General features: G+C 42.4%; 1 protein-coding gene across 4 annotated transcripts; it reads right to left on the reverse strand.

The window, feature by feature from the left end:
- Window positions 1-12,644: 12,644 nt before the first annotated feature.
- Window positions 12,645-37,469, reverse strand: CCDC198 (coiled-coil domain containing 198). 4 transcript variants are annotated; one of them, XM_032405188.1, is made up of 6 exons: window positions 37,105-37,469; window positions 34,610-34,692; window positions 22,846-22,932; window positions 21,385-21,486; window positions 20,425-20,569; window positions 12,645-12,900 (listed from the first exon to the last, which is right to left on the reverse strand). In XM_032405188.1, exons 1-6 carry the CDS (start codon window positions 37,319-37,321, stop codon window positions 12,665-12,667), a joined length of 870 nt encoding a protein of 289 aa, XP_032261079.1. In that variant the 5' UTR covers window positions 37,322-37,469; the 3' UTR covers window positions 12,645-12,664. The 4 variants fall into 4 exon arrangements, with proteins under 4 accessions (XP_032261079.1, XP_032261082.1, XP_032261081.1 ...); XM_032405190.1 differs by lacking the exon at window positions 12,645-12,900 and adding an exon at window positions 17,503-17,931; XM_032405189.1 differs by lacking the exon at window positions 12,645-12,900 and adding an exon at window positions 17,503-17,934.
- Between the last annotated feature and the right edge of the window lie 34,620 nt (window positions 37,470-72,089).

Genomic DNA, 72,089 nt, shown 5'->3' on the forward strand with positions numbered 1-72,089 from the left:
ACCTTCACAGCTCTTGATACATACTTCAATAAAAAATAAAAAGATTGGTCAGTGGGTTCAGGTTGTGTCAGCCTGATCTCTCCATTACGAAACGTCCATCACCTTTTCATCTAAAGATTTAGTATTTATTGATTTTCATTGCTTAGATTCATTATTTTATTAGGGGTTGCAAAGTGGTGTCCATCTAATTGTATCATTCTGTTTGCATTTATTTAGTAGGAATGTTTCTACAAAGAAGAGTTTTCTTTCACGCTATTTGGTTATGCTGAAATCCAATTTATGCAGGAAAGGCAGGATTAATTGCTAGTTCTTTCCTGTTATTTACTAATTTTAAGAATAATGAGTTGGTGTGGTTGAAATCTCCAAAGTGATCATTATGTTTGCCTTTATTATGAACTTATGGATTTTTTTATATTTCATATTTTTAATTCATTGCAGTTATTCTCTTTGCTCAAATTAATCCATCTTTGGCCATTTGGAACCCCTTTGGATGGTTACTGTCACCTTTAAATATGATTGCAATAGTACTTGATAATTTCTTCACTTTCTTGCCCAACAAAGTGGCCCGGATCATCTTGCACACTCCTCCTGCTGCTTACTGGAATCAGTCATTTCTCCAAGGAGTCCTGATTTCTATTGGTAGGACATGGTCTTTAGAAGACACGATTTGGGTTGAGGGGGTGCTCAAAGCTACTGGCTTGTTATTGTTTCCAGGCCCTCTTAGTGGCTAGAGCTGGGAAATACATATTTTTTTTAAAGAAAAAAGAATCATGCATTCATATTGAAATTTCCAATTCAAATTTTAGGGTATAGAGTTTTACTGAACTTCTTCGATTTTAGATTTATCTTTTATGCTGAAAATCTTGGTTCATAATTATTTACATGTTTTAGTCTATAACAAACACATAATCATTTCAAATATTACTACTATCAGTAAGATAACCAGTATGATTCATGTTATTTATGGTTCTTTTACTCTTAGGCTTTTATCTTATATCCCACCCAGGATATGGAGTTAAAATGCTGTATTTCACAGTTACTTGAAACAATTATTTTCTGTGCGGTTATGCCACTAATTTGATATACTTAGGTTTATTTGTTTTCAGTATTTACACAATGCTTTTTAATTTTTGATTTAATTTTATTCTTGCTAATATAAAATATTTATACAATTCCAAATCCTCTACCTACTCTGTTCAGCTGCATCAAAACTTGAGGTGGGGGGGGGGTGCCTGGGTGGCTCAGTCGGTTAAACGCCTGCCTTCGGCTCAGGTCATGATCCCAGGGTCCTGGGATCGAGTCCCGCATCGGGCTCCCTGCTCAGCGGGGAGCCTGCTTCTCCCTCTGCCTGCTCTGCCTGCTCCTTCCCCTGTTTGTGCGTGCGGTCTCTCTCTCTGACAAATAAATAAAGAAAATCTTAAAAAAAAAAAAACCTTTAGGTGGTCTTTTCCTACCATCTATTCATTCATTCCTTTATTTATTCAACAGATATTCGTGAAGCACCTGTGCTAGGCTAGTGTGGGGTCTACAGTAGGGAACAAACCGGACGGCAGTCTTTACCCCCATGGAGCTTGCATCTTAGTGTGATGTTTGGAGAAACAACTCTCTTGACAATCTCTGCAGTTCTCCCTTACACCTTCTCTTCCTGTCCCGCCTTGGTTTCTCTTCTCTTCTCCAGGGACTCTGCATGAAGCAGAAGTTGCAAGTGGTCTTGGGTGGTGAAGGAAAAAGAAAATTTCCCTCAGTGCCTTTTTCTGTTTTCTCTAAATTCACATTATGAAATATTAATTTCATATATTTCAAATATTAATATTAATTTCAAATATTATATTAACTAATATTTGAAATATATATTTCTGAGGCTGAGTTTATGCATATGAAAAATGTATTCCCCATATTCTTGAATCTGGGTTAGGCCTCTGACAGCTTTGACCAACTGAACATGACAAAAGTAACACTATGCCGGTCTCAAGTCCAGCCTTTAAGAGAACTGATAGTTTCCATTTCCTTCTTGGAAGCAGTTGCCATGTCAAAAGGAAGCCCAAGCAGCCACAAGGAGAGACTCCAATGGAAAAGAGGGAAAAGAATTGAAGTCCCGGGCTGACAGTTCCTGGCTTGTAGCCAACCACAATTTGCCAACATGTGAGTGAGCCATCTCGGACGTGAATCTTCTAGTACCAGAAGTGCCCACCGATGTCCTACGGTACAGAGATAAGCTGCCCTACCAAGCTCCACCCAAACTGCAAAATTTGAGGAAAAAATAATTATTTGAAGCCACTACATTTTGAAGTGGTTTGTTATGCAGCAATAGAGAAGTAACATCGTAGGTCCTCATTGAGAAGTACTCCTATTCTAGAATATTTAAAAGTATTTACAAGGCTAATCTCTGGCCAGAAACCATGAGTTTTTGCTCAGGGTCTGATGCAGCTGTGTGTCATCAGGGATTTCTGTTCACATCTTACCATTTAGATTAAGAAACTGTAATGAAGACTGTCACCTACAATTCAAAGATTTCTAGCTCTGGCAATACTTTTTCTTGTCTGTATTTGCTGCAATCTTCCTATTCCTTGTCTTTGGACCTCCATGTTGATTTGCTGATGATAAGTTTTATTATCATTATAATCATACCCCTTTACAAGTCATAGTTCTTATAGGTCAATCCTCATTAGCTAGTTTTCATTTATTGAGAAAACTTGCAACTCATTTGTGTCTATAGGAGTATTTTTTTAAATTTTATTTATTTATTTATTTGAGAGCGAGAGCATGAGCATGTGTGAGCTGGGGGCAGGACATGGGGGAGGGAGAAGGAGAGGGAAAGAATCTCAAGCAGACTCTGAGTCAAGCACAGAGCCAGAAGTGGGGCTCCATCTCACGACCCCAAGATCATGACCTGAGCCGAAACCGAGATTTGGAAGCTCAACCAAATGAACCACCCAGGCACCCCCATTTTTTAAATCAGATCTGCAATAGATTGATTGATTACCACAGAATCAGACGACCCCAAGGGATTTCAAAACTCCTCTGGCTCAGCTTTCCCTCACTTGTAGACAGATATTTCATTTCCCAATATTTCCAGGAAGATCTCAGCCTGCAGGGTAAAGGGAAGAGATGCAGAGTAGCCCAGCAGATTTGGAAGAGGAGGTAGAGATGGCGAAAAAATTAAAAATGGGAGTAGGGAAGGGAGACTAAACAATGGGACAGACTCTGCCCTCAGAATTCAGTGGGTGATGCACCTTGTCCTGATGGAACCTCAGCCTGGTCTGCAGGGCATCACTGGGTAGTACCTGTGGGTGGCTTGATGTGTCTGCCTCTACGAGCTCCCAGCTTATTGGTCATTAGATATTATTTTCAACACTTGGTATGTCCTACATAGCCTATATTTAGGAATACCTCTGAAACACGACATCAGAAAAGAAGCCATCAGCTAGATAACACGGACTTTGCGAAGAGTAATGGGAAGAACTGAAGCCAGCTCAGTACAAGACTGAAGGTCAGGGACAGATCCCCTGACCTGTTTTCCAGAAAGGGGGAGGGATAAGGAATGCCTGGCAGGTGACTCAAACCTCAGAGAGGAAAACAAGCAGGGGAAGAAATGCTGGACTGGGTGTGAGGACTGAAAGATGGTAGAAAACAGTCTCACTGTTCCCAAATTTTTGTGATTACTCCCCCCCACTTTTTCTTTCTTTTTCCCTTAAACTAAGGAGACATGTAATGAGAATGGCCAGCAGAGGGCCTTCAAATGAACATTAGCCCTGAACACTTTCATGTCTGTGTGAGATCTTTGAGCTTTTGATTCTCTTCCCTATAGGATTTTATCTTAAGAAAATGAAAAAAAAAAAAAGCAAAAATACCTCTTCACATTTTATCGGGAAATAGTAGTAAAAGACTACAGACCTCGATGCATGTCGCTGGCATTGAATTATGATTGTTTGCAGTATTTCAAGGAGAACCAGGTACTTCAGCAAAAGGTCAGTAGGTGGCAAACTTCTACAACCCTTAGACTGAAGGCCTCTAATGGGTAGATTACTTTCTAGAGAAATACTGGAGGCTCTTGCTTCATTTATGGGGGGTATGGGTGGTGGTTGGTTTGTGTGTGTGTGTGTGTGTCTGTGTGTGTGTCTGTGTTATGTTGTAAAACACACTGAGTGAAAAATAAGTCTCTTTTCAAATAGTTATTAAGACATTTACCAATTAAGCTAAATAGGATGCATCAAAATCAGTCACCCTGTCTCTCGTGAAGGTCACCTCTGAGTGTGCTTAGTTATCTCAACCCCTGTGGGAGAGAGGATGGGATAGAAGGTCCCTAAATTCTCCTTCATTTAGAGACTGTGGTGTGAGGTGTTCCACTTGATCCTAAGTCTTATCTGCCCTCAAGAAGCCTCCCCGTGTCTTATGACTGGAAGTTGATGGAGAGAGTTCCCAACTTACATGGTGAGATAAGGCTTGGATTATATTTTTGGAGGAAATTATTTTGGGGCAATGTTGAAGGATGACAGGAACATCTGAGTAAGTCTATTGGCATACAAAAAAATAGGACATTGTAAAATAACATTGTGTTTCTTTCCTGAAACCTGGATTCAATGTTAACATCTTTCATTCCTGGAATCCAAATTTAGAGTTTGTGCTAATGAATTCTGAAGAGTATTTCTTTATCCGTTCTCTCGGAGGGTCATTTCCTGGTAAAAGGCTGTTCCAGAACCCCCGCGATCTTCTCCAGCACTGACGTGTTGTTCTTGGATGGGATGGTGCCATTGCTTTGCTTTACACCTGCGGGATGTGTTAGGGACATAGCCAGGCCCTCAGCCTCCGTTTGTCGTGGACATCTGCTGCATTTACTCAGTGTCCTTAAATCCCTTCTTGGGGGGACTGTGCATCCCAACTCCGTGTAGTTCTGCAAGGCTCTCAATCACCTGGGCCTGCCCTCCCAGAGTGGTGGAGATGTGAAGCAGCATGGCCGCTGGATTCTTTTGGGGATTTGATTTTCATGCTGGAGGGGGAGCGTGCAATATGATATTTTATTTCCATCCTTGCTAAACTTGTAGGATATATCACTTTGGCTGCTAATGCTCTGATGCCTGTTTGACACTCTCAAGTCTACTTGGTCTAATACTGGTATGGCCACTCCAGGCTTCCTTTGATGAGTGTTGGCATGGTACACCTTGTTCATCCTTTTACTTTTAACCTACTTGTGACAGTATATTTAAAGTTTGTTCCTTGTAGAGAGCACAGAGTTGGTTCTTACTCTTTCATTCAATCTGGCCACCTCTGTGTTTAAACTGTGTTATTGGGACGCCTGGGTGGCTCAGTCAGTTAAGGGGCTGCCTTCGGCTCAGGTCATGATCTCAGGGTCCTGGGATCGAGCCCCATGTTGGGCTCTTTGCTCAGCGGGGAGTCTCCTTCTCCCTCTCCCTCTGCCTGCTGCTCCCCCTGCTTGTGCCCTCTCTCTCTCTCTCTGTCAAATAAATAAATAAATAAAGTCTTTAAAAAAATAAACTGTGTTGTTGACCATTTACATTTAGTATGATCATTGAGGGATCATGTAGAGATCATAGGTAGATTCCTACTCAGTAAGTCCAGGAACCAGGCTAGAGCCATACTGATTGATTGCTACCTGTGCTCTGAGTATAGTCAAATATTTTGCCTGTCACTGCCGCCCTTAGGAAGATTTGTTGACCTAAAAGCATAAAAGCTATGTCTCTGTCTGCAGGGTGGATAGAAACATATATTTTGGGGGGGGGTTTAAAAAAAATAAAAATCATGGGCCCTCTTTGTAGCAACACCTGGGGGCTACAGCAAGGTACTAAGGGCAACACAGCACGTTTCTGTGGACAGGGCCTTCCTGGCTGCACCCCTAAGCCTTGACTCCTGTGGGTTACAGAGAGAATATCAGAAAAGGTTTTCCAAGGCCTCCAAAGAGGGATGGGAGGAGGATGAAAAGAGAGCCATGGGGACTCTGTACAGCACGTGGGATGGACAGCCCACTTCTGGGACTGCATAGAAAATAGAGTTGATTCTTGGAGGATGAGTAGCACCATCTAAACTGAGGTGGGGCCCAAGTCCGCAGGACAGAACCACGGGACTTGCAAATGAGCAATCATGCTACAAAGCCCGTGCTCAGAGTACAGTAGGAAGTAACATCAACCAGGGAGGTTGGGGTGAGTGCTAAGGACAGGGAGGTCGATGCCCAATATCATCAAGATGAATATCTCTCAGTTGAAGCCAGAGAGGACAAAGGGCAGCACTGATGAGGTATTCCCCACCTCTCCCAAGGACAGGGTCATCATCCAGGCCTCTCCTTCTTACCCCAGACATGGACCCTGGCTGGGGAGAGAATCCTAACAGAATGCGTTTTAAGCCAGAAATGCCTGAAGTACTTTGAACTGGGAAGAGGACAGATTCGACCAGTAATGGAAGTGAGAACTTGAGAGCTAGGGTGACAGAGAAAGAACATTCCAAGAGCGTACGCTCTGACACTTTTCCCTTAGTAACCCCACTATTTATCCTTGAATATTTACCTTGGCCCATTGGTATTTTTATTTCTGTTGGATAAATTCTGAGAAATGATTTGCAAAGGCTGTTGGCTTTAAAATATACCTCTTTTATCCAGACACCAATTTAATTCCATTATTTAAAAGTTTTTCAGTTGATTCCTTTGGGCAGTGTAGGCATATAATCACATCTGTGAATCATGGTACATTTATTTTCACAGTTCCATGGTTATGTACTTCTAGCTTTTGTTTCATGTCTTGGCGAACAGACCAGACTTCTAGAACCACAAAACATTCTAATTTTGTTTCTAATTTCAATGGGAATAATACAGCTACTTAACTAACATATACTGAGCAGTTATTATGTGTCAGGTACTGTCCCAAGCACCTTATATGTATTATCTTATTTCTCCGTCACTATGATAATTTCCATTTTACAGTGAAGAGACAGTGGCCAGCGAGGTTAAATGGCTTACCTAAGATGAGAAGTGGTGGAGTTGGGATGTAAACTCTGACTCTAGAGCCTGTTGGTCTTCACCTCTAGACAGGTGTGCTGCTAAATGTTTAACAGCCAGCTCTCTGAAAAACACTGAATTATAACATTTGCCATTTTTTTTGTGATGTAAATACTCCCTCTGTGGCTGACATGACATCACTGAACCTGGATTTGGGAAGAGATGCTCATAATTCCTCTGGCGAGCTAAGACCGCCCACTGTAGCCAGTTCTAACCACCACAGCCTCTAGAGTGACACCATGAGGCACAGAGGTGGTGTTGTGTAAGGAATCTATTAGTGGGATTCTTTGGTTTTAAGAAATAGAAAATCAAGCAGAGCTGGCCCAAGCAGAAGGTGGAATTTACTAGAAGGAAACAGTCTCAGAATGAAGAACAGGAAGCAACAGGGCCTCAGGAGGGCTAGGGATGAAGACCAGATGTGCTATGGGGCCTTGATGGGTCTCTTGTGCCTCAGTCTCTGTTTACTGCAGGGCAGTGCTCCTATGTCTCTGGCCCACAGAGCAGAACCTACCCGCCATTGCTCCTGAACTTACCCACCAAGGTTCTTGCCACCAGCAAAGACTGAGGTCCTCTCTGACTGGCTCAGTTGGGTCAAGAGTCAGTCCCAGGTCAGTCAGCTATGGCCACGTGGCTTTAATGGGTCTGTGTGCCTCTGTTCATGATCATATTGGGGATGTCAGTCTGGATTAGGACCAAGCCCTTCTGCCTTTGAAATTCTGTTACACTTAAAACTCATCATCATGCTGTGGTCCTCTGGGTTCCCCTCCATCTGGGCCCTGATGACCTTTCTGACTGAGGTTATCCCTGTCAGTCTTCTCTTTGCTCCGTCTGCCATCCTGGCCTTTCTGTTGGCCTGGCATTGCCAGCTCATTCTTACCTCAGGGCCTTTGTACTTGCTCTCCCCCCCAGGCTTCTCATGGCTCACACCCTCCCTTCATTCAGAGCATCCCTCCCTGAGCACCTGCTTGCAACAGTTCACTCCATCCATGCCACCCTCCTACCTGCTTCATTTTTCTTCAAAGATGACCTGAAATTGTATCATGTATTTGACTATCTGCTCCCCACTGGAACATAATCCATGGGCCTCAGAACATTGTCCTGTTTATGGCTTGTATTTTCAGCATCTGGAATGGTGCTTGGCATGTAGTAGATACTCAAAACCTATTTGTTGAATGCATGATTCAATGAATGAATGAATGAATGTATGAATGAGTTGCAGACTTACTATGAAATATACACTTAAAAATAAACCTTAACTATTATCTAAGTTTTCAAATGTGTTTTTGCTTATTCTGTACTTGAATAAAATAGTGTTTCTTGAAAAATGAGATGTAATCCAGATTTTTAGTGGTCTGACCTTTCCTAACCTATCCCTTAGCCCACCTTCTCCCAGGCTTCCCTAGAATATTCTAAATTAGTGACCTTTTGCAGTATTAGTGGAAATAGGCTTTCGTTGTTCTTTTAAGGCAGAAAATACTTGATATGAATAATGATTTGATGATAAGTATGCTGTCCTGGTAAGAAAGGGAGTGGTTTGGAGAGCTGGTGTTTTGTTTTCCTTTTTTAAAGGCTCCGAGCAAGCAGAAAACAGTATCTGTTTGTTTACGTGACTGTTTCACAGATGACTTCGGCAAGAGTCACCTTTAGTTAAATCCCAGCATAGTAACCCAGAATTATCCTCCAAAGAGACAGATGAAGAAAAATGGCCTCCTACCTGAAAAAAAATTTTGAAAAAAAAAGCATATTTCCAAAAGGATGCAAAAAAAAAAAAAGAGAGACACTTCTCTTTCTCATAAAAAATTCAGAGCAAGAAGGACAATACTATTTTCACAAGAGAAAGCATGCATTAGGCCATAGATAAGCCTTTTTTTATTTTTTCAAAGCAGGAGATTTTCAGCTGAAGAAAAGTGACAACTGTGCCTCCAGGCTGAATTTTATAGTTTTGGCCAACAATAGCTGTGTTTACCGATGGCCGTGTGTTGCCCCCCAACACATTCAAGATTAAGTAAAGGACTGGTGTCTCAGACAATCACCGACAAAACGGACATTTTCTTCCTGTTTGTGCAGCTCCAGGCTGCATGTCCTTACCTTTGAAAAATTACCTCAGAAGTTGTTGCTTTTAAAGATAGAAGTCGCTGTAGCTGGTAAAATAGAATGTTCGTACCGCTCAAGCTGTAGTTTTCAACCTTAGCTGCACCCTAGCTTCACCTGGGAACTTAAAAAGGTGGTATTTTGATAGGGACTGCATTGAATATGTAGACTGTTTTGGGTACTATCGACATTTTCACAATGTTTGTTCTTTCAATCCATGAGCATGGAATGTTCTTCCATTTCTTTTTTTTTTTTCCTTAAAGATTTTATTTATTTATTGGAGAGAGAGAGTGAGAGCATGAGCAGGGGCAGAGGGAGAAGCAAACTCCCTGCTGAGCAGGGAGCCCGACTTGGGGCTCAATCCTAGGACTCCAGGATCATGACCTGAGCCAAAGGCAGATTCTTAACCGACTGAGCCACCCAGGAGCCCTGTTTTTTCATTTCTTTGTGTCCTCTTCAATTTCTTTCCTAAATGTTCTATAGTTTTCAGAGTACAGATTTTTTACTTCTTTGGTTGGGTTTTGGAAACTTAAAAAGGAAACACCAACCCAATGCCAGAGTTCTACCCCAGCCCAGGTAAATGGGAAGGTGGGCCCATTAATCCTAATTGCTGTTAGTTGTCTGGCTATTTGTCAGGTGATTCTAACCCATGGCTGCGTTGAGAAGCACTGCCCTCCGGCCCTTGCCACAGGGTGCAACTGAATCCCATCTTGGATGGGGCATCTTGTGGGGTTGCGCATGATCCTGCTTCCCAGCCAAACTGTGAAGAAAGTAAGTTTGTCTTGGCTCTCCTCTCCTCTGCCCTTGTGTGTCCCTCTCCTCATTCCTGGAAACTTGCTCTCCTGAGCTATTTCTCAGGCGTTCTTACCCTGTTCTGTGCCCACGGTGAAGCTATTAGGCTCTAAGGAAACTCTTCCTTGCTAAAAAATAATCCCACAGAGCTCTCCCCCTTTTCAGTGTAGTATTATCCCTCTCAAAAACAAACAACAACAACAAAAAAAACCCTAAAAACCAAAAAATCCACCATGTAATAGAAAAAAAATGTGGAATGCCACATAATGCAGCTGGTGAGTTCGAGGTAAAATTGAGGAGAGGAGGAAGGTGCTCCTGGCTCCCCTCAGGTCCCTCCTGGTCGGCAACAGTCTACTCCAAAGGGCCGCTCTGTGGGATCACTCTGGCAAGTTACCTAACCTCTCTGTGCCTCAGTTTCCTCGTCTGTAAAATGGGGATTATGTTCATACCGACGTACAGAGTTGTCGTGAGGACTGCAGACAGAAAGCATCTGGGGAGTACCGCCACAGTGAGCAGTTAATGCCCACTAGCAGTTATTACTATCATCACTATTACCATAATTTCAAATTCTTGAATTTATAATTAAGTGAGGGGGAGTTCCACATGGAGCAAGCAAATACATTCCAACAGGGAAAACATTCCTCGGATAGAGTCCCGAAAAATATTTTGAGCTGTGACATCCTCACTTGCTCCAATATCCCAAGGCAATGCTTAATTTATGCCCTCCATTTAGATGTATAAATTCCAAAAGCTTTTGAAAAAAATCTCCGCCCTTTTTTTTTCACTGTATCATCAATCTTGTATGTCTGTGAGTCTTGGGAAATGATGGAGATTAGAATGAACAACTGCATAGCTGGGGAGAAACAAGCACCTCTCTAATTGCCTAGTTAACACAGAAGTTAACAAATTCAACAAACATTTCATAATAAACTCTGTGCCAGATGTTGTGCTAGGAAGTGGGGGTGCCACAGGGAGGAGATGCGGCCGGTGCCCGGATGGAGCTCACAGGCCAGGGAGCTGAGAGAGGGGGTGTCGTCCAATCTCAAGCCACAGCCCAGAGCGATGAAGACATGCTTAGGCCCCCCGCTCTCTTCAGCAACTGTTCTAAGCTCTTCCAGATAAACCATAATGTGTGAGGACATGAGGAATGGGTTGGACTCATTTCTCCTCTCAGAGATCTTACTTTTTCAAGAAGGCTGGCTGGTCAAGCAGCTTATGTATTTCATTGCAGGAAATATGCTTCTCACTGACCACAGCAAAGTCGGAGGTGGGAACAGAAATGCCCAGGGATGACCTAAGAGTCTTCTATCTTTGCAAGAACACGAAGGTTTGTCTCCTGACTCAGCAGGCTTCTTAGTGACTGATCTGAATGCACTGAATGTCAAATTTGGGTGGTGTTTCCCTATTTTTTTTTTCTTTTTAGACGTTTCCTACAGAAGGCTTAAATGGATGTTTTCATTTTGTTTTGTTTTAAAGTTTCCCTAAATTCTTAGAAGTTTCTGAATGGCTTACAACTGTTTTTAGATTATGCTAAGAGTGGAGCCTAATTTTACACAAAAGAAGCTCTTAAAATTGCCTGAAAATCTGACTTTTGTTAATAGAGTCACTTTGGGACTGAACATTTCTAAGATTCCTTTTAGTCTTAAAGAGTCCTAAGATCTACCTCATAATCTAAGAGATCTTTATTTACTTTTGAAATTTCATTCGCCATGACCTTCCACACTTGACCTTATCCCCCCTTTTTCCTGCAGCCTCTCTGTTATAACAAGCCACTAACTCCCAAGGAGTGACTTCCTTGGGCTTAGTGTCTAATGTAGTATTACTGTGACTTTTCTTTAAAAACTCATTTTCATTTGTATCAAATCTACTTTCCCATCTATTTGTTTTATAAGACCTAATTTGCTTTTTAAAAGTACGGTGTGGTGGGGCGCCTGGGTGGCTCAGTCGTTAAGCGTCTGCCTTCGGCTCAGGTCATGATCCCAGGGTCCTGGGATCGAGCCCCGCGTCGGGCTCCCCGCTCTGCGGGAAGCCTGCTTCTCCCTCTCCCGCTACCCCTGCTTGTGTTCCCTCTCTTGCTGTCTCTCTCTCTCTCTCTGTGTCAAATAAAATCTTTTTTTAAAAAAAAGAAAGTATGGTGTGGTGGCAAGTCTCAAAGAGGAACTCCAATAGACCACACTTTGCAATTCGTGTCCTGTGTAGCCCTCTCTTTCATGGACTGTGACCTGGACTGTGACTTGCTTTAACCAATAGGATGTGGTGAGAGTGGTGGGGAGCCCGTTCCATTTCGAGGGTTTAAGAGGACTGGCAGGTCTGCTGCCTCCTCTTGGAACATTTGCTGTGGGGAGTCCTGGGCTGACATAAAAGTTCACTACTCTGATGGAGGGACCACTCTGATGGAGAAACCATGTAAAGAGGCTCTGAGACTACAGGGGAAGGGGTCAGGTCCAGCTGCCTGCACAACCTGGTTGAACCTTCAGATGACTCCAGTCTAAATGCCATCTGACTTTAACTACATAAAAGATCCCACGAGAGGCCAGCAGAAGAACCATCCAGCTGAACCCCACAAGCCACCGAAAAGAGGGACAATCAAATGCCCTCAGTGTTGAGGCAGTTATGCAGCGTAGTTAATAATATAGGACAAACCTGTTAACTGTAAGACTCCAGATGAAAAGACAGTGAATGGGTTTCCTCCAAATAATTCATACAACTAACCTGAAGAACTTTTACAGGGAAGCAAGCTTTCAATGCACTCAGTTTCTAGGTTAGTGAACAGCATTTTTATTCTCGATCAAAAAACTCATCAAAAAGTGGGATTCTCTCTGTCCTGGTCCTCACCAGTGCCTGTGGTTTCTTCTTGCTTTTTCTCAACTCCTCTGAGTCAGAGCTAGAACTGTCCCAGAGAAGCTGACCCCGGGCCTCTTGTTCACGGAGCCACGTTTCCATTTTGCCAATTTTCCAGGGACAACAGTCATTCCTTGCTTGATGTTCCCCCAAATCTTCATTCTGTGAATTTCCTACACAAAATTTAAAGTTTAATTAATTCTTTTTCTCCTAACAGTGATTTGTTTGTTTATTAAGTGCCTAGATGTTTATGAACACAGAATAATGTGCTTGGTATTCTTTTGAAATATATATATATATATGTTGAAATATATATCATATATATTTACATATGAGTTCAACTTTATATATATATATATATAAAGCTCTATAAGCATTAAAAGTGTTTTTCTTGTTATTTAAAATTCTTAAAAATCTTCTGAAAGTCACAAGAATAATACAATACATACCTATATATCCCAACTCATTGACAACATTTTGTCACAATATTGCTTTGATTTTATACACGCATGCATGCACTCATGCTTTTCAGCTGAGCTATTTGAGAATTAGTTGCAGTTACATCCCCTCCAAATACATCACCACAAATCTAACAGCAAGGGTGCTTTTCCTACTTAACTACAACTATTACACTTAGAAAATTTAACATTGATATATTACTGTTTTCTAATATATGGTCCACATTCTAATATTCATGGTTGTCCCAATAATGCTCTTTATAGCTGCTTTTTGTTTGCCTGTTCGTGTTTTATTTTTTAGATCCAGGATCCAATCTAGGATTATGTATTGCATAATCTTCCCTATCTGTTTTCTTTTTTCTCTTCTTTCTCTCCCTCCTCTGCCCTCCTCCTCCTCTCTCTCCCTCATTCTCACTCTCGACCCCTCCCTTCCTCTTCCTCCAAACCCCCTTCATTGTCTTCTTCTTTTTCCCTAACACTGACATTCTTAAAGAATCCAGATCTGGGTGCCTGGGTGGCTCAGTCGTTAAGCCAGGGTCCTGGGATCGAGCCTTGCATCGGGCTCCCCGTTCGGCGGGAAGCCTGCTTCTCCCTCTCCCACTCCCCCTGCTTGTGTTCCCTCTCTTGCTGTGTCTCTCTCTGCCAAATAAATTAAAAAAAAAAAGAATCCAGATCAATTGTTTTGCAGAATGGCCCTAAATTTGGGCTTGTCTGTTTCCTTGTGATTAGATTAAGGTTAAGCATTTTTGGCAAGAGTATTGCACGGGTGATGTTACCTAGTGCAATTTATTCAACAGCTACTATGTGCTAGGTGCATGATACACACTTTTCCTGACCTTCATATCCACTCTCACCTCATATAGAATCGCCTATGAAGCCTTTTAGAAACACAAATGTTTGGGCTGCAACCCAGACCTATAGAACTAGATAGCTCAAAGGATCATGCAATTTATTTTACTTTCTATACTTTCTAGAAGAGATTTAATCATTTATTTTTTGGCATAGGATATTATGTATGTATGTATGTAGCTTTTTATTTAAGCTGTACCCAGTGCCCTTTTAAAAATGCACTTCAGGGGGCGCCTGGGTGGCTCAGTCAGTTAAGTGTCCAACTCTTGATTTCAGCTCAGGTCATGATCTTGGGGTCATGGGATCAAGCCCCAGGTTGGGCTCCATGCTCAGTGGGGAGTCTGCTTGAGATTCTCTCTCTACCCCTCCCTGCCGGGCTCATGCTCTCTCTCTTTCTCCCCCTCAAATAAATAAATAAATAAAACTTAAAAAAAAATTTTTTTTAATGCACTTCAGAACAACAGGTGCTTTATTCAAGCAAAGCTGGCTTTTAACAAAGCAAAAACAATGGCCACTTCTGAGCTAGGAAAATCATCCTGGGTCAAAACCCAGAATGTCCCCTCCATCTGGTTGAACCATTCGTAACGTTTGGATGTCATCTTAAGGATAATTGTTTATTAAACTTATGGCATATTTTTTTTTTTTAAAGATTTTATTTATTTGACAGAGAGAGACACAGCGAGAGAGGGAACACAAGCAGGGGGAGTGGCAGAGGGAGAAGCAGGCTTCCCGCGGAGCAGGGAGCCCGATGCGGGGCTCGATCCCAGGACCCTGGGATCATGACCTGAGCCGAAGGCAGCCGCTTAACTGACTGAGCCACCCAGGCGCCCAAACTTAAGGCATATTTTATTTAAGCCCTTGATAGCTGATGTTGCATACTGTTACACTGCATACTGTTACACGAGGAAATCAAGCATCTCAATGCGAGCGTTTGTGCCTTGTGATTCATTAATTTCCTTTCTGCCTCGGTGAGGGGATACTTGAATGTTATTATAATTATTGTTATTGTCTATACACATAGTAGTGACCAAAAACCATAGTTAATTCATGTCTGCAGCCCCAAGCTCTCTCCTGAGCTACAATACACTTTTGTTTGTTTTGATGCCTCCATTTTTGTCTCCTGGCGACATGTCACACTCGCCTTCTCTTTCTCTTTCAAACCCTCATTTTCTCCCAGTTACCCTAATGCAGCAAATTGCCCTAGCTTTGCCCCATTGTCTGCCTAGTTCTTCAAGAGTAACCCAAGAAACCTCCCGGTCTTCCTGCTCTCTCCACGAATCCACATGCGATCCATCACCGGGTTCTTCCAATTCTGTCTCCTAAATACCTCACATCCGGCTTCTTCTCTTCTGTCACCCTGCTCTCCTGGTCCAAGCACCATCTCTCACTTGCACTTCTGCTATGTCCTTATCACTTGTCTCCCCATGTCCTCTTGCATTCTCCTCCCATCCATCCTCCACAGGGTAGACAGAGTGATGCTTAAAAATGTAAGCCTGATTGTGTGGCTCCCCTGACCTTTCAGTGGCTTCCCATTGATCTTAAACTCAAGTTCAAAGTCCTTATTTGACTCAACTTGCAAGACCCCGTGTGCTCTGCACCCCGCCTGTGCCTCCAGAACCATCTCTGACCGTTCCCTGAATCTCTCTTTCCTACCCAGTGTCTAGAATCTGCCAGCTTCCTTCCCACTCAAGAGATTTTGCACATACTGTGACCATTAACAGTTCGGAATGTTCCAGCATCTTGGTCCTCACACATACATGGATTCCTGTCCCTTTTGTCTGGCTACTTCCTGTGTTAGTCTAATTATCACTTCCTTGTGGAAACCTGACTCTCTCAGACCTCTCAACTGAGGTCTCCCAGTTACACTGTCATTGGACTTCTCCTTGTTCCTTGTCTGTACTATTGCAAAGCCAGGAACCACATCTATGAACAGATGAGTGAGCGAGTGAGCCATCGGAGAGTTTGGGGAGGCAAGAAGTATTGGTAACTGGGCTGGGAAAGACTTCACTCATTGGGGCCAGGGGGTGTAACCATCCCTGCTCTGCCAACAAGCCAAGAACCACCAGTGGCATCGTTCAGACTGGGAACAGCAATTTTCTGCGGACTAGAGGCAGGAGCTTTGAAACAGGAAGAGAATGTTTGTTAATGGTGGGTCTAATGCAATATTAATAACAGCTTAAGTCCCACCTCGCTCTTGATGTTACGATAACGCAGGCCTAAAGTTAGTACGTGAAGCCAAATTCACACGGTCCATTTTATCCTTAGATCTCTCTTAAATCATTCATGAAGTATTATGTACAAGGTTTTGTATACATAGCATTAAAGTTTAAGAACTTCTCAGCTAGATGTCTTTTTACTTGTTACATTTTTATAAATCCCTGCTTGATTCTCTGGGGTTGCTAGACTTAAGGAAAAATAAAAAGAAAAATATGTTGAAAAACCTAAACGGGTTTTGGGTGCGCAGAGCAGAGGAGAGTGCGTACAACTTCAAAATTAATTTGGGAAGAGAGAAAAGCAACAGAGACCAGTGGGGGGAAATAGGGAGTGATTTCAGGTAGTACAGGGATTCTCTAAAGCGTTAAAAATGTCTGATGGTTATGTATTTTATAATAATATATGTTTTAGCAAAATGTATCACCATTCCATCAAACCCATAATTTCACACTTATTTCATAGACAAGGCTGAATTTAAAACACACACACACACACACACCCTCAGGATACTTTAAAGAACAATACTAAGTAGATAATGGTGCCGGTGGCCCGATAAGACCAGAATTGTGAAGGTGACAATATTTCGAAGGTGCCGCTTCCCCTGAAGTAGATAGTGATTTTTGCTATAAGACCTCAGTTCCATCTTTCTTCAGTTGCCTGTATTTCCATGCATGGGTTTGGCATTTTACATTTAGATGTGCTTTTACACATATTGGATTAATTTTTCCATAAACCCTACATGGTAGACAAGGCTTTATTCTTGTTTTACAGATGTGGAGACTGAGGTTCAGAGAGGTTAAGCAACTGGAGCTTAGCTATAATCTCTGTCTATATGTAGAATAAAGCTATCTAGAAAAATATATAGCTAATGTTTATTGAGAGGCTACTCTGTACCAGGCACTGTTCTAGAAACAAAAAGCTCCCATGGAGTTTACATTTAGAAATGTATTTTTTGGGGCTCAAATGAAGAACTTTGATTTCAAGTTCACTGCTTTTTCTACCCACTACCCTATACTAGATCATGGCTTCTGGAAAAGGCAGGAGCCACATAAACGTGTTAAATCTCATGAAATTGTACACCCATAGAACAATGTTCGCTTTGTGTAAGTTAGGAACAAGTGAGCCATCATATAAGTTATAAGTAATTTATTGTATAAGTTATATGTAATTCTCATACAATTATACAAGTCATGTGTAATTCATTATATAAATAGATATGAAATGTATTTAAAGTGGGTGAATGTAAGGTATATGTAAAATTTCATTTTAAAGAGGCAGCAGAAAACAAAGACCGACTTTTATCTTATAAGAGACCTAAAACTCTCATCCCACCTTCCCAAGAGGGAACAAAAATGGGCAAATATAGCATTAAATAAGAGGAGGTGGGTACAGCAGAATCTTAACGACCAGAATTGGACTAGCAGAAAGCTCCTGTCAATCTATGATCTTGACTTTGCCCCACTTTCAGGAGAAAGCAAAACAAACTGCTTTTAGTAGACAGAGAGAGAAAGCAAAGATGCTACCTGGGAATAAGGAAAAAGGAATCATTGCTCGAGCACATGCCTATCGCGGTGGTGAAATCAGTGGGCTTGGCAGAGGGGCGGCCAAGGTTGAGGAGTCACTCCCCTCTATTTGCAGACTTTGCCAAGGTTGTCCTGGACAGAGCTCCAAATCCCTGGATTCCTGCTGAGGGTATAGGAGGGGGTGGGGATGGTGGAGTGAGCCTTTGGAGTCAGAAAGACCTGGCCTTGAACTCTGGCTCTGTCACGTGAGAGCTAGCACTAACTCCTTCGCAACAAGGAGTTGCAACAAGCAAGCACTCAACAAACCTTAACTAGAGGGGCGCCTGGGTGGTTCAGTCAGTTAAAGCGTCCGACTCTTGGTTTCGGCTCAGGTCATGATCTCAGCGTTGTGAGATCAAGTCCGAAGTCTGGCTGCACACTCAGCACGGAGTCTTCTTGAGATTTTTCTCTCCCTCTCCTTTTGCCCCTCCCCCCACTCCCATGCTCTCTCCCTCTCTCTAAAATCAATCAATCAATCAATTTTTAAACCTTGATTAGAGCAAAATGAAGCAGCTGTAAAAAGCATCAGGAATGCAGAGAAACCCTCTTCTATGTGCCACCATCTTTCCTGGGCCCCTCCAGATCTGGGGCATCTTCCAAAGATTTTACCAATGTTGGTTTCTCTTGGCTTGCCCTCAAGCAATGACTCTAAGTATCTAACTTAAGCTGAGACACTTTTTGGGGTTGTTTTGGCAATAGGTTCTAAACTGTAGAAGTTGTTTATCTCTGTGCCTACATAGCATATTTCATTCTGGCACTGGGAGGATAGGTTAAATAGATTCCCCAAGTAGATGTTCAATTATTCAGCCTCTTCTTATTTAATTAACTTATTGATTAAGCATCCTGTTCTTCTGAGCAGGAGCAGTGTCTCTTTCAGCTGGCAACTTGGCATCTGAGAAGCTCAGGACTTCCAGAGACATGGCATTTCTGTGGGTCTCTCCATGGTCAGTCCTGCTGATGTGGGGATTCGGCTCACAGCACAGCAAGCTGTGTGCGTGACCAATATTATATATTCAAAGGGTGGGTTTGCCCTGGGGGAATATGGACCGGGCAAACTTAATGGGCTGCAGCTGGTGGAAGCACACAGCACGGAGGCTAGGAACAGGATGTCTGCTGGAAATCACTGAGTAGTCTGGCCTGATTGGAGGCGAAGTCGGGCACAAGAATGGCAGCAGAGACAGCCACAAGGGTGGCAACAAGTAGACCCTAAAGGCTTAGAGTACCAGGATTAAGAGCTTATTTTTTAAATTTTTATTTACTTACTATTTTTTAGAGGGGGGAGGGGCAGAAGGAGAAGGAGAGAGAGCAGCTAAAGCAGGCCCCATGCCCAGTGTGGAGCCCGATGCAGGGCTCCATCTCACGACCCTGAGATCATGACCTGAGCTGAAATCAAGAGTCAGATGCTCAACTGAGTGAGCCACCCAGGTGCCCCCAGGGTGAAGAGTTTAGATTGTCCTCAGGCTGATGGAGGCTCACTGAGGATTTTTTTTAAGCAAGAGAATGATATGGTCAGATTGGCATTTTATAAGATTACTTGGCTATTAGCTCTGTGCTTCTAAAACGATCGTGCGTGAGAATCACCTCGGCATCTTGATAAAATGCATACCCCGATTCAGTAGGTCCAGAGTGTGGCCTGAAATCCTGCATTTCTAATAAACTCCCAGGTGATGCAATGCTGCTGGTCTGTGGCCAATACTTCGATTACCAAGTAGAGCCACGGTTCTTAAACTTTAGGGGTATCAGAATCACCTAAGGGGGTGTTAAACCCAGATGGCTGGCCTCTGCCCCTACATTTTCTGATTTAATCACTCTGCCTGGGACCCAGCCCCTCCGTGGGGTGATGCTGGTGCTGGTGGCCTGGGGACGGTCCCGAGAACCATCAGGACAGAGGGTTGATGGAAGAAGGGCAAGACTTGAGGGAGGAACACAGGCAGGAGGCTGGAGCCACAGCCCTGGTGTGACACGATGCCCTGCGGGTGGCACTGGGAATGTGGAAAGGTACGAGTTCCGTGCCAGGTGGCATGACAGGACTTCGTGACTGACCAGCTGCAAGGAGGGGGAGGAGAAGGACTGGCAAAGCCTCAGGTCTCTGGCCTGAGAGCGTGGAGGGCTCACCCACTCCTGCAGATGCAGAGGAGCAAGCCTGGGGTGGGCCGTGATGCTGGCTTCAGTTTTAGACGGTCGGGATGAGCCTCGGAGGGCTGGCAGGGGAGAAGCGGGGTGGGGGCAGGTGTCTGCAGAGGGCAGCAGACTGACTGACACCGGTTTGCTATTTAATAGAAGTCCACGTGCTTCATTCTCTTTAACCACAAGCTGAGGCTCTTTTGCCTCTCCTCTTCCTAGGGATGCAGCAGGCATGGCCAGAATGCCCGCGAAGCCCGGGAAACCTCTAAAAAGAGACATCTTCCTACAGTGTTTGAGCTTCTGTCTTTTCCTCACAGCCGCCCCAAATTACATGACAGTGTGATCCCTACTTTCCAGGAAGTACATTATCAGCAGAAACCCAAGGCTACTTGCTGTCCCTCCTCCCCCTCCCCCCACCGGAAGTTTATTTGATGAAATTTTAAAAACACTTGAAATATTTTATTCTGCTAAAAAAATTTGTATGACTGACCTGGACTTCTTCTGTTCAAGTTTTCATCCGGCAACAAGGTTGGAAGATCCCTGTCATGTCTTGGGATGCTTTGAAGGATTTTCTTGGCTTTATGGTCCCTCGGTTTTTGCTTATTAATTCTTGCCTCCCTGTGAAGACTTTTCTTCTGAAAATGATCAGCTATAATGGATTAGTGTTCTCCCCCCTGAGCTCCTGTCACCAGAATAGGTCACCAGATCAGCCACTCTGCAAGTTGTGTGCTTATGTGTATTCTGGTCCCCTAACCAGAACACAGTTTTCTTTTTCCTATTAGAAGGTACAGAAACTTTCTCTAGGCACAGGCTTGTTAGGAGAGAGGAGAGTATGCCCACAGTCTCAAAAAGGCATGGCTTGATTTAAGAGGAGGACCTTTGTAAAAACATTTGTTGGTAGGCCACCGATATACTTGGGATTGCAGAAGATGGTGACTTTAGGCTTAAATTCCAGAGTGAGGAATGGAATATGACAATTACAGGAGACATGACTGTAAAGGGGTTTGTTACAAGAGATGGTTCTTGTAGGATAATCCCATGGTGTGCATTATGGAGGATGCCTAGGTATCAAAATAAAGACCCACTCACCCCCCTCTATTCTCCTAAACCGAGACAAGTGACCTAACCTCATTTTCCTGCTGGAGCCAGAATGTCATGGGAGCAATTTGTGAAGAGGAAAAAAAAAAAAGGAAAGCAAGAACAGAGAGACTTGGGACACAGATACATCCTTATGATTGAAAACAAAGAAAAGGCTCAACAGGGTCAGTGGCAGAAGGGATCTTGCTGATGTTTCCCAATTCCAGTAGTTGAGGCTTCGGTGCCAACGACCAAATTTAAAATGCTAAGTAAAGCCTGGGGACAGATGCTAAACCATTCAAGTGCGAGGGCAGTGATGATGTGGAGTAAACGTGGTAGATATGACACTCCTCTTCTCTCTTCTCATACTTACTTCTTGTCTGTTACGGTTCATTTCCAGCATTCGCATCTTATGTAAATATTGTCTTTTCCCAGGAGTATACCCTGAAGTTTGCATCTTCTTTTCCAGTTCCAGCTGTGAAAGATGACACACTCGTTAGAATGGGGTAATTTGTTACTGACTCTGCAATCCACAACTTGCCTTTTTTTTTTTTGGAACGGAGTGAGATCTTAATCAGCCATCAGTTATAATCCATCGAGATCTCTTGTGATGTCAAAGGTGGATCGTTGTAGCTCCCCACTGAGTCCTTTGTGTAGCTCTCTGAATGGAGCTTTGCTGTGCATAGAACATAGTTTCTAAGGCTCCTGTAGAGTTTTGCACACCTTAAATGGAACTATGTTTCCACATCTCATTTTGATGAACTATCGCTTACCCTGTCAATAGATGCTTATCACTATCTCCCCAGAAATGTGTTCTGGTTGGGTAAGACTGGCCTCTTTCTTCCTGCCTCTTCTGCCACTGTCTGGCCATGACATTGGAGGGGAGCCACTGAGTGGTTAAATGGAGCCCATTTCTATAGGCTGTACTCCCATATGCCAATATAAGCCCTGGTATATTAGGAAGTTGATTATTTGTGACTTTGGTGATCTCCCCTGGTGCATCATAAACCCCAGGGGGACAGTGCAGTTATTAAGGGCAACCAGGGGTGAAAACATCCTTGTTCGCCCCTTGCTGTGGCCAGGAGAGGGAAGGGTACGGCAGCCAGATGCGCTCAGTGATACCTTTTTGCCGCCCTGTGGACAGGGACTGTGTTGGCTGCTGCGAGCCTCCTGAGGGGACCATCTCTACAGTTCTGCCAACATCGCACACCTGGCCTTGACCTCTTCTACCAAATCAGCCAGGTGTGCAGCCGAGCTGGCTCCAAAATGAAGCAGGAGTGGAAAGTGCTGAAAGTTTACTACCTCCCAGTTTTCATGTCTACACGAGGGGCATTTTCTCAGCAGAAGCTGACAAATGAATAAAAGGAAAAAGCTCTTCAGAAGACCTTTCCCAAGGGTTCCTTTTTGGGGAGGTGATGGTAAGTAAGTCAGGAACACCTCGTAGAAATGATTTCTCCTGAAAACTGAGACTGAGGAGAAAGGTTTAACCTGAGGAGAAGAATAAAAAGAAAGAATTATGCCAGATTTTTCATAAATTTGAGCACTTCTAGAATTACCAATGTCCTAGTAAAATTCCTCTCTCTTATCTGCATCTCCCTGTTTTCACCAGGAAGTGGAGAAGGGCCCAGAGTTTACCTCAGAGACGAGAGTCTTTGCCAGCTGGAGGCAGGCCCAGGAGAGAATGGATAGCTCTGGAAGGTCCTAACGCTGAGTGACTTCATAGTCACATTTGTCTTTGAGGTCTTCTGTGCAAGGAGTATATGAAAAGGAGAGCCCCCCCCCCCCCCCCGCCCACTGCCGTTACCCACCCCCTCCAGTGAGTGCTGCAGTTCACCTTTGCTTTGTGAGTCGTTCTGGCTTCTTGCTGGCTCAGGAGCATTTCAGAAGTAATTACTTGTGGCAGGTCAATGGGTTCAAGCTTCTAGAAGTCCAACATTTAGAGCATTCAGCATTCCTCATGCCATGAGATGATGAAACATAAAAGCCAGACATTAAACTATCTTAATACTTTGCAAAAGCAGCACTTATTCCTGAGAGCACATAGGGAACGCGATTTCAACAGGACTGCGGTCGTATCTGTGCAAAAGACTTTTCAACTCATCTGGGTTCTTTATTGTTCTATTGCACCGCTGCCAGGGACTTATTGATCTAAATATTGGTCAGAGAGTCAAAACACTAAGAATCCTTTTCTGTCTGCATCGACGGACCAAGTCCAAAGTTATCAGACAACAAGGGGCTTAGAGTATTCGAGATGAAAGAGGCACCAGGAATTTGTTTTATTCATTCCTTAACCACCCAGTGGACTCTTCCAGTCCTTAGGGAAGTGACCTGTATTAAACTCTCCAGAGAAGCTCCCTCAGCCTCCTCCATAATAATCACTGGCACCCAGGTGGAGCATTTAAAATGAAAGTGCAGTGGGCTTACAAATCTTAGATGTGGTTTTTTTGTTTTGTTTTGTTTTGTTTGCCTTTTTTTTTTTTTTTCTAGCAGGGGCTTATCTTTATGGGGGAGATCATGTTAGAGTTTCAAAGGGTCATTAAGACTAGGAAGCCAATGATGAACCAGTGGACCTGCCTTTAACCCTACTTGCCTCGGATGACTTAATGCTCTGGAAGTGGTTGAGCAGGCCTGGGAGACAAACGTGGGTCTCTCCACACTGACGTGCGGGCAGGGACCTTGGAGGGCTGTAGAATTTATCTGTTCACTCAGTGAGTACATACTGGACAACTAGTGCGTGCCAGGCATGAGAGTGCAGTGGTCAACAAACATGGTCCCTATGGAGCTTATAATTGGTGGGGGAACAAATACATTTTGCTTGTATGATTATTCATTAATAATTACCAACTGTGATCAGTGCTTTGAAGAAGTCTACAGGGCAGGACGGTGACAGTATATAACCAGAGAACTCCACCTTGGGAATGGAGGGTGTTATGAATTGAATTGTGCCCCCCCACCCCAATTCATATGTTGAGGTCTTAACCCCCATAATCATAATCTCAGAATGTGACCTTATTTGGAAATAGGGTCCTTGCAGATGTAATTAGTTAAAGATGAGGTCATACTGGCGCAGGGTGACTCTTAATCCAGTATGTCTGGTGTCCTCATTAAAAAAGGGAAATTTGTATGCACACAGGGACAACACCATGTGAAGATGAAGGCAGAGATCGGGGTGATGCTTCTACAAGCCAAGGAGTGACAAAGATTGCCAGGAAACCACTGGAAGTTAAGAGAGAGACATGGAACAGATCCTTCTGCTCAGCTCTCAGAAGGAACCAACCCTGCAAACACTTTGATCCTGGACTTCCTGCATCCAGGACTGTGAGATAATACATTTCTATTGTTTTAAGCCCCACAGTTTGTTGTACTTTGTTACAGCAGCCCTAGAAAATTAATGCAAGGGGGGGAGGAGTAAGGGGGCAGTCCAAGAAAGTTTCCTGAGGAAGTAATTTCCAGCTGAAGTTGGACATTTAGGAAATTTTAGGGGACTAAGGTGTTCCAGGTAGAGGGAACAACATGCACAAACACCCCGAGGTAGGAAAGAGCAGGATCCGTTGAGGGAACTGCAGGAAGTCAGTTGACTGCAGTTCAGAGTAAAGGGAAGAACTGCTCAAAAGAGGCTGGAGAGGCAGTAGGCAGGGGCCAGGTCTCACAGGGCCGGATGAAGCTTCTAAGGATGTTGGTCTTCTTCAGAGCAGTGGGCAGCCAGTGACATGTATCAAGCCAAATAGTGACATGATTACATTTGCTTTTAAAAAATGATCACTCCAGCTGCACTGTGGAAACTAGAGAAGAGCAATCCCTGATGCGGGGAGGGCATTTAGGAGGACAACGGTGATGGGCTCAGGGCTCATGGAGGAAATCAGTGGGCTCTACAAATATTTAAAACTGACCAAACAAGATTTGTTATAGTTAGTGAGGAACAGTGAAGGGTCCAAATGGCCTCCAAATACAAAGGATGGATAGTGTTATCATTCACTGAGATGGGAACCCTAGGGAAGGCCAGATGTGAATGAGATATAACAGGAGGATACAAATTCAGTTTAGAGCAGGTTGAGTTTGAGATGCCTTCGAGGCATACCAGTGTAGATGTTGAGTAGATAATGAGATATACAGGCATGGAGCTCACAGGAGAGGTCTATGCTAGAGACGCATATTTGGGGATCATCCCTGAGTAGAGAATAACCGAAACCATAGTCATGGGTAAGACCATCTTGACCGTAAGGTCAAGAGTGAGAAGAGCAGAGCCAAGGACTGAAGACTTGAGGAGCTCCAACCTGAGAAGCTGGTGGATGGGGACAAGCTGGCCAAGGACACGGAGAAGAGATGGCTCGAGAAGTAGGAGGGAAATGAGGAGGACACCACACTGCAGCAAACAGTGTGAGCACCACTCCCACCTTAGTCCAACGCTAAAGGCAAATGATGATTTATTTTGAAATTATTTTTCATTTTAGTCTGATTGGTTGCATTATCAAGGGGTAGACCTGGAAGCCAGCTTTCAAGGTGACCAGAGTGAAAAGAGAGAGGAAGGAGACAGGGAAATGGATGCTGAGCAGCCAGCACTCATGGTGAGCATGACCTGTGCGTCCTGCTACTTCTCTGTAGGACAATTCCCTGGTCTCTGGGCCTGGGCCTGAGCTGTTCTAGGGAGAGCAACCCGCATTCCTGCTGGCACAGCCCAAAGCTCACCTGGCGAGGACGAAAACGAGGGCAAAGCATTTGGAGACAGGGAGGAGAGACAAACAGTCTTTAGTTTAGACGTGTGCCTGTGCCAGACAATTTGCATTTGTGGTAGAAAGTGGTTCCCTGTTCCATTCTCACCTTAGGTGGAGAAAGTGGGGGTTTTAGCATAAGAACTGCACAAGGATGTCATGAGAGGTGATGAGGATTAGTAAGAGAGAGGTTTGTCTGGCTCTCTTCTCTGCTGGGCCAATGGGACCTACTGGCGTAAGAGGCAGCAGCCGATCAGATCAGAACCTGCGGGGAATGGAGACCAAGAGGAAAGAGCTATCCAGGCACCTGTGGGAAGAAGAATTAGCAGTGACCGAAGGGGGTATTCAGGGCCTGAGGGGAGGACAAGGAAGTGTTTGTGCCATTTCCTGGACTTGGTTCAGGATCTAGTTCTTTCTGGTGAGGAGGCTCAGGAACCTTTACAGTTGCCCTTGTCTGTCAGTCCCAGGGTCACAATATGTCATCTGGTTCAATCCTCCCATGAACCCTGTAGGTAATTATGATGATCTCCCCATTGTCGAGAGGTTAATAACTTGTCCAAGGCTTCATAGCTAGAAAATGGCAACTTTAGAATTCAAACTCAGGTTTGAATCCAGTTCCAAATCCCGTGCTCCTTCCTCTTCTACTTGTTCCTAAACCTGGTTTATCATCAGAATCTCCTGAAATTAAACACAGAGACACACAGACACACAGACACACACAGACACACACACACACACACACCAAAAAACCTGGGCTATTCACTGGGGATTGTGATTCAACAGGTCTAGAATATGTCCTGGGAATGAATATACGTATTATATATATAAATAATAAACTTTAATTTTTAGGGCAGATTTAGGTTCATAGCAAAACTGGAAAGTACAGAGAGTTCCCAGATACTCCCTGCCCCCACATATGCACAACCTCCTCCACTGTCAACATCCCTCACCAGAGCGGTACGTCTGTTACAATTGATAAACCTACATTCACACGTCATTATCACTGAAAGTCCATAGTTTAAAGTTCACTCTTGGTGTTGTACAGCCATTGGATTTGGACAAATGTATAATGACATGTAACCACCGACGTAGTATCCTACAGAATAGTTTTATTGCCCTAAAAATCCTTTGTGTTTTGTCCATTCATCTCTCCCTTCCTCCTCTTATCCCCTGGCAACCACTGATCTTTTTACTGTCTCTGTTGTTTTGCCTTTTCTGAAATGTCAGTATTTTTGGAATCATACAGTATATAGCCTTTTCAGATTGGCCTCTTTAACTTAACAATACACATTTAAATTTTCTCCATATAAGGGCACCTGGGTGGCTCAGTCGGTTAAGTCTCCGACTCTTGATTTCAGCTCAGGTCATGATCTCAGGGTTGTGAGATCAAGCCCCATGTTGGGCTCCATGCTCAGCAGGGAGTCTGCTTCTCTGTCTCTCTCTTGGCCTCTCACCCTGCTCATTCTTTTCCTCTCTCTCTCTCAAATAAATAAGTCAGTCTTTAAATTTTCTCCATATGTCCATCATAGCTTGGGAGTTAATTTCTTTTAGTGATGAATAATATTCCATTATATGGATGTACCACAGTTTCTTCATCCATACATCTCCTTAAGGACTTCTTGGTTACTCCAAATTTTGGAAATTATGAATAAAGCTGCCATACTCATCCCTGTGCAGGTTTTTGTGTGGACATCTGTTTTCAATTCATTTGGGCAAATACTAAGGCTCACAATTGCTGGGTTGTATGGGAGGAGTATGTTTAGTTTTATAAGAAGTTCCTGCTGCTCCACATCCTTGCCAACATTTGGTGTTGTCAGTGTTTTGGATTTTGGCTATTCTAATACATGTATAGTGGTATCTCATTGTTGTTTTAATTTGCATTTCCCCGATGACATATGATGTTGAACGTATTTTCATATGCTTACTTGCCCTCTTTTATCTTCTCTACTTGCCTTCTTATTCTATTGACAATGTCAAGAGCAGAGCAGAGCAGAAGGTTTGAATTTCATTGAAGTCCAGCTTCTCAGTCGTTTCTTTGGAATATATCCCCAGGGGATTCTGATGATTTTCTAGGTTGGGGTCCACTGGCTCCTATAGTGCCTCAAGTGAACACAGGAACTACATCAGGGTAGACCGCAGAGGATTTGTTTGTGGTGCATTATTGAAAAATTGAATCTGAAGACCCCAGCTATTTGAATATTTTCAGCTTTTCAAAACAATCTCTCCATAAATTCTTAGGGCCAGCTTTTTCTTTGAAAATATAAATATGTATTTCTCTATTTTCAGCCTCATTGTATTTAAACCCATAATTCTGATACGAGTTAAAGAGTAGGTGTCTTTAAGAACTCCCTCCAGGCAATTACTTTCTTCCTGGCCTTTGAAAAGAACTAAGAATCACACTATTCCTCCACAAAGGGCACTAGATGGCAGCAACTAACATTGCAAATAGGATCCCTCCCATAAGTATTTGCACTTGGCCTGAGAAGCACTGCAGAAAAAACTGTTGGAAAATTGGCTTCTCTAAACAAAACAAGTCAAGTGAAATTTCCCCAGAATTCTGGGTCCGTATCAACGTTCCTTTTCGTCGCTTGGGAAGCAAACTGCCTCACTTCATCATCTTCAGAGAGAATACAAGGGAAGGAATTACTGGAGAACTGGTATGGTAGAATGACACCTTTTTTTATCTCATGTTATAAAAAATGTATTGTCTGTCTAAAGGTTTCTGGGTTATTTGGCTTCTCAAGTGAAACAAATGGTCAGGCTAATCAGTTGAAGTGTCAGCTGGGAAACTCCGAAATGGAAATTAAATCAAGCAGAAGTCACTGAGCTTGGTGACACACTAACCTGAGATGGTTGTTCCTGCATAGTAACAGGAAGAGAAAGATGGGCAGGAGAAGCTCAAAGAAATTGCAACATTTGTTTGGCACCATAACTTAAGAATGTATGTCCTTTAAGGTTCTCAGAAGAAGGTAAAGGTGTCCAGGGCAACCTGGAAGCAAGAAATCATGAGCCCAAGGAGGAATTTCTGGTCAAGGCATTACAATGAGTTCACACTTCAATAATTTTCTTTGCCCCAAATGAAAAATAAAACATAAAGCCAAAAAGATGTGGTTGGGCTTTAATACAAGATATATATCTCCATGGACCAGAAAACAAGCAGAAATACATACTTAGAGGAAGCTGATCCATAAGGCGTTTAGGGCTCCTGATGGCTGTGAGTTATTTCTAGAGATTAAAGGGGACCTAAAGATGCATCGTGTAAGATGGCAAACTAGAGCCAGGATCACAGCTTGAAATCAGAGACTGAGTTGTTCTCTACCTTTCTACCTAGTACAAGAGAGCTGCATCAAAATGTAAGTTGGAAGATTTGTTTTACAAGCATTGTCAAAACGTTGAACATGAAGAATATTAAGCAGCCATAAAAAAGGATGAGATCTTGCCATTTGCTCCAACATGGACAGACCTAGAGAGTATAGTGTTAAGTGAAATAAGTCAGACTGAGAAAGACAAATACCATGATTTCACTCAAGATGTTCATAATAGGAGGGGAAAACCCCCACAATGTTATTTTGATGGTGAGTATTGACTTGCCTAGGGTATAGCCTCCAGTTACTCAAGCACTAATCTAGGTGTTGCTGTGACATTATTTTGTAGAGGTGATTAAAGTCCATAAGCATTTGACTTTTTTTTTTTTAAAAGATTTTATTTATTTTGAGAGAGAGAGTGCACGCAAAGGTGGGGGGGCAGAGACAGAGGGAGAGAGAGAACCCCAAACAGACTCCATGTTGAGCATGGAGCCTGACTCGGGGCTCGATCTCAGGACCCTGAGATCACTATCCGAGTCGAAATCAAGAGTTGGACACTTAACTGACCGGGCCACCCAGGCACCCTCATAATGATTTAAGTAAGGAAGATTATTTTAAGTAATTTGGGTGGGCCTGGTTCAATCAGTTAAAAGGTCTTAAGAGCAAAGCTGAGGCTCCCCTGAAGAACAGAAAATTCTACTTATGGACAGAAGCTTCAGCTCATGCCTTGCAGTTGCAGCCTGACCTCCCTGATAGCCTGCCCTGTGGATTTCAGACTTGCCCTGCAGTCTCCACAATCACGTAAGCCAATTCCTTGCAATATTACATATATATATATATATATATAATCTCCTTCTACTGGTTTTGTTTCTCTGGTTGAACACTGACTGATATAGGTACCTAGAAACAAACCTAAAAAAAAAACCTCACACAAAACCCCTGTGGAGAAATTATGAAACGTTATTAAAAGATCTAAAAGTGGGCGCCTGGGTGGCTCAGTTGGTTAAGCAACTGCCTTCGGCTCAGGTCATGATCCTGGAGTCCCAGGATCGAGTCCCGCATCGGGCTCCCTGCTCAGCAGGGAGTCTGCTTCTCCCTCTCCCGCTCCCCCCTCTTGTGCTCTCTCTCTCTCAAATAAATAAATAAAATCTTAAAAAAATAAAAAATAAAAAAATAAAAGATCTAAAAGAAAATCAGAGTAAATTGAGATTTATGCAATGTGTGTGGTTTAGAAGACTCAGTATTATAAATGTGGTCAATTTTTCCCCAATTAATCTATGAATGCATTTCAATCAAAATGTTAGCAAGGTTTTTAATGGACTTGATAAAAAGCTCCAAACTTCACATGGAAGAGCAAAGCATCATAAATAACAAAGATAATTCTGAAAAAGAAAAATAAAAGCACTTATTGTTTTAGATATTAAGACTTAAAGATACATAATTAAGACTGAGAAATTCCTATGGAGATACACAAATAGACCAATGCAACAGAAGAGAGAGCCTGAAAATAGACTCATGAAGCTCTGGAAACTGAATATGGGACCGAAGTAACTTTTTAAATCAATGGTCAAAGAAGGATAATTCCATAAAGAGTATTGGGACAATAGATTTTTTTTTTAAAGATTTTATTTATTTATTTGACAGAGAGAGAGACAGCGAGAGAGGGAACACAAGCAGGGGGAGTGGGAGAGGGAGAAGCAGGCTTCCCGCTGAGCAGGGAGCCCGATGCGGGGCTCCATCCCAGGACCCCGGGATCATGACTTGAGCCAAAGGCAGACGCTTAATGACTGAGCCACCCAGGCTCCCCAGGACAATAGATTATTCAAATGAAAAAAAAGTAGTTAAATTCCAAATTCACATCTGCACACAAATGAATTTCAGATGGATTAAGGCCTAAATGTGAAAAGGTAAATATTATAAATTTCAGAAAGAAGTAAAGAAGCGCTTGCGTGGCTCAGTTGTTTAAGCGTCTGCTTTCAGCTCAGGTCATGGTCCCCAGGTCCTAGGATCGAGCCCCGAGTCGGGCTCCCCGCTCAGTGGGGAGACTATTTCTCCCTCTCCCTCCCCCTGCTTGTGTTCGTTCTCGCTTACACACTCTCTCAAATAAATAAATAAAATCTTAAAAAAAAAAGAATTAAAGAAGAGTATCTTTATGACCTTGGGGAAAATAAAAATTTCTCAGACAAAATACAAGAAATACAAAACATAAAGACTAAGATTGAGAAATTTGACAACATTTAAAGTGGAAATCTTTGTGTCCACACACACACACACACACACACACGCGCGCGCGTGCACGCGCGCACAAAATGAAAAGGCAAACCACACACACACACACACACGCGCGCGCGCGCGCGCGCACAAAATGAAAAGGCAAACCATAAATGGAGAAAAGATATTTGTAACACGTGTAACTAACGAAGGGCTAGATCTAAGATCTATATAAGATCTATATAAGATCTATATAAAGCACTCTCACAAATCACAAAGAAACAGATAATCGAAAATGGGCAAAGAGAAAAGATAAGGAAAGAGAATACATTTGTGACGAATTATATAATACTGAAAACAACATAATAAAACCACCCAGGTTGGAACCTCCCTCCTTATCTCCCACCTGCAGGGCTTATACTCATCTTTCCCCCTCTGCATTCCTTCATTGAACATTTATTCAACTCATATTTATTGATCACCTATTATGTGCCAGATACTGTTCTAGACACTTAGATTCATTAGTGAAGACAACAGACAAAAATCTCTGCCTGTGGGAAAAATAATATTCTAGCACTGGTGGGGAGGTGATGAACAAAATACACAGTGAACATAATAGAAGTCAATAGCTTGGTGTGTTAGACGTCAGTGTTCTGAGGAAAAGAAAAGATAGTGGTGGTTCATGGGAACCAGGAGCGTCAGGGTAAGGGTTCCAACTGTCACGAGGTTATCACTATAAGCCTGTAGGACGGTGAGATTTAAGAAAATCTTGGGAGATGAAAGAGGAAGTCATCTGAGGAAATCACATTGCATGGGGCCCTGGGGGTGGGGGCAGTTGACCATCTCCCCCTTAGGTGGAACCGGAGATGGTTGGATGAGAAGGTGAATCAGGCCAGGAGGGACAGTGGTGATCAACTTTTCAACACGAGGTGGGCACGTTGGATTCAGAGTTCCCTGGCAGAGGCTCTCTGAATTCAGCAGCCCCGATCTGGAGAACTTTAGTTCATGACCTGCTCTTTACTTGAGGAGTAGATGTTTAGGAAGTGGAGAGTGCCAAATGTGCAACTCAAATTATTTAGGATGCAATTAGATTTGGTTTAATAATTAAAAATACTTTTAGAATTTTCTTTGGCAGAGATTAGGCTATTAATTAGCATGTCATGGGAACCCAGCATTTATTATTCTCTCAAAAACCCATTTGTGGTGGAAAATGTGCTGAGCCTCATTTGTGAAGATAATTATAGTTGATATCTTTGGGAGTGTCTGCCAAGTTCCCAGTGACTTCCCTCTTCTCTGGGAGCTGCTTCCAGAATTTATCGGGGTGGGGGAGGGGGGCTTCTCTGCCCACATTTCTACTGCATGAGCATATCCTCTGGTCATAGCTTATTGGAACAGAACTGGAATCATGAGCAAAGCTGAGCCAATAAGATCTTTCCTCCCAGGAATTTTGAATTGGAGCCAAGAGAGCCAGGCTAATCTGTCTGTCTGACTGGAACTATAAAATGTAAATTCAGGAACTGAGGGTGGCCATATTTCACCAAGTGGTCTTGAGGAGCAGAGAAAGTCGATTTGCAGGAAGAATAAAGCAAATGCACGGAGAAGAGCTTAGGGGAGACACAGAGAGGGTTGTGCCTTTCAGGTTCCGAGGAAAGCTGAAGCCCAACTGCTTCCCAGCTCTGGGGTTCAACAAACACTCCTACATCTTCATAATCCATGACATTGGCAGCTAGTCAATTAGACTTATAATTCAGGGATGCTATAGGTCTGCGATAGCAGGGAGAATGCATTTTGAATTTTGTTCCCACCAGGGATAATGGGGCTCATTGTCACTCATTCACCATTCATTCATAAGCTTTTTTGGGGGTACATATTAAGTGTTAGTGACTGAAGATATAAGACAGAATAAGACATAGTCTTTGCACTCGAATGATTCATTTGTCTTGATTTTTAAGGTGGTTGGTTAGGATGTGGGGATACAGTATTTGGTTCTGAAACACGAAAGTTCTCCTTGTGAGCTTGAACTGATCTGAGAATCAAAGCCTAACTTTAGCTGCTTTAGGGTTGATAGATATAAAACGTACTTTGTGAGCTACAGACTGCTACATGAATACTTTTCACTGGTTATAGTCCTATCTCCTGAGTTATTCGGCTTTCTGCCTCCACAGGAACACGTATTAAGCACATTCCTCTGAAGAGGTACATCTGATTTAGGAAGAAAACTAAGTTTTTAAATTGTCCAGTTTAGCTAGAGATTTGCTCAAAAGTTTTAAAACTATGTATCAATTCGATATAATTATACTTTATTTTTATTTAAATAAAAATGTTTTGAGATTTCCAATATTTTGGGAAAAATGCTTCTTTTGTGAACAAAAGATATAATCACTTCAAACAATGATTGTGAGCTTCTGGAGAAGACAGGTAAATAAAAACCAACTGAAACAGAAATAACCCCCAACAAATGAACTAAAATACCTCTGGGATTTGTCCAGATATCTGGGTGAATTGTGTAGCAGGTGGGATTTGGCTCCAATTCCTTTTTTTCCAATTCCTTTTTTCAAATGTCAGTGATAGATCCTGCTCACAGGAGAGCCAAACAACCCCTTCTCTTAGCTGATGGTCATTTTCAAGGATCCACTCAGATCTCTTTCCCTTTCTACGATGAAGAGTTCTTAGAATTTATAACTCTCTAGAGGGAATTCATTAAATATTTATTAAGGTGAATGCATTTAAAGCTCTTGCTTTGCTGCCTTGGAATCCGATGTCCTCAATTTCAGCAACCAGTTAACATTTAGAACAATAGAAGGTTAGGGATAGAAGGTCTGTAGAGATCAATGATGCTGATAGTTAAGAGCATGGGCTTTGGAGATCTGGTGGATAGCTGACCTCCACTGTCCTTGGACAAGTTACTTAATTCTCTAAACCACATGTATTAAGCAAAGATAATACCTCCTTTCTCCTAGAGGCGTATGAAGATTAAATGATTGACACTGATCAAGTTGTGCAGAGTCTATCTGACTTGAAGTAGGTGCTAATTAAATAGTCCTAGCTGTTATGATTGTTATTATTGTTTGTTACAAGTGATTTCTCCACAGTCCTCTAGCTCGTCAGTACCAGATGCAGGTCTTTTGAATCGCATGGGACTTGTGTCTTTGATACTATGTTTCCTTCTTTTGGTGGTGGTCTTAAAAGTGAAATCATTACAAAAGGAAATCCTAAAGAAATAAGGTCTTTGTAACTGACAGCATTCTCTTTAACAACATTCTCATTCTTACTAACTTAGTCATTTGCAATATCCCTCCTTTATTAGAGTTAAAAAGGGATGTTACCATGAAATCCAAGAAATTCCTTATGAAGCCTTTTAAATTCATCTTACTTGAAGTCTTCGGGGTGGATGACTTTTAATAATACTTGTTTCTCCGTGTTCCAGTGGGATGTCAAAATACATGGCCCTGGGCACTTGAAGGATTGGGAGAGAAATAAAAACAAACCATAAACAAATTGACTATTAAATTAGACTAATCATTAGACTTTGTTAATACAATTTGGTACCTTTTTAGTTATATATGTCTAACCTATATGTTGAATGTGGAGATGAAACACGTAAGGCAGAGGTCCTACATGAATGCAAAGGATAAAATTTAGCCTAGACCCAGGATTTAATTTTTGCTTTCCTCATTTCTTCTCTGGATTCATACTGGATGGAATTTATATTGGATTTATATTATAATGGATTGGAAAAATAAAAAATGTATTGACTACAAATATTGTTCAAACATAGAATTTGGTCTGGAAAATAGAAACTTTTTCGTTTGTTTTAATTTCATGAAATTGCTCCAAAATAAATTTCGGAAATCAGAAAAAATATATCTTTAAGAAATGAAAATAAATTCTCTTTTCAGATGAAATAGATGGATGGTGGACAGATAGATGCGTAGGTACTAGATAGAGAGATGATTTTAAAAATGGAGCATGAGTTTGGACAGGAGTATGCAATATTTAGCATTGTATGTTCCCAATTAAATAATAGTCCCCCCAACTAGGGAAAGAAATTCCCACAAGTTGCCCTATAATACAACACATCAATGTTCTTTCCTGATGAAGCAAGCTAGGGCTACAGAGTAAGCCTTGTTAGGAAACAGCTAGGACTCAAGAGGTCCATTATGGGTTTTATGTTTTAGCTTGATTACCCCGGGGCGGTAGGACTGCTACCATGATCAACGCTGCATGAAGGAAGTTTTGTCTTTTCCTCTTAGTAATCCGGAAGCATTCTAATTTCTAGATTGTTGCAGAGACTATCCCACAGTTTCACTTTGCATTCTAAATGGAAAAATCCCTGCGTAATTATGTGTTTCTATCCTCACAACATTTGAACGACCACCTTAAAAACTTCACCATGTCTGTATTTTCTTTCAAGAGATGCTGGCACACTGAACAAGACAGAAACAACAGCAATGACAACAACAAAAAAACATTTTCAGTTAAGAAATGTAAGTATTTCTGGCAACACTTTTTTCAGCAGCCTGACTCCTCCTGATTTTTATGTTATGATTTGAGTGGTAACACCTCATTATTTAATTCGATTCATCCAAAATGGCAGAGCCTGTGTCGGGCAGTTTTATTTTTATCCTTGATTTATAGGTGAAGGAAATTGATGCAGTAATTTTCCCAAACTCATACAATTTGGCATTTGGTGGAGCTGAGTTAGAATATGGGTCTCTTAAAATTAGTGATCAGAATGTTCACCATCCATCCCTTTGTTATTTTTAATGTGATTTTGTCATTTCAAAAATAAGATTATTTTCCAGGTGGGACTCTAATGCATTAGAATCAGTTTTCACTATTCAGTTACCAGAATCTTAAAACTCTGGATACATGGTTTGAATAAAAAAAGGAACTCTTCAATGAAACTACAGGAAAATTCCCATTCACGTGCTTAGGAAGTTGGAGACATAAATATAGGCCATATCCCCCTTCAAAGGTTGTCAGTTCTTCAGAAAATTGCCATGAGAACCAGTGTGGGTGAGAGATACCTGACGCTGAAAGAGAATATAAGGCTTTCTGGCCAAGTTGACCAGTAATGGGAACTTTTTGTGTTATTGATCCAGAATATAAATAAAGAAAAAATTACATAGATATATACATATGCATTATATACTTGTATTTCTCTTCCCAAGTTAGAATCACTGTTTAATTATCATTGTGGTTGTCATAAATATTTTATATGTCTTATAAAATATCCCAGGATAATTTATAGCCACTTCAGGCTCAGAGCTTCCAATCCTAATGGGGGAAAATTCTCTTAGTTCTGCAGATGACAGAACTTAGTTCATATTCTGCGTGAAGAATGTGGGGTTGGGGAGGGGGTGACTCATCCTCTCATCTGTACTGCAATAAATCAGTTCTGTTTGGGGTGATTTCCAAATTCGCATTAGGATGAATTCACTCCTAAAGTGTTGCTTTCAAAACAACAAAGCCTGATGCACTAAATGGTTCTGAAGAGAATGATTTAAATTTAGAATCTAACTGAAACATATGATTGTCATAATTTATCACATCTTATCTATATAATTTTAATCGTCTGGCAAAGCTAGGTATAAACATTGAAAGCACTGTAAACTAAGCTGAAACAAAACGGTTTTTTCCTTCTAGTGTGGAACGGTAAAAAGCCCTCGGTGCAGAGTTTACACACCGGTTCTAATGTACCCGGAATACTCGACAAACACGCAGCCTCGAGTTGAAAGCTGGCCCCTTAGGTTTCAGCCGTTTAGAAACTTCCTGATAGGATTATGGAGACAGACAGTCCAGTACGTCTGTCGATAGCTTCCCTTGGCCGGACTCCGCAAACCTCACGACGGGTGTCACACCTACCTGCCGAGTGTCTTCCACACCCCCGGAGAGGTGGTGGCTGCCTTTCCAAAGCTGTATTCCGATCCTGCAGCCTTGCGAACACATAGGAACTCTTTCCTTCCAGATTCTGGCCGAACGCAAAGGCCACGGGGCTGGCCGAGGGAGCCTCTTCCTCTTCGTTTTGCAAGGGTGCTACTTTGGTCACCCGAGGGTGAGCCTTAGAATGGCTCAGGCCCATTTCACAGTAAAGATATTCAAAGCACAACCATGGTGAAAGTGGTTTGGGGCCTTGAACTTCGCTTGTCCTAATTAAGGTCCGTCAGAATTTTACCGCAGCTCCACGAAACACTTCATGGCATCTTTCTAGCTTTCTTTCACCACACAGTAAACCCTCTGGCCACTGCCTGGGAGGCTGGTTTCCATGGAGATGTCCCTTCAGCTCCTACTCTGCCATTCCAGGCCCAAAGAATCCAGTTAAACATTGACTTGGTTATGCTACTTTGTGAAAGACTCAGTGGTAGGAACAGAAGCCACTGTTGATCATTAAACAAATCTCTAACACCAGGAAGGCCATTAACAGGGATGGAGAGCAGAAGTTTAAAGCAGTCTTAAACTTGACCCTTTTATTGCACGTGCGCTTCAATACCATCTTTGAGAGCTACCAACTGAGAATAGCTAAATCACCTTCAGAGATGAGGGGATGCATGCTAATCATCATTTGTTAATCTTTAATTTTAATTGAAGCAATTCTTTTCTGAATAGGATAGGTAACAGCAGCGTGGCTAAAATAATTTCATTTTTCTTTCAATACCTTGAATTGCCTTTGAAGGGGATTAATACATTACAGGAGGGCACGAAGACAATAGAATTTTTTTTCCTGGGGACAAGGGGACACACTTTTTCTTCTTTTTTTGATGTATAGTTAAGATACAATTTTGTATTAGATTTAGGTGTACAACATAGTGATTCGATGATTCTATACACTACACTGTCCTCACCATGACAAGCATAATTACCATCTGTCACCATACAAGGTTACTAGAATGTTCTTGACTATATTTCCTATGCTGTGACTTATTGATTTTATATCCGGAAGTTTGTACCTCTTAATCTCCTTCGCCTACTTCACTCATTCCCCCAACCCTCTCTCCTTCAGCAAGCACCAGTTTGTTCTCTGTATTTATGATTCTGTTTTTGTTTTTTGTTCATTCGTTCTGTTTTTTAGATTCTGCATATAAGTGAAATCATATGGTATTTGTCTTTCTCTGTCTGACATATTTCTCTTAGCATAATATGCTCTAGCTTCATGCATGTTGTTGCAAATGACAAGATCTGATTCTTTTTTATGGTTAATATCCCATTGTGTGTGTCTGTGTTTGTGTGTGTGTGTGTATGTGCGTGTGTGTGTACCTTCTTTATCCATTCATCTATTGATGGACACTTGGGGGCTGCTTCCAAATCTTGGCTATTGTAAATAATGCTGCAATAAACATAGGGGTGCATGTATCTCTTCGAATTAGTGTTTTCTCTTTCTTTGAGTAAATATCCAAGGGACAAACTTCTTGAGTAGAGGGTTCAAATAAACCTTGAGTTTTCAAAGATAGCTTATTAACAATGCTTTAAAAATGGACCAAAAAAAAAAAAAAAACTGGAAGAAAAGGTGCTGAAATGTTAAGTAGTGATTTTTTAATGGGATTATGGGTGATTTTTATTTTATTTTTCATACTTAGAAACAAAGCTCACTTTCAAGTATTAATTGTTCATGATCACATATTACTTATGTTTTCATCATTTCCCTGTAGAGAAATTTAGAGAAATATATTTTTTTATTTTTGCAAAATCTACTTGCTAAGAGGCTGACATGGATTTAGAAAGTCTCACTAGCCAATAGAGTTCATCTAAAAAGATATCTGAGTTTAATTTTTTCCTTCTTAACTCTCTTTGCATTTTACACGCAATTTTCTCTGTGGCAGAGAGACTCGTAAGAAAGAATCACATATTAATAGTATCTGCAAACAAAATTACCTCTGACAACTAGAGACTAGTTTAATTATAAAGATTAAAATACTTGAACAAGATCTTATTTCTGGATACAATCAGTTTAAGTATTTCTAAGGGCAGAGGAAGTATTGCAAACAACTGGATAACTAGAAATTATGCTGGAAATGGTGGACTTCATGGATGTGGACCAGTGAGAGGGATTCTGCTCTCAGTTTTAGCTTTTTTATTATTTAGTTTCAAGAGACTTTATCTGTGGAGAATATGGGCCTTTGTGGCAGGAGTTGGTTACTTGTTGAGGAAATGATCAAAGCAGTGGATATACACCGTGTTTGTTTCTCTCTCTCTTTTTTTTTTTAAAGATTTTATTTATTTATTTGAGAGAGAGAGTGAGAGAGAGAGAGAGCACAAGAGAGGGGAGCGGGAGAGGGAGAAGCAGACTCCCTGCTGAGCAGGGAGCCCGATGCGGGACTCGATCCAGGGACTCCAGGATCATGACCTGAGCCGAAGGCAGTCGCTTAACCAACTGAGCCACCCAGGCGCCCTGTTTCTCTTTTTATTACTAGACGCTTCTAAGCTTTATAACTTGCACAGAATAACTTGACTGTTCCATGCCTCAATTTCCTCATCTGTAAAAAGGGGTTAAATAATAATACTTCATGAGGAATGAATCGATTGATTCCATGTATAGCTCTACGAATAATACCTGACATATGCTAAGCTCTCAGTAAATATTAGCCAGTATTCTCCTCCTCCCGAGAAAGTAGTGCATGTAATGAGACAGTCCTTATTACCTATTGGTCAGAATCAATAGACATATTCCTGTCTAAAGGAGTTTACACCTAATTATAAAAAAGACCAATAAGGAAAGGGTACTTTAGTTGGGTCTATTAATGGAGAAGACAGTGGTGTTTAAGGACTATCATTTAAAAAGTGTTCATGCGCTGAAAGGATTTTTATAAGGATGATGGTGAAAAATAATTTCAATTTCATTAAAAGAGGAAAAGGAGAATTTAATCTCACCAATAGCATTACATGTAAGATGTAATTTCTTAACCATAAGAGCTGGAAAACATTAAAATGTCTCACTCACCAAAACTTGGACTCCCCAGACTATCCATGATGTGTATAATGGTCCCTCCCCAGTTCAAGCATGGTGATGCACACGCATTACTGTGTGTAAAGGTGAGAAGACATGGTGCTATTTGTAACAGTCAGAATTTGTGAATATGACATGAGAATGTAAGTTTACCAATCCCTTCAGGCAGAGAAAGGATTAGTTAAACTTGTCTAATGCTTATAGAGCCCGAGAAAACTTGACTAAGACAGAGGGCCCAGAGAGAAGAGGAGGCGGTGAGGCCCCAGAGGCAACAGAGTGAAGATGGGCCCGGTAACCAAGTGTTCTATTCTGGCAAGTGAGGGATTAGAGTCCCCAGCTTGGAGCAGCTCCAAGGGCAACCGGACCACAGAGCTCCCAAGCAATATCCTTGCACCAGCTCAGAATGCATGGACCTTTCTTTGAGCACCTTCCTTCAAGACACTCCTTTCTTCAAGACCGGGAGTGAGCCAAGAGCCTATTGGCCCTACTCTTAACCTTTCTCTTCAGACTTCAGATCCAAAGGAAAGAAGGAGGTAAAGCTTCAAAGCTGCTTTTCACAGCCTGAAATCTCTGATTTTGTTCTTGGTCCATACCTAGCTGGCCTTGTGCAAAACTTAAGGAATCTTGTGTAGGGGATTTAAATTCTACAGAAACTCAACACACATTCAGAGGAGATACATGGATTTTCCTGCTCTCTAACAGTAGAACGTTTTACATTTGAATGACAGAAGGCTTTATGTAGGAGTTTGGTATCAGAGGGTGGGTGAGGTGACCTCTACACTTCTTACAACTTTTAGAGCTGGCAAGACAACAGCGATTGTTTGTCTTCTGTGAAAACTTTTCCTACCTTTGTCTATAGGATCGTGATTTGAAAACTCTCGTCTTAGTTTTGATGGACTTCCCAGGGTCATCCCTACTTTCTCGGCCCTCCACCTTGGTTAAGATGGCGCTTGGAGATAAGGAGCCTGGGGCAAAGAAAGGCAGATTTTCACCAGATACTATGTGATCAAACAGGAATGCTGACGGCAGTAGAAGTGGGTTCTGAGCAGCGACAGACAAAGAAAACTATTCAACTGCTCAATGATTGTGGATGTTAATGGGTAGTACATTATAAAATTTAAACAGCCTAATATTGGACAAATGAGTTTCTTAATGGGCTATAGATATATACGTTTGGATGTTTTATATTATGCAGGTGATGAATGGTAAGGTGATATTCTTTAGGATAGGTGGTGGTTTGGAGTCAGGTTGGTTAAGACTGCCTTTTGATCCTTCAGTGTACAGTTTGCTTAGAAAGGCTTCAAACAGGATTGAAAACAACATGTATATAAATATCCCTTAGGGTTGAATTTAATTTCACACATGGGTTAATTACTGTGTATTGGCTATTCAGTAAGTGAGGTTTAAATCTTAAATGTTTAAAGGATTCCTAAATTATGCTTCTAATAATGTTACAGCCTTTTCTGCAATTGATCTGTAATGGATAAGCAATCACTGGAGTCTGTTCAGCAATGTGAATTATGTGTTTGGATGCCAACTAAGCAGAGTTGATGTATGACCCAAACCTTAATTTTCCTCCCAGTGATTATTTCCCACTATATTTATCTATACATTGAATGTGAGGGTGACAGTACAATCAGACCTACTTGGTAGGGAAATGCTGAAGCAAAACAAATGGAAAAAAGGTAAATTGAAGCTTTTTTTCATAAACTGTTAAATGAGATCAGTTGAATCAAATTTATATCTTTACCCAAATCTGCAAGCACATCATTGAATTAAATGCTAAAACCAGACCATCACATGCCTGCTACCCTGATGACAGCCAGTGCATACATGAGTTTTTTTTTTTTTTTTTTTTTAGGATTTATTTTTTTTTTTGACAGAGAGAGAGAGACAGCGAAAGAGGGAACACAAGCAGGGGGAGTGGGAGAGGGAGAAGCAGGCTTCCCGCTGAGCAGGGAGCCTGATGTGGGGCTCGATCCCAGGACCCTGGTATCATGACCTGAGCCAAAGGCAGATGCTTAACCGACTGAGCCACCCAGGCGCCCCCATACATGAGTTTCTTAAAATGTATTGCTACCACGGATTTCACTTAAGGTCAAGGAGTTTTTATATATTTTATCTCTCACTGGGAGAACATCAACCTTTGGTTATAATAATCCTTTTAAAGACATCTTTAGGATATCTGCCTTCTTTCTTCCTTCCCTCCCTTCTTTCCTTTCCTAAAATAAGGTTACACTTTAACTATTGTCCATAGATGTTTGTCTCAAGAATTTACACTGAAATTTACCCCTTAATATATGGTCTCTGTTCTAAACAGTCACTCAAGATAGGCCTAAATTGCAGAACGTGTATTTTCTTCCTTCTAAGGCAAAAGGCTTCCTCTTACTAATGACTACTAAAAACAAATTTTAGAGTCTTTTTTTTTCCCCCAGAAATTTAAATTGTGGACCCAGAAGTGAAAATGTGAGTTTCGGGTGCCTGGGTGACTCAGTCGGTTAGGCGTCTGTCTGCCTTTGGCTCAGGTCATGACCCCAGAGTCCCAGGATCGAGTCCCACATTGGGTTCCCAGCTCAGCGGGGAGTCCGCTTCTCCCTCTGATCCTCCTCCCTCTCGTGCGTTCTCTCACTCTCTCTCTCAGATAAATAAATAAAATCTTTAAAAAAAGAAAAAAATGTGAGCTTCTAGCCTTCAAGAAGTCATAAAAACAGGGTGAAGAGGCGTGTGATGAGCCACATGTCCTAAAGTTCAGGATGGGCCAAAGTGGCCCAGAGTGACGCTTCAGCTGGTGGCTGGTGTCGCTGAACTAAATGCTAACCTGGCCAGTGCTAGTGTCCGGGTTCAGAAACCCCCGTTGTCAGTGATGTGTTGTCGAATGCATATGTTCTGCATTCTGCACAGATCAAGGATGTCTCCCTGTTCTGGGAAAGTCTGTACTTTATTTTTAATTGCTTTGAGATGAAGTTTAGAGGACACCAAATAAAGAGATCTTCCCAAAAGATTTTCCTTTCCCTGCGTCCCCTCTTTTATTTTCTTTGCCACTAAATGTAATGCAAAGCAATACAGAGATACCCTCCTCTCTGCTCTGGCCCTCTGCCCGACAGTCTTCCTCTGTCCAGGTGGCCCAGGAAAGCTGCCCAGGGCTCTTGGAAGTGCAGTGAGGACAGAGGGCTTCCTGTTCCCTGTGGCTGAGCTCCTAGCCACTCTGACTTCATGTATGCCTTTCCTCAGGGCAGAAATCATGTGTCCATGATGACATCCAATCTTAATGCAATGCTTACTTTGGGGACCTTCTGGGGGCAAGTTTCTGCTTTTCTTTTCCTTTCCTTTCTTTTTTTTTTTCTATCTAAAATACAAACAGAAAGCAAATCAGCACAATTGCTAAACAAACAGATATAGGCAAAGTATTTGCTAATCTTAAATTTGCTCCCTTGCTACCAGTTTGTATCTTAGTAAAAGACACAGATCTTTTCCGATGGCTGAGTAATATTCCATTGTATATATGGACCACATCTTCTTTGTCCATTCATCTGTTGAAGGGCATCTCGGCTCCTTCCACAGTTTGGCTATTGCGGACATTGCTGCTATGAACATTGGGGTGCAGGTGCCCCTTCTTTTCACTACCTCTGTATCTTTGGGGTAAATACCCAGTAGTGCAATTGCTCTATTTTTAACATCTTCATTAACACTACATCAAAAACTAATGATGGGGCGCCTGGGTGGCTCAGATAGTTAAGCGTCTGCCTTCGGCTCAGGTCATGATCTCAGGGTCCTGGGATCGAGTCCCGCATCGGGTTCCCTGCTCAGTGCAGAGCCTGCTTCTCCCTCTCCCTCTGCCACTCCCTCTGCTTGTGCTCTTCTGTCTATCTCTCTGTCAAATAAATAAATAAAATCTTTAAAAAAAAAAACACTAATGATGTACATACAGTGGCTAACTGAACATAATAAAAATAATAATAAAAAAAGACACAGATCTTGGTGTATTTTGCTTACAACAATAGAATAATGGAACAACAGGCTCAATCTGTTTATTCCATCTGCTTCTCACGAGAAGGAAAAATATGTTACCCAGTAGTTGTCAGGGTGCTACGGAGATTTTCCCAAGAGTCTCCCATCATAATACCCACTTGGACCCATACTCTTTCTGAAGTTGTTCCAAGAGCAGTACACAAAGCCTTGCTAATGGTTTGGCCAGCTGCCTGATCTCAGTGCTTATGGCTTGTTCTGGGTCTTGTCAGCATGCTCAAGCGTGCTGAAGCAAGGCAGGGGCTTAGCATTCTCTTTATTAGCGCAGGGCAGTTTCCCACGGGTCTGTTCCAGGATTCTCTTAGTTATCCCGTGGAAGGTTAGGTCCCTGGCGCTGGACTCACAGGCAGCCAGAGGCTCCCTCCAACCTTCGTCCCGTCTAGATGTTTCTTGCTAAAACTGGCATGATGCCCTTTGCAGGATTTTACACTTAGACTTCATATGCCTCCAAGCAGAGAGCAGTAGTTAATTTCTATGTAACAGTTCACAGCCGAGATGGCTACAATGCCCACATAGGTCCTGTGTAAGCAGGGCTCTGGCGGTACCTCCAATTTCCTTGCCTGTTGCCCCTGGGCAAGCAGGATGGGGAGGCTGCTGTTGATGAGGAGCCAGAGGCAGCCCGCTGGGCCAGGCACTACATGGAAAGTAGCTGAGGTGAATGAGACACAGCACTTAAGACTCCTGGATTCAAAATCCAGCACTGATGATGGAAAGGCAAAGAGTGGGGCAGAACTTGGTTCTCTGGGACACTTACTAAGAGCTACAGTCTAGTGAGTACCTCACCAGCTTCCTACTGCCCTTAGGGTAAAAGGTAAACTCACGTATGTGGTGTTAGACAAAGCTTCCGGTGCGAGTGGATTTAGGATGTGCTCCCAGAAAACACAGGCGGTGGGGGGGGAGTAACTCAGAGAAGGAATTAAAGCTAATAAAGGGGGTATGATCTAGCTTGTTCTACTGAGTGAGCAGAACTTAGCCGTGCTGCGGGTTCGTGAGAAATGGTGTAGAGGACACCCTTGGGAGCTCTCCCGTGAGTGCCGAAGCCAGGGAGCCAGGCTGGAAGAGCCAGGGGAGGGGAGAGAGATGCTCATTGCCTGGTGCGTCCAGCTGGCCACGCTCTTTTTTTTTTTTTTAAGATTTTATTTATTTGACAGAGAGAGACACAGTGAGAGAGGGAACACAAGCAGGGGCAGGGGGGGTGGGAGAGGGAGAACAGGCTTCCCGCAGAGCAGGGAGCCCGATGCGGGGCTCGATCCCAGGACTCTGGGATCATGACCTGAGCCGAAGGCAGACGCTTAACGACTGAGCCACCCAGGCGCCCCCAGCTGGGCACACTCTTGAGGGCAGAGCAGGCTCTAGCAGTCAGAGAAAGCCCCAGATCCAGAGAGATGAGTGCTGGCAGGGCGCCCCGAAATGGCAAAGGCCTGGGGGTGCCCCCAGGGCACCCCCAGCCTCTGCTGAACAGGTCTCACCGGATCCCCATGCAGGCAGGCCTCCGGTGACTTTTTGAGCCTCAGCTCAGGAAGACCAAGTGTATGAGAGGCTTCGTGTTTGGGGAGATGATATTTCCGACAAGGTGGGTTCAGTATTGTTATGTAAAGGGGCTGGTAAGTGATAAGCAGGAAGGCCCGCCCCATCGGACTGGGCTGTAGGGACATCGTGGTGAGTACCCGGAAGTCTAGTGTGCTCCCCAAGCAGCGGCTCGCTCCTGGACGCCTGGGCATTTTCCCAGTCTTCACCACAGCCCTGTGAACCACCACTCACTGTTCTGTTCGTGCAGCCCTGGAAGTCAGGCCCAGAGAAGGTCACTAACTCGTCTGAGGCCACAGCCTTTTGTTGTGTTCTGTGTTTTGGGAGTGTTCTATCTCGAAAACGTCAACTCTTCTTTCTCTCAAGCAACCCTCCCACCCTTTCATGCCACTAACTTGTTGGAGAGCCTGTGGAATGTCCCACATTCTGGATCGGGTGGTTTCCTCCTGGTGTCATTTCACTTGTTTCTCCAGCCCCTGAATTGTCTGTGAATTGGGAGTTAGGTCTAAAGGCTTGTTAGATGCAGGTGCAGTTAGTGAGCAACACTGACTCTAGCCGGTCCTGCGTGCGGCACACTGCATCCACGGGGAGTCTGGACGCTTAGATTGATCCATGGGTTCTCGAGGTGACCACTGAGCCATCCATTGCAAAGCTGCTTTTTCTACCACCCACCAACCCCAAACAGTGAGTAACCCGCGGGGTGATACTTTCAAAGCCTGTACTCCTAACCATAAGACAATGGAACTATTTCAACCTCAAAGTTGCAAATTCATGTGGACCATGACAAATCTGATGCCTACCAAAGGACTGAGGTTGTCTGACAGGGGAGTCTCAGGCCTTCTTTTAAAAACAAATGGAGGGGTGCCTGGGTGGCTCAGTCTGTTAAGCATCCAACTCTTGATCTCAGCTCAGGTCCTGATCTCACTGTCGTGAGTTCAAGCCCCACATTGGGCTCCGCACTGGGTGTGGAGCCTACTGAAAAAATAAAAATAAATGGAGACAGGGAGGGCTGGGTCCCCTTTGCATTTCCCTCATAGAAACGTTAGGACCTTATCTCTTCAGGTTCCGTGTGGAGATAACCATCAGGCCCTTGGGACCCTGAGGAGGTCAGGCCAGGGGATGTTAGCACAGAGCCTAGGACACCAGCCGCACTTGCCCAGAGTCATTCTCATGCCAGTGGCTGCCCGTCTCAAAGAAACCTCCAGCTTCCACTTCCAGTTATGTCGGGTGGGTCTATTATGCAGTCAGGTCAGCTTGGGCCCCAGCACAGACCCCAAAGCACCAGGTGATTTGAAGATATTCCCACGCACTCTGTTTTCATTAACACTCCACCTGGCCTGGTGAGCTGCTCTACAATATCCAGGTGTGTCCTGGGGGCCAGAACTCTACAGTGCAGGGAGAGCCCAGGGCTGGACTGTTGCCACTGCTAACCGGGAGGCCCGTAGGCAGACTCCTCGGGCAGGGCCTGTCACTTTCCCTGCACCCTCGCTACATTTCCTTGACATCTGGGGCCAGGGAAGAAGTTCACGGGCCCCTCCATTTAAAAAAACTGACATCCAACTAATAATAATTGTGTTCGCTCTAAAGGGCAAGTGTGGGGGTTTGGAGTATGTGACCACGGGGCCAACTCACCTGGAAGAAACTCTTAATCTCCTTCCCCCATTCAAACATCTTGCCAGGTCAGCAAAGGACACATGGAAATATCCCTAAGAAAGAAAAGTAGTTGCCCAGACTTTTGGTCACATTTCTAATCTTATCTTGTTTCTGGAGGGCAGGAAAGAAGTGTGCACGAAAGAAACAAGTTTTAAAGAAAAATGTTAAGGCTAAACGAGGAGACAGTGTGAATAGCAGAAAACTGGCCTAGGCCACCCTGTGGTCAGGGGAGCAGGGAAAGTGGAGTTGAGGAGATTAAGATTTAGTTAGGAAGATTGTTTTTGCATTTGGAGGGGCGGGGTCCTAGGAAACAACGCCATGAAGTCAGGTCCAGAGCCCAGGGAGTAGTCAGCAAAAGGCAGTGGGGTCAGGCCATGTAGCAGTCTAGACGTGGGACTGGAGTTGAGATCCTTTGAAGAGAAGAGGAATCCTTATTTTGGAAGAACTCACAGCTTTCATTCTTGTCAAATGTTTTCTGAAACTTCCAACCTCCTAGGGAGCCAAATCCCTTCTAGGTATATTCCTATTCAAAACATTTCTATCTCTATGAATTTTATCTTCATGATCACCATGATTACTGTGATTCTTAACTGCTTTTGGTTATTTACAACAATAATAACTAACATACAATGAGCTCTATGTACTAGACATTCTATACAATTTCTTAAATACATTATCTCATTGAATTCTTACAGCAACACTATGGTGGCGGTCCTGTCATTATTCCATTTTACCAATGAGGAAAGGGAGGCTTGCAGAGACCAAGTCACTCACCCAGAGTCACATGGCCCATATTAACTAGATGAATTCAAGTGCTCTGACCAGCCTAGAATCCTAGCTCTGTCTCTTATAGTGTAGTAAATTATCATTCCTGAAGGGTAGTGATTATACTCTGCTCTCTCTCACCCCCGCCCTCTAAACACTCAATGCAGAACCCATAACAGGTCCTTCTAAGTGTTTATGGAACGAATGGACATCTTACCTGTACTCCACCGCCACCCCCTTCTGCCCCAGGCTCTGTGGAAAAACACTCTGGGTTTCTAATTAGTGCTACATCTTCAGAATAACATAAAGAAAAAAGTCCTTCGATTCTCATTAAGTTCCTAATGAGTTTTATTATAGGCACAAAGAGGAAGAAGAGCAGTGACCATTTTGAATCTCACAGCTGTTGATCTGTGATTGCCTTTATTGTGATGTACATTGTGTAGACTCACGCGAAGCATTTCAAGTCCCTCCATTTGACGGCAATCTCGGATGCCGAAGCTGCTTTTTTAAAAGCCAAAATGTGTGTTGGGGGCACATGTGGCCTGAGGAGCGTGGCGTGCCCCTCCCCAGAGAGCTGAAGGGCAGCTTCGTTCCCATGGTCGGTCTGGGCCACATCTCTCCCAACTGCGCAGCGGCGATCTACACTCCCATCCCTGGCCACTTCACCAAGGCTGCTAGCGAGGGCATCTATTTTAGGGCGGTGGAGATCTTCTCACGTAGAAGGTGAAGGAGAGCTCCACTACTCTCACAGCCTTTAAATGGAGATGGGCCAGCCTACTGGAAAGCCACCACGGCGCTACCATGTGTCCTGTGTCTGAACACCCATGATGAGGGGTCACAACGAAAGAGATAAAAACCAGTTGTGTTGCAACTCTAAAATGGAGTAAAAATCTCCACAGAGCCAGAAAGACTACCAAATGGTGACTGATGCTTCCCTTGTGTTAAGCAATCCTTGACTCAGCGCAACTCCAGTAGAAAAAACGAGCTTGAAATGGGGTTTGACCGATAGGCCATAAGGCCCCCGGGCTTCAGAAGTTCCCTTTCTGAGTTTCACTTGGGTCCTGACTTCCTCTGCTGAGAGAGCAGCTGGTTTTCTGTTTTGTTTTTTCATTTCTCCTTCTTCTCCAGTGTAGCTCAGAACAAGGTGACCAATGCCGTGTGGTGTAAAGGGGTAAACCTGGCCACCAAGAAGCCTGTGTTCTAGCTCCTTCTCAAACTAGCGATAATTGTTCCCACTTTGTTGACCCCTCGCCACAAGCAAGGCCCTGTGTCAGGCACTTCACGTAACCTAATTTAGAGGCAGTAGACCGAGTAATTAAGAGCTTGGATTCAGGAGCTAGCTGCCTGCTTTGAACCCTGACCCATCACTTCCTGGCTGTGTAACGTACTGTTTCTCGATGCCTCAGTTCTGCGTTGTAAAAGGGAATAATAATAGTTCTTATAGGGTTATTATGAAAATTAAATAAGTTAGTCTGTGTGAAGCACTACAAGAGGGCCTGGCATAGTGGATATTTATAAATGTTCATTAATAGTAGGAATAATAATTATTAGAGAAGTAGAAACAAAGGCTCGCAACTCTCTGAAGCAGGCAGCTTTTATTTCCAGTTCAAAGATGAGGAAATAGTGGCTCAAAGCAGTTCCCACGCTACTAAGAGATGGAGTCTGGGTTCCAAACCATGGGCTTCATCTGCAACACCTCCCCAGGCCTCAGTTTCCTCAACTGTAAAATAAGGGGGCAAGGTGGGCTCCCAGTTTCCTTTAGAACCTCAGCATTCTACAAGCCCACTGCTTTCTACCCCTGTGTTCTCCACAGAAGGGCTTTCTTCCTTCCCACTTCAAGTATATGCCCAGATCTCCCTTGGTCTAAAAATTCTGCGCTAGACCTTTCCTTCTGTGACAGCTTCGGTGTTCCTCTCTTACCTGTAAGGCCCAGGTGAGGAGTTGTAGAGACCACGCCCACTAACCTGCAATCTTCTTGCTCTACCGCTCTGCTGCGGGGGCTCTCCTGAAGGTTAGGGACGGATCCCTTCCATCCAAAGCCATCTGCCTTTTCTTAGTTCTTCCTGACTCAGCATCTTTGCAGTATGAGATATGTCAAAATGTAAATGATCTACAATGATTACCAGGTTCTACCCCGCCGGAACCCTCTACATTTGGCAGATCTCTTTCTCTCTCCTCTCAAAAACATAAAGTTTCACATAGTTCATAACATCGTGCCACTTTTTATCCCCCCAACTCAACATTATGTACTGGAGATCTTCCAATGTCAATCACTAAGAACTTCCTCATTATTTTTTATTGCTATGCATTATTTCAGTATGGATGCACGTAATTATTCTCTTATTGATGAACCCGAAGGTTGTTTTCAATTCTTTGGTTGCCAGCAATGTTTCAATGAGAATCCTTGAATATGCTTCTTTGGGCATATTCAGTATTTTTCTAGAGTAAATGCCGAGATGGACTTTCTGGGTTATAGGATGTTGTATTTTAATAGATTAGTTTTCTTTATTTTAACTGCCACCTTTTAGCTCAGCCCCACTCAAATCTAGGATTAAGGCATGTTCCTAGCAGGAAGGCTCTTAGGAGATCCTACTTCAGCATCCTGTGATTCACCCTAAGCTGATTTTGCGGCTGTCCCACCTCTGACCAGAGTACTTCATTATCTGAGCTCTTGCTTTTTGTGTATTTCATTCCCTGTTTCAGCGACTTGCCCAGATTTCCCCCGTGTCTGGGTCTCTGAACCCTACACCTGCATCCCAGAGACTTCCAATACCTACCTGTTGGAATCTCCACCAATTACTGTTCTTATATCCTCCCCCAGCACACTGGCCAGGATGGACTCACCAGCACTTGGCCTCTGCTTTGACCTTGACTTGTAGGATTCTGATGTCAACTGGCCTTTTCCGTTAGTCTAATGTATTGGTGTCACAGCCTCCCTTGGAGTCCATATTCCTCAGTTCTAGTTGTGATCTTAATACCCTAAAATGGCCCTTTTTTTTTGGCCTCCTGCTCTATCCCAAAGTTCTGACTGAACTCAGCCACTTCCTAGCCTGGTGGTTGTCCAAGCCTACACACTGTTATTAGGTTTCACAATATCATACAATACTGATTATCTTCCATTTTTAACCATACTCTTTTTTCCTCAGTAAAAACTTCTTTTTTTTTCCTTTTCCCTATTCTTTGATATTCTTCAAGCCTAGGTATTTGCCCTCCTATTCTTTCTAAGCACTTCTTCAATATTTTCCTACCTTCACTTACCTTAATAGACTTAAATACAGTTTATTCCTATATCTACATATCCAGCCTTCACCCTTCCCCATGTTCCATTACTGCACTTCCAATTGTCTGCATAACACATCCATTTGGATGTTTCCCATCACTTCGATTTCAATATGTCGAAACCCACCAGAACCATCTGTTACCATCCTCACCCCATCTGTTCCCTTTCCAGTTTTCCTGTTTCTGTAAATGACATCATATTTTCCTGATCACCCAGACTAGAAATCTTGGAATTATGTCTGACTTATTTCTTATTTGCTTCTTATATACAATCCATTACTGAATCCTACTGAAACTTTCTCCTTTGAAAATAACTTTGTGGGTGACTTCTGGTTGAAAAGTGGATTGTGTACCTGCATTTATCTCTGTTCCTTTCTGAAATATAAATAAAATGGCAGTAAAGTTATGTTTTTACAGGCAAAAGCCCAGCAAGACAGGAAAAGGAGAAAACTGTAAGTTGGAAAGTACATGGGTGAGTAACTTGTTTAGCATACCTCTAAAAAGGCTAAACCGTAAGCCAAGAGTAGAAAAGACTATAGGAGCATCCCAGTTTTTACATCTCTGAGCAACTCAGTGGCCCAGAAATTTGGAGGTATTTAGGTACATCAAGAAGTGGGGATGAAGGCAGGCAGGGCTAAAGAGATGGACAATTTGAAAGCCTTTTTAAGAGGCTAGTTGCCCTTCCCTAATACTCCCCATCCCACAAAAAGACTAGAGAACAATGGGTTTCTGGCCTAGGGACACCAGTTACTGTTACAGATTGGTGCTGTACCACAAACAAGGTGATCAATTAAAAGTTTATATACTGAGTGCTGAGACTTTTCGTTCTCTTCCCTGCTAGCCCCCAGAGCTCAAGCTTCTCTGAGGTGGGAAATGGAAGGTATCTCTCTGGGGATTCTGGCTAGCTCAAGAGAAAAGACCTAGAGATAATGACACCAGAGAGGCTCCAGTGACATGGCCTGTTCATTTCATCTGTCAGGGAAGCCTGCAATCAACAAACACATCCAATCAACCTTTTAGTGCCCCACTCTTAAATTTGAACAGACAGAGAAGGAATGGCAGGCATTTGAAGAAAGTCTTTAATATGAAAGATAGAAAATAAAACAAATGAGAAATAAAATGAAGGAAACAGAGACCATACAGGGAGAAGAAAATTGGAGAGAAAGACCAACCTCTTAACATTTTCAAAATTCTAGGAGAGTATTTTACATCCATGAACAAGACTACAGATGTTATGTAAAAAAAAAAAAAAAAAGAAGAAGAAGAAGAAGAAGAAGAACAGGAAGAAGAAAGAAAAAAAAAACATTCAGGGAACAAAAAGAGCTCTTGGAAATTAAAAATGTCATAGGACAGATTTTTTTAAAACTCCATAGAAATTTTGAGAAATTAGTTGAAATTTCTGCAAAATATAAAGGAAAAAGATAAGGAGAAAGAAAATAGGGAACGATAGAGAACAAAAGCAGCAGCAACAACAAAAGACATTTCAAAGAGACAGAGCAGCAAAAACAAAGGGGAGGAAGTTATCAAGGAAATAATTTATGAAAATCTCCCAGAACTGAAGGACATGGGTTGCCAGACTGAAAATGTCCACTGAATGCGTAGCACAATGGATGAAAGCGCTAAGTCTTCATGGTGAACCTTCAGAACACATGGGACTGAGAGAAGATCCTAAAGCTTCCAGAGAGAAAACTCAAGTTTTAAACAAAGAATCAGAAAGGTACCAAACTTCTCTGTGGAATTGTCAGAATCTAAAAGACACCCGAGCAATGTCTTCAAATTCTTTTTTTTTTTTTTTTAAAGATTTTATTTATTTATTTGACAGAGACACAGCAAGAGAGGGGACACAAGCAGGGGGAGTGGGAGAGGGAGAAGCAGGCTTCCCACGGAGCAGGGAGCCCGATGCGGGGCTCGATCCCAGGACCCTGGGATCATGACCTGAGCCGAAGGCAGACGCTTAACGACTGAGCCACCCAGGCGCCCGAGCAATGTCTTCAAATTCTGAGGGAATAAGATTTCCAATGCTGAATTTTATACCTAATCAAACAAGCATAATTTAGTATGAGAGTATGAGAAAAACCTTTGCAGGCATGCCATCTCTCAAAATATTTACCTGTGCACCTTACTAGCTAACATGAATCAAGTACTTGCTAAATGCCAAGCACCTTAGGTGCATTATATACATGATCTCGATCCTCATCCTAAACCTGTAAGGTTGGAACTATTGTGATTGCCATTCACAGCTGAGGGCATGAGGCACACGGAGGCTAAGAACTTGCTCAACAACACACATGAGAAGTAGGGTTGGGATCTGAACCTAGTCTGACTCCTGGGTCTGTGATTCTGACCACTGTGTTATGTAGTACAGGAAGAGTTCAATTCTCCCCATTGACTCCAATCCATGAGGTATTTCTCGGTAAAAGTTCAGTGTGCATCTTGCCACATTTTTTTCGTGTTCATATATATATATATGGCTTTTTTCCTTTTTAAAAAAATTGAACCATACTGCATGCTTTCATTTATTTCAGTTAACATTTATTGAATGCACTTTTTGTTTTATAAAGATTTTATTTATTTATTTGACAGAGACAGAGATAGCGAGAGCAGGAACACAAGCAGCGGGAGTGGGAGAGGGAGAAGCAGGCTTCCCCCCGAGGAGGGAGCCCGATGTGGGACTCAATCCCAGGAGCCTGGGATCATGACCTGAGCCGAAAGCAGAAGCTTAACGACTGAGCCACCCAGGCACCCTATTGAATGTACATTTTGTGCTTGGCACTCTGCTGGGTATTGGGATGACATAAACAGGAAATAGTTCCTGCTTCTCAGGAGCTTCTAGATTAATAAATTGAATATCTTGGCTTATTGAGAGTTATAATCATGAAATACTGGGTTTTTAATTTTCAAATAGAGACAATACATACAATGTTAAATTATATCAAATATAAGCTTTTCTTTGATTTAGATACCACTTTACACACTTGAAATACCTTTGCCTTTTTTAGTATGAACATCCAATATTCTTAAATAATTCAGCAAAAAATTGTCTTTGAATTTTCAGGTTTTTGGATTCTAGGGAAGTGAGTCTACACAGTGTATGCATTTAATCAGCCTGTCTGCCAACCCTCTTCTCTTAAATGCCATCCTCCCCATGACCTCACGCTGTGCCGATTTCATATCATTTCCTTGGCCACAGGCCAGATTCCATGTAAGTTTTTTTTAAAAAAAGCTCTAGATAATGTTGTCTAGGTTGTTGGTGTGTCTAATTCTTGGACTGGTGACAAACTTTATGGTCTACTTAGCAGAGATTTTGCTTCATCACTTCACCCCTGAGAGTATAAAATGGTAATAACTAAAAAATAAAGCCTGTTTAGTCAAAGACAAATTGTTGGCTTAGGATGATGCTTGTTTGCTGAGTGTAGCAAAGAAAAAGTAGGGAGTTCTTGCATTTGATTTGTCCTGAAACCGCTAAGCCCTTTCTTGTATGTGTTGGGGAAGCTCAGCTAGAGACAGAGCTTGAGTCAGAGCTATTTTTACTGCAATGTGAGGATTGTCTCTTTGGAATTACTTGTCTTGGAGGTAACTGGCCACCTTTAAATCTGGGTACATTTCCTCATTTGTAATCTTTATCCTGCATAGCTTTCCTACAGTCTTGAATCTTGTGGGATAAAAGGAGAAAAATTATGGGTGTTAAACTATAGGAGAGAGTAAGATAATGGATCAGAGTCCAGTCCTTTATCTGTGGAATACCGTATTCCATTGCAGGTGGTAGCGGCCTCTTTGAGGTCAGGGAATACATCACATCCCCCAAACAAGAGTTGAAATACGATCTCTTCATTGTGATTGATGCTCTAGCATCTGGGAGTGTGTTTACTGGCTGTCATCCAGTTCCAGAGGCTGCTGCTGAACAACTGTGATTGCAATCCGAAAATGATTTGTGAAGTGGAGTGTCTGAGCATGCTGGAATCACAACAATGTATTCTGCTTTTTTTTTCTGATCAACTTTATTGAAGTATAGTTGACAAACAATGAAATGCATAAAATTTAAGTGTGCATTTCAACAAGTTTAGACAAATGTGTAACTACCATCTCCATCAACATGCAGAATATTTCTGTCTCCCCCAAGAGATCCTTTGGGGCCCGTCTTAGTCATTCTCCTCTCCATTCCCCATACCCCAGTCTCAGGCAAACTGCTGGTCTACTTTTGTGGCTGCGGATTAGATTTGTAACTTCTAGAATTCCTTGTAAACGGAATCATACGGTACATACTCTTTTGTGTTTGTCTTCTATAGCTGAACATAAGGATTTTGAGATTCATCCATGTTGTTTCATGCACATTCAATTTATTCCTTTTTGATGTGAAGTCGTATTCCATTGTATGACTATACCACACTTTATTTATCCATTTGCCTGTTGGTGGCATTGTTTTGAGTTGTTTCCAATCATTGTCTATGATGACTAGAGCTGCTATGAACATTTACATACAGGTCTTCATGTGGGCCCAGGTTCATTTCTCTTGGGTAAATGTGTAAAAGGAGAATTGCTGAGTCATATGTTGAGTGTATATTTAACTTTTTAAGAAACTGCCAACTGGGCTTTCAAAGTGGTTTTACTATTTTATATTTACACCAACAATATATGAGAGTTCTAGCTGTTCTACGTCCTTGCCAACATTTGGTATTTTCAGCCATTTAAATAGTAGTCATTCTAGTGGGTGTGTGGTGCTATCTCATTGTAATTTTAATTTGGATTTCCATTTGCTTACGTTACATCATCTATCTTCTTTGGTGAAATATCTGTTCAAATTTTTTGTCCATTTAAAATCTTTATAGTTGCCCATTAAGATTTTTTGGTCTTCTTATTCTTGAGTTCTAAGTGCTCTTTATGTGTTCTGAATACAAGTTTTGTTTTGTTTTATCAAATATACACCTTTAAAATATTTTCTCCCAGTGTGGGCTTACCTTTACATTTTCTTAAGAGTATCTTTTGAAAAGCAACAGGTTTTAAACTTTGATGAATTCTAATCTTTCAGATTTGTTTATGGTTTTTTGCTTTTTGTATTCTGAAAAATGTTTGCCTAACTGTTCTGCCACTTTTTAAAAAACTTTTCTTCTAATCAAAATGAATTATTCAGAGATGGTACAACTTTGTTCTTAGAAAGACCCAGGGGCATCTGGGTGGCTCAGTTGGTTAAGCGTCCAACTCTTGGTTTCAGCTCAGGTCGTGATCTCATGGGTCCTGAAATCACCATGTTGGGCTCTGCATTCAGCAGGGAGTCTGCTTCTCTCTCTTCCTCTCTTCCCCTCCCCCTGCACTTTCTCGCTCTCTCTGGAATAAATAAATAAATCTTAAAAAAAAAAGACCAAGGCAATCAAGTTAATAATTATGAAAGCTAATAAGAAAATTAAATAAGGTGACCAAAATGAGACCGAGATCACAACTTCCTGGCATTAATCAGGGAACTGGCAGGGTGGCCCACATATTTCAAAGGGGTGACTCAATGAACTATTGACGCAGCTGGGGCTAGGGTTAAGCACTCAGCATCTAACAACAGCAGGAAGCCTGGGCCTGAAGTGTCAAATTCTAGAAGCCAGAGAGGTTTATAGCTATACAAGAGGTCCATCTGATGGGACTGTGGTCTTTGGTAGAGGAATACAGCCACTGTCGGTCAACCCATGACCCAGCAGTGAGGGAGTCAGGTGAATAAATACTTCAATCTCTCTCTCCTCCCACCCTGTGAATCTTCAGCCAGTGCCTCCCATTGGTCAAAGTCAACTGGAAACCGGGTGGTAAGAAACACCAGCTGACAGTCAACAAAAATCAGCCTCTCAGAACTGACTGTTGGTTCATTAGCACAGAAAACCCAAACTGACTAGAGGGAAATCCCAGCTTGCAATTTAATGGAACACTGACTGTTTACTGGTGGAGTCACTTCTCCCTCAGGCAGGATGCTTTACAGAACTATTAAATTCAATGTTGCAGCATCAATATAAAGAGCCAAAACTCCTTACCTGGGCTATTCTATCTAATAGTGAGAAGAGCTACTCCCACTTTCACCCCTTGCTTCTTAGACACAAGCATGCTAGCTATGAGGAGGGGGCACTGTATATTTGCTTCTGGTTTACTGCAGATCCTTTATCTTGTAGGAAGGCACCCCACCTGCAGAATTAGATACTAGCCTTGGCTTTTAGAAATCTCAACCCTGCAGCTATGGAGATATGGTTTCTTTCAGAGCAGTCATTGAACCTTTCTGATAACTTATGCAGACCTTTGGTTGGAAATGCAAAGCCCTAAGCTCATCAGTTTCTTCTCCAAGCTCTCCAGCTCTCTTAGAAGCAACCAACCTCATAGTATAAGGACTCTGCTGACTGTGTATTTAAGGACTATATTTCCACTAAAATGTTCTATAGCAGCAACTACTTGGCCATCCAAAGCCTTTACGTACTGTAGGGATCTGACTCCAGGTGACTAGACAGTACTTTAGGTGACACGTTTGTCACTCTGGGCCATACCGTGTACCTTTGACCAGGGGAAACACGGCCGTCAATGCCTTTAAAGCTAACCACTAGGAAAACCAATGCCAGATTCCCATCCTCACCTTCTGTTCTCCTGGACTACTTCTGGTATCAGTAACTTTGTCAATGAAGGCTTAGGCAGGAGAACCGGGTCCCTATGAGAATGACGGGATGAGGGGTTTATCGTAGGAATTAGACTTTACACAATTATGGAGGGAGATACAGAGGTGAAGATCTAGAAGTGGTAGTATCTCTTCAGCCTTTCCAGTTTTTACAGCAACTGGTACCCATCGGCCACAGACATTCTTGCACTCCAAACCCAGCTCCTGGAGGAAATTGTGTTTTGTCCTCCTTCGGTTTGTTTCCACAGCAAAGCTGCAGACTCTTATCAATGAGCTAAAAGCTCACTGTCTTCTTTTTTCTCTTTCAACCTATTACATGTTATTGAATCCATTCATTCATTCAATAAATTATTTCTTAGGCACCTACTAATCTAGGAGCTGGAGATACATTACTGAAAGAAATAGGCCAAAAAAAAAAAAAAAAAAAAAAATCCATGCCCTACAGAGCTTGCATTCTAATAAGACAATAAACTAGGCAATTCAGTTATGTAGGTTGGAAGATGAAGGAAAGGGGCTATTGAGAGGGAGACGGACAAGCCTGCTACGCAAATCCCCCAAATTGCACTTGGCCTTGTTGGTCTCGCTCAGTCTTCCCCAACCTTGCCTGGCATGCCTTGTCTTTCGCTGCTCTCCAACACTAACCCCACCATTCTGTGTCCTTCTCCCTGTTCTTTCAACAAGCCTTATCTTTCCTAAAATCAAGCATCCCCGCCCCCACAGCATTTCTGCCAGTGCCTGCCGAGGCCTCCCTTTTTGATTCCGGGCTGTGATGCCTTCTCAGGCTAAGTTTTCAGCCTCATGGACTCCCGGCACATCTTCTGCCACCAGACCTCTCCCGCCTCTCTCACACGCACACAGCATCGATGGTACAGTCACTGCTTCTGATCCTGATTTGCAAATTTCTGTTTTTCATGGGCTGAATCTTGAGGAGGGTGAGCGAAGTGAAGCAATATCTCACTTCACAAAAACTGTTGTCAGGTTGCCAGACCACAGAGAACATGCACAGTTGAGAAATATACATGAGAATGGCTGCAGAAAATAGACTGAGGTGGGGCAGGACGCTGATTTTCCCCCGGAGACATGAGCAGGTGTCATCCCTCCCCCCCACCCCCCGCACCCCCCCACCCCTAATGGGATGGGAATGGTACTCTGCCCTGGAAAGAAAGGGTGATTGTCAAGGTACAGATCCAGCGCTCTTTGCTGGGCAGACTTGATGTTTCCCAGTGCCTGGGGCAAGGGCGAGCTTAGTCCCGTTTGGGACACAGGGCTTAGAAACTGCACTTCCTTACATCTACGGGCCCAAGGGAGTGAGAGGTACCCCTGTGTGCTTGTAAGGGCTGGAGGCAGCATGCAGGGTGAAGGCCTGGAAACTGCCCTACAACCTGGAATCATGCTTTGGATCTCATCTAACACCGTTACTCAGGGTGATTAGGGGTCAACACTGCCTCAAGAGCACATCAGGGAGTGGTGGGGTGTGGAGCTGGTGTGGAGCTGACTCCTCGATTGTTCTCCCCATCCCCAAGTCAGCCCTCAGAGCGGTCCTATCACCTCCTGTGGGAGTCTAGGAGAAGGTTTCCAGGCAAGGGGTGGGGGGCAAGCTTAAGCTTTCCTTTGAATAATTTCTAGTCTGATTTTCACAGTGGAGGCAAATTTCAACTCCAAAGTCAACGTTCAGAAAATTCTCCTGGGAGTCTAAGGAAACAGTGTAAAGTCCTAAGTACAGGCTGCTTTCCTATTAATAGTTCTTACTAGTATCTGTAGACTGCTTTTATCAGTTATAAAGCACTTCCATGTATACAGCCCTGGGATGTTTCACAGATGAGGAATAGGCTCAAAGAGGTCACACAGGAAATATGTGGAAGACCCAGGACTTTGACCCAGACATTCTGACCCCAAAGCCTGTGCTTTCAATACCACAGCGCACAACATTTTGCCTATTAGACTGCAAAATATTTGCGACCATTCTTTCTGAGACTATTGTTTTGCCTGGGAGTTTATTTATAATTCTGATGTGAGGAAAATCTTTCTGTGGACCAATAGGAGGCAGCATGCTTTATTGTAAAGAGCGGTAGATTAAAACTCATGAGCCTTGAATTCGAGTCCCAACTTAGCCACTAGACAGCTGTAGGACCCTGAACCAGCTTGTTAACCCCTCTGGTCTTAAATTCTATTCAACAAGGGGCTCAAACTTGATGATATTTGTACTGTTTTACAGAGCTCAAATTCTCAAGTAAACCCCATCCAGTTGGGGAAAACCATGCGGGAGCCCCTGAAGACAGATTCTCTGAAATACAAGCTCCTGTTCAGAATGTCCCATCAAGGGCTTGACTTCTGGAAAGTCAAAGATTTGACCTAAGAGCGCTGGTAGCTGAATGGCCATAACTTTGTGTCCCTGTTTTGGTTATCTAGCGCTATGTTGGCTGGGCTTAGCTGGGTAGGTCTTCTGCTCCCTCTGGGGTCAATTATGTGGTGAAATGTAGCTGGGGGTTTAGGTGGGGCTGGAATGTCCAAGGTGGCCCCACTCACACACGGGGGCCAAGGTTCTGGCTATTGGCTGGAGATGTCAGCTCTCCTTCACCTGTCCTTCCAGCGGGATATCCCTGACTTCTTTTTGTGGCAACTTTGGGCTTTGAAGAGGGTGAAAATGCAAGTTGCAAAGCCTCTTTGGGCCTCAGCCTAGAAGTCACATGTGCTCAATTAGTCAAAGGAAGTCAGAGCCACCTCAGATTCAAAAGGAGGGGAAATTGACTCCTCCACCACTTGCTGGGAATATTGGCAGAGTGCCTTTGCAAATGAGTACACAGCATACCATCTTCAGAAACATTCTGCAAAAAGAGAAGGAAACTCTCCATGAAAGAACTGGTGATGCAGGAAAATCAGGTAAGGCCAGAAGACTTGGGATCCTTGGGTGTGCTCTATCTCTCAGGGATCTCCTTAACACTTTGATTCCCCAGAAAGCCATGGGCTTCTGGCAGTGCGTTGGTGGAATGGATTAGCTATGACCAGTTGTCTGCTTTAAGCCATCACCCCACAAGATCCTTCTCTCCACCCCAGGTTCCTCCCTGCACCATTTCCCTACCTCTTACCCCCACCCCACTCCTATTGCCTCTCCAAACTTTTGTACTTGAGCTACTTGATTTTCCTGGGGGGTCAGAGGCAGGGTGTCTGGTGGAGAGTCTCTTCATCTGCAACTTGAATAACTGTGCCTGTCCATGCTCAAAGGTGTATTTTTTTATGGATTGTTACAGAGTGTGTCATCTGGAGACCACAGTTTGGCTGCCCCAGGGTGTTGTTTTGTTTTGTTTGACTTGTGTTCTTTTTATGGGCTTGCATTCCCCAATTTGGCCATGGACTCCAACAAACTCTATTGTTTTACACCAAGGCTGCCCCCTTTTTGCTCGTTTCTATCATCTGTCATGCTCCTGAGGGCGTTTATATTTGCCTCCTTGATCTAGTCCAATACCCACAATTTACAGGTAAGGGAAACAGGGTGAGGTGGATTGACTTCTCTAAACAAAACAAAAAACCATCCAACCTCTGCTTTCTCATTTATAATCTCTTTTCACCCTTTGAACAACCCAGTGCTAAAGTACACAGATGGGAAATCAGTATTTTGGGGGTTAAAAAAAGGCCCACAGCCTGGGTGTCTTGGTTTCCTTTCCAAAATACTTTTCAATAGGGCATGCAGTGTTGGCTTGGAGCATAAGGAAGGAAAAATATTTGCTGTTCCTCAGGTTAAGCCAGCATTTTCCTGGGTTTCTCTGGGATCATTTGGATTCTCCCTAAGCTCAGCCCCTAAGTATAGAGCATACTTCATTTGGTGTCTTTGAAAAACCCTGAGCAAGTGATGCTGATTAGAGATCTCCATGAATCACTCCACTTGCAATCTTAAAGCAAATAATAAAAGGAAATGTGAAACTCAAGTGAGCATATTACTTTGTGCAAACACTGCAGCATACATATTTCACCTGCATTGTAGACTCCTAGAGAATAGGGACCATTCATTCATTTGCTCAGCATCTATAACAATGAGTAGAAAATAGTAGGTACTCAGTGAATAGTTGAAAGCATGAGTGGATTTTTGGGGGTTCTTTAAGTGAGACCTCTTCACTTTCTCCGTGGATTAGTAGTTAGAGACGTGGTAACCAGGCTGACCTCTTCTGTAACCTTATGCAAACCTCCCTGAGACTCACTTTCCCATCTCTAAAACGAGGTTAGAGAAAGCAATCGCTTGTGTTTGTTCCAGGTTCAAAATCCTATAATTCTTTCATATTATATTGTTTCAGGAAATGGGAAAAAGTACTTCAATCAAATATTTTCTAAGTTATAGTACCAGTTTCTTATTTTTTGAGTTTTGGAATTTAAACCCTCCTACTAAAAGAAGCAATCAGTGATTCTTGAGAGACAAGCTCGGGAAGTTATGCTTGAGTTGAAGAAATACATTGCCTCATGGTAGCTATTGAGTGTGAGTCCCTGTGGCTCATTTTTATTTTACACAACCAAATCCTGGAACAAATGAGAGTCTTGGGAAGGAGAGAGCCAGAATGGCCTATGGGTTTCAACTATTGAAAATATTGTACATTTAGGGGCGCCTGGGTGGCTCAGTCGTTAAGCGTCTGCCTTCGGCTCGGGTCGTGATCCCAGGGTCCTGGGATCGAGCCCCACATCGGGCTCCCTGCACCGCGGGGAAGCCTGCTTCTCCCTCTCCTACTCCCCCTGCTTGTGTTCCCTCTCTCTTGCTATGTCTCTCTCTGTCAAATAAATAAATAAAATCTTTAAAAAAAAAAAAAGAAAATATTGTACATTTAATAGATTATAAGATAGACTGAGAAACTTACAAACTAGGAGGTAATTATTTTTAAGTTTTCCTGTATTAGGAAGATAGGCACTTCCTGAATAATCCTCTATGAATGTAAACAGGGACATAGTGTCTGGCATCTAACTAATACTCAATGAAACTCTGCTGAGTGAGCAAATGTATGAATCAATGAATGATCTATGCTGATTCATTCTTCATTGAGTTTTTTTTTCCTTCTTTCTCTTTTTTCCTCTCTCCTGGTTTGAAAGTTATGCATACTTTTCATATTCTTTTAGTGGTTGCCCTTACTTCTGCTTTCCCCCAGGTATAAGAAAATGTAAGTCTCCTTAAATCTGATTCCAGTCTCACTCCAAAGAGGCAGCCACTGTTACAATCTTGTTATTTTTTCCTGAGAGTTAGAGGTAGATTTTCTATGATGCTAATGAAGCTGAACTTTAGAGAAACTCACTTATATGCTCTAACATTTTAGTACATATTTAAGTGTGAAGTTATTATTTCTATTCTCCTCCCAAGAGGAGGTGCAGTACACACAAAGAATTGCATGATTTTCCCAATTTATATAGACAGAAATCTGGAGAATGTGTGTGGGAATGGATAATAAGAGTGTGCGATTAAGGTAGAAGGAATATCACGTTGGAAAGCCTTAAAAGTGGGGCTGAGGGGCACCTGGCTGGCTCAGTCAGTAGAGCATGTGACTCTAGATCTCAGGGTATTGAGTTCAAGCCCCATGTTGGGCATAGAGCCTACTTTTAAAAAACGGGTCTCAGGTTTCAGAGGGAGGAGGTGGGGAAATAGAGGGAGGCAGAGGAGGAAGAAGGAGGAAGGGAGAGAGAGAGAGAGAGAGAATTCTACTTGTGGACAATGGCTTCATCCCATGCCCATCAGTTCCAGGCTGCTCTCCATCTTCCCATCCTTACTGCCTTTCCTATGGATTTTGAACTTGCTTAGTCAGTCCCTACATTTGCAAACACCAATTCCTTGTAATAAATCCTTTAATACACTATCTCCTATTGCTTCTATTTCTCTGGTTAAATCTTCCTGTTTAACTTGTCCCGATTTCAAAGTGTACTTTTCAAACTGTTCTTTTCCTGCCTTACTGTTCTGTTCTATTTCTTGATTTATCTCTTTAAACATTTTGAAATTTTTTATTTAGGAGTCTTTCTTTGTTTTTTTTGTTTTTTTTTAGGATTTTATTTATTTATTTAAGAGAGAGGGAGTGAGCCAGTGAGAGAGAGAGAGCATGAGCAGGGGGAAAAGCAGATTCCCCAATGAGCCGGGAGCCCAACATAGGTTTCGATCCCAGGACCCTGGGAACATGACCTGAGCTGAAGGCTGACGCTTAACCTACTGAGCCACCCAGGCGCCCTTATTTAGGAGTCTTTCAAAAACAGTTCTGTTATTAGGAGTTCTTGATTGCAAATTCTCTCATTTGCTGCAGTGATCCCTCTTTTTTCCTGTGGTGTGTAACTTTTGAGTATGTACTTTACTTCAGCAGTGGTTTTTCTCTATGGAGATCTGCGTGATTTGGGTTGGGGAAGTATCCTTCTGTTGAGCTGTCTCTGTAGTGAAGTTCCACCAGGACCCAATGACTGTCACCAGCTCCAGACTGTTTCATGCTAATTTACTGCCCTTGAGTGCCTGCACCTTGCAGGTAATATGAATTCAGATCCCTCACCTGCGTAGGGCACAAACCTAGCTTCCAACACCGATGGTGACTCTTTTCCCGTTCACATGGTCCCAAGGAGATGGGAAGATTCCTTCCATCATCTTTCAGTCAGTGGACGGAATATTTTTATTTGACCTTCCTGAATGAGCACTCATGCTGTGACCCTCAGCTTTGTTCAGGTAGCTCAGTTCTAGATCCAAGCAGACGTAGAACCTGGGGCTGGAATCCCCCTCTCGGGGTGCTAGAATTCCAGCCGAAGACATTATGGGCTAATCTGGTAATGCAGTGAGCTGTTTGGATCAGGCTTACTTTCAAACCTCTAACTTCTAGTACATTCTTTATTTCTGACGTGGGATGGGTTCTCTTTCTTGGTTTCGATCTTATTGTAATGCAGTATGTGAAGAATAGAGAGATTCCCCTCATCAGTTTAATTTACCATATTGACTAGGAATGGCCCTAGGTGTAGTTTAAGGAAAATTACAATACATCCTTAGTATATTCCATGTTCTTTATGTCCAGAGTCTCTGAAGAGATAATTTTCCATTTATCCTTAAAGACCACTTCAAAGGTTTCCTTGGAGAAAGCTGTCCTCATTTGCCAGAGTCCGCCTCTTTCTCGTCATACAATTCCCTCTTCATCCAGAATGTACTCATTACCCTCAGATATGCACAGATTATTTTCTACAGTGAGTATAATCTTCCCCTTGTTCCTAGTGCCCATTCCCCTTAAAACTGGGAATGAGAGAAGGCAGTGCTCTGGTTATTTGAAGAACTTGAGATTAATTTTATTCTTAGCGAAGGAGGTCAATTTTTATTCCATTTCAGGCTTTGAGAAGACTGTAATCTAATTTTCTTTATTTTCCTCTTTGTTTATAAAGGCAATGGCAGGGGAGGGAGGGTTAAGACTAGAGGTTGGGAGGGGAGCTGCTTCTATTCCTTTCCCCTTTCTCCCCACCTGGATCTTAGACTCTGCCTAGTTCCCTCTCACGCTGAATGAGGCTCATCAAAGTCTAAGTGACTCAGCAGCCTTAAGTCTCAGATTTTTATCCCTTCTGTTTATACCCAAAGGGAGACTGTCACTTACAGAAGCCATGGAAACAAGTGAGCCCTTCGAATGTAACACAATGCGAGAAAGGAGACAGATATTCTTAGCAAAATACATTGTAGAAGAGGTGCTGGCTGGGGTTTAGTCATTACAGCTGAAAAGTGCTAGTTGTCTTTTAGACACTTTACCTGACGGCTTCACACTCTCCTTTCTATAGTGAGGCTATGAATTGACCCCTCCACATTCTATCCATTAGGGGGCACCAGAGAAGTCACATAACTCACTGAGGGAAAGACAAGATCCAGTACCAAGGAGCAACACGTGAAGACACACCAAACTGGCTAGAAATGTCACCCATGGACTTGACGTGGTTAGGAATTTTTCAGTGGATGAGAAGCCACGGGACTGGCTGAACATCCTCTAGGATTGTGTGTGTGTGCTTGACTGGCTGACAGTAAGACCATGTTGTTTTAGGTTTAACGACCTCTCCCTTTACAATAGCAGGCAGAGTTACAGTGGAAAAGGAAAAGTCACATGTCAGAGTAAAAACAACCATAGATCTGGAAGATTCTGATTTAATCACACTGCTTCTAATATTAAGGCCTCTTGATTCTCTCTAGCCTCACCATCAACTGCAGCAAGTCAGATTTCATGGATCTGAGCAAAGAGCATTGAACCATTCTTATGATTTATTAACTCACTGAACCTTCCAGCAGTATCATGAATAATTTGTGTTGTACTTACCACACAGAGGAAAGAATGCAACAGTTCATTTTCCAGTAGCCAAATCTAAGAGTGACTTTTGGGCCAGTTGGTTATTATTTGATCAATTGACCCCTCAGTTAACCATGCATCTGGGTTAAAAGATAGTTGTTGGTGAAATTAAATTGGACCGTTTCATGAATCGAGGCATTCACACTGAAGGAAAATATTCCTTTCACAAACTGCAAGACCTTCACAAATTACTACTGTGAAAATGGGTTCTTTTAAAATGATGCTCTGGGTTCCAGCTTAATTTTACACTCTTTCTGTGCTGTTTTAGGGAAATGGTGCTTTCTTTACACTGCTGGGCATGAAACTTACCTGGTTTATCTGTAATAGCGGAATCTTGTTCTACTTTCTCATCCAAGTAAGAACAAAGATGGTTAAAGAACAATCAGGAAACAACCAAGGACATCTGCTTATCAATTTGCCATTTTTATAGGTGCTGGCCTTGAAATTCAATGGCAAATGGGTTTCACTAATTTGGGAAGAGAGAACAAATGCTACTACTTTTGTGAAAACTAATGCTTTCGCCCAGGAAGAGATGGAAAGTTAACTCTAAAGAAAACAGCAATGACCAGAAGTCAGGCTGGGCTCAGGTCACTTCACTCCTCTGGATTTTGGTTTTCCAGAGAGAGGTCTAAAATCCTTTCCCACTCTGACATTTTATAGTACTTGAGCAGCGACGGTTCCCACCTTTCTCAACACTCAAATCTGGGAATCTGGGAACAGGCAGCTAGCGTGTGTCTGGTGCGCACATGCGCACACACAGGTGTATGCATGCACGTGCACGCGTGGGTGAGCACTTTTCTCCCCCAGCCTCTTCTTGACACAATGGCATAACCTCACTGTGGTAGGTGGCCTCTACAATGGCCCCTGGTGGTCCTTGCCTCTGCAATTCATGCCTTTGTGTAGTCCCTCCAACCCCTGCAATGGGTGCCAGTGAGACTTACTGATTCATTTCTAACGAATAGAAAACAGTGGAAGTGATCTTTCTCGGATTGGGTTACAAAAAGACTGTGGCTTCCATCCTGTCCACTTGCTCCAAGAAAAGCCAACTGCCATGTTGTGAGCTGCCCCGGGAGAGGCTCAGGTATGTGACAAGGATCTGATGGCTCTGTCCAACAACCAGCAAGGACTGAGTCCTGCCAACAACTATGTGAGCGAACTTGTAGCAGATCCTCTAAGCTGCACCTGGATTTCTTAACCCAAAAAACTCTGATTAATGTCTGTTGTCTTAAGACGCTAATTTTGGAGTAATTTCTTATGCATCATTAGCTGACTAATATACTCATCAAAGGCTTCATCTTCTAACTTGACAAACTTCTCTCCTTACCATTACTGATATTTCATTCTCCATCTTCAAATTGAGTTTATTAGAAGGCTGGGGACAGTGTTAGATGGGAAAATCATCCTTTCTTTGCCCTAAATGTTTAATGACTAATAATAATAGCTTACTTTTATTGAGCACTTTCTACCTGCTTAGAATTATGTGCTAATGCTCATGGCAATTCCTTGAGGGTCAGTATTATATTGTACAAATGTGGAAATTGAGACGTGGAGAGGGTAAATAATGCAGGATGGTAATAATGCAGGAGGTAAGTAATGCACATGAAATGAAAGAGTAGTGGAGATACAGTGGTATTGACAAGGGAAGTGATACTCTCTCCACACTGTGAGCTGGTTGAAACTACAAAATGGGTATTGAGTTCCAGCTGGAGCACCTCATATTAAAAAGGATTTTTGTATCACTTAGCATAACATCATCCAGGTTTATCCATGTTGTTGCAAAGGACAGGATTTCCTTATTTTTTAAGGCTGTATATGTACATAAGGATATATATATACACACACACAAAAGCACACATACCACACACAATGGGATATTATTGTGTTGGATTGTAGTATATATACACTACATTTTCCTGACCCATTTATCCATTGACTGACACTTAGGTTGTTTCCATACCTTGGCTATTATGAATAATGCTACATGAACATGGGAGTTCAGATATCTCTTTGAGATTATGGTTTCATTTCCTTTGAATACGTACCGAGAAGTGGGTTTGCTGGGTCATATGGTAGTTCTATTTTTAATATCTAAAGAAACTTCCATAGTAGCTGTACCAGTTTACATTCCCATCAGTGGTGTACAAGGGTTGTTTTTTTTTCTCTACATCCTTGCCAGAATTGGTTATCTCTTGTCTTTTTGGTAACAGCCATCCTAAGAGATGTGAGGAGATATCTCATAGTTTTGATTTGCATTTCCCTGGCAATTAGTGATTTGAGCACCTTTTTACATACCTGTTAGCCATTTGCATGTCTTTGGAAAAATGTCAGTTTGAGCCACTTGCCCATTTTTTAATTGGGTCATATTTTTTTTGTTATTGAGTTGTATGAGTTCCTTATGTATTTTTAATATTAACCTATTATTAGATATTTGGTTTGCCAATATTTTCTCCAATTACCTAAATTGCCTTTTCATCTTATTTGTGGTTTCCTTTGCTGGGAAGAAGCCCTTTAATTTGATGTAGTCCCACTTGTTTATTTTGCTTTCAGTGTCACATTCAAAAAATCATTTCCAAGACCACTGTCAAGTCGCTTAACCCCTATGGTTTCTTCTAGGAGTTTTATAGTTTCAGTTTTTACATCCAAGTATTTTAATCCACTTCAAGTTGATTTTTGTGTATGGTGTAAGATGGGCCAGACAGAGAAAGATAAATACTGCATGGTATCATTTATATGCGAAATCTTAAAAAAAAAAAAAAGTCAAACTCACAGAAACAGAAAAGTGGTTTCCAGGTGTAGGGTGGGGAGGCTTAGGGAGAGGCTGGTAAAAGGATACAAATTTTCAGTTATAAGACGAGTAAGGCCTGAGGATCTAATGTATAACATGTGACTATAGTTGATAACACTATATTGTATCATTGAAATTTGCTATGAGAGTAGAACTTAAATGTTCTCACCCCCCCAAAAAAGGTAAATATGTGCAATGATGGATGTGTTAATTAACTCAAAAAAGAATTTTTATAGATTAACATGGGATGGTATGCCCATAAGGGTATGATTTAGCTTAAAGGAAAAATCCAGAAGGAATATGACATACCTCTGTGTAAGAGAGATTTGACTTGTGTGGGCTCTAAGTAACAGTTTGCATCATCAGGTGGAACTTTCAAAAAGGCAAATGTCAGCTCATTACAGGGAGGAACTCTATAACCATAATAAGGGTTTGGAAAGGATGGGTTACTTAAAACAGTTAAAACGTATTTCCCCTGGGGTACTCACCCTGGTGGTGTCCACTCCTCTGGGATGGGTTAGAAGAGATTTGGGCATTAGGAAGGACTGGAATGAAAGTTCCATGAGGAACTTTCCAGCTGAGATTTCATGATTCTGGACATTGATCTGAATTATGATGAGGAGCCCAGACCTCTTGGCCATTATCCAAGTGAATTTTTTTTTTCCCTTCCTCATCTTTTCATGCTTCTAGCCAGAACTCTTACTGAAGTAGCTAAACAAAATATCCTATCTGAAACAGAAATTTGTCCATGTTCTGGGCTGGTTCACAGCCCCCTGGTTCTAGTACAAAACCAAGTGTGTGTCTGCAAAGAAATCCAGGACACCTCTTTGCTCCCTGTCAGCCTGGGGCCAGTCCTCAGTTGTACATTTTAGGAAAAACAGAATATTCATAAGACTATTGACTAATTTTATTTTTTTAAGCCAAGGTCCTTAATCTCTCTCCCTCCCTCTCAGTGATACTGAGTCTTGACCACACAATGAAAGATGGAATTCTAAGTACTAAAAAAATGTCAATAAGTACTTGTTTAATAAATGAACAAATCTTTATCTTGGCAGGACTGAGATTCCTTCTTCCTTCCTCCCACCGAGTTCCTCTTGTGAGCTATTGCAGGGCAAGCAAAGAGAGCAGGACAGAGTCTTTGTTTTCAAAAGCTCCCAAATGCTTTTGTGTACTACCTGGTTCCGTAAAGTTTTGATTATTTATAACAGATACCAGGAATGATATGTCATATGTCAAATATGACTATTTGACAAAATAAATAGATGATTGAATTTTGGTATCATGTGATATATCTTATAATTACCACATGAGTGGTCATTTTTATGGTTCAGGAATGGATTGCTTTCATTAAATAAATATTCCTTTTGATATATTGTTCTTATTTAGAAGAGCTGGACTGCCAGTTTTCTAAATCATAGTATATTCAAATATACCAACTCCAAAACCATATTGAACAGCAATTTTTCTTGATGATTCAGAAGATGCTTTAGAACATATAGAACCACAGAAGGAACACTATGAATGTGGACTTTTATATTATTGTAGATGTAAAGAGAAAAAATAAGAATGAAGAGGAGATACGGATGTGCCAGAGAGGCTCTTGGAAAACAGAGTCAAGTGATAAAAGTTAACACCAGTGTTGAGATTAAGTAATAGCAATGGCATCTTAAAGATAGTACTCTTTCAAGGCCAGGAATAGGAAGAGCTGGAATGTAATCGATGATGTTACCATTTCCAAGAGAAGAAACCTATCAACCAAAAGTAGGTGATCAACATGAAACACAAAACATCTCAGTGTCCGCTCAGCACTGGTCAGGGATAAGGGATTGTGTGTAGGGGTTATTGAAGGAAAGGGGAAACTTTTATATAAAAGGAGGGCATTGGACAGGTGTTAGCTGACAGAGAATTACTAAAAACGAAAACATAGGTAAAATTTGAAAAGTAGAATTCAAAGTTGGATTTGATAGAAGGCTTTATGAAAGAGAATGAAAAGTGGAAATATTTTAACATTAAGATGAGTTAATGCAAATAAAAATATAAGAGAGAAATTTTGGCCAAATATGCCCAGATAAATCACATAACCAGTAAGATACAGAACATGGAAAGTACCTTGTTTCTGTCTTCTTGGGACTTTAAGAGTGGAATAAGTCAAGGATGCTGACAGAGATAGAGATCTTGACAAAGACTGAATTTCAGGGCATCACTTTTAGCTACCTAGTTAAATGGAACCCCTAATTATATTATAAAAATAAAATCCATATGTAAAGGAAGTAATCAAGGAAAGATCAAGTTGTTAGCTTTTCCCTTGAGGGAAAAGGTGGTTAGAAGGGATTTGTGTAGCAAAGAATAAGCCCATAAAGAAGATGGTCTATCAGATGAACACTTCTGGGTACCATGTGTACCTGTATTGACTGTTTTAGTCATAACCAGTGTCTATAAATCAAGGGTTGGCAAATCTACGATGTCTACTTGTTTATATTAATGGAAAGGAATGTTGGTATGGGATTTGGTAGAACACACTCTGCTACTGGACTGTGTGATTGGATTGGAATGGGAGCAATTGTACCAGTCGGTTCTTCAGATTCAGTGGTCATTAGTCTTGTGGTTCTTAAACTTGACCATACATTGGAATCACCCGCATCCCCTGAGCATGTGCTTGGTTAATTTCAAGCAGGGCTTATTAAGAGTAGATTGCTGGGCCCCACCTCCAGAGATTCTGCTTCACTAGATCTGGGATAAGGCTCAAGAACTTGCTTTCTGGGGTGCCTGGGTGGCTCAGTCTGTTAAGCGGCTGCCTTTGGCTCAGGTCATCATCCCAGGGTCCTGGGATCAAGCCCCACATCGGGCTCTCTGTTCACTGGAGAGCCTGCTTCTCCCTCTCTCTCTGTCTCCACTCTGCCTAATTGTGCTCTCTCTCTATCTCTCTGTCAAATAAATAAA

This window comes from Phoca vitulina, unplaced genomic scaffold (genome assembly GCF_004348235.1).
Source record: "Phoca vitulina isolate PV1807 unplaced genomic scaffold, GSC_HSeal_1.0 scaffold7, whole genome shotgun sequence".
In the NCBI taxonomy this organism is placed as follows: domain Eukaryota; kingdom Metazoa; phylum Chordata; class Mammalia; order Carnivora; family Phocidae; genus Phoca; species Phoca vitulina.

What these genes read in the sequence shown, in the direction of transcription:
- CCDC198 (XM_032405188.1), bottom strand. Translation starts at nt 37,321, where the DNA reads ATGGGCCTGAGCCATTCTAAGGCTCACCCTCGGGTGACCAAAGTAGCA. An exon ending in ATCCACCCCGAAGACTTCAA is followed by an intron (nt 22,933 to 34,609) that starts GTAAGATGAATT and finishes TTGGACTTCTAG; the next exon opens with AAGCTTGAACCCATTGACCT. An exon ending in CTTGAACAGAAGAAGTCCAG is followed by an intron (nt 12,901 to 20,424) that starts GTCAGTCATACA and finishes AATTTTGTGTAG; the next exon opens with GAAATTCACAGAATGAAGAT.